This window comes from Dendrobates tinctorius, unplaced genomic scaffold, assembly GCF_039654945.1.
Source record: "Dendrobates tinctorius isolate UK_male_01 unplaced genomic scaffold, ASM3965494v1 ptg000055l, whole genome shotgun sequence".
Taxonomy (NCBI): domain Eukaryota; kingdom Metazoa; phylum Chordata; class Amphibia; order Anura; family Dendrobatidae; genus Dendrobates; species Dendrobates tinctorius.
In genome coordinates this window covers 3,256,281-3,326,760 of record NW_027361723.1, presented here as the reverse complement: position 1 = coordinate 3,326,760, position 70,480 = coordinate 3,256,281, and the positions used below count along the sequence as shown (strand labels likewise).

Here is a 70,480-nt window from a genome sequence, read left to right as displayed (position 1 = left end):
AAATAATGCGTTCTGCTTTTTCCAAGGATCCGTGGCTGATAAATATTTAAGTAAGCATCTCCTAACATCTAATGCCTGAAGTTATTGTTCCTTAGGATTGGTCGGATTAGGGAGGAAGGAAGGCAGAACTATCTTTTGTGTCCTGTGAAAGTGTGATGCTACTTTGGGAAGGTATGCCGGGTCCGGCCTTAGGATTACTCTATCCTGTAAGAACTCTTCAAACAGAGGCTGGACAGACATCTGACTGGGATGATTTAGCGAATCCTGCTTTGAGCAGGGGGTTGGACCAGATGGCCCAGGAGGTCCCTTCCAACTCTACGATTCTATGATTCTATGATTCTATGATTCTGTGTAAGGGGGCAATCTGGAAAGTGCCTGTATGTCGCTTACTCTACCTGCGGATGTTATCGCTGCCAGAAAAGCTGCCTTAAGAGATATAATCTTTAATGAGGCCGATTCGAGAGGTTCAAATGGTCTTTCTGTCATGGCCGTAAGGACTAAATTTAAGTCCCAAGGTACACATCTGTCTTTGTGTATGGGTCTCGATCGAGCCGCTGCTTTGATGAACCTCGCTACCCAATAGTTATTGGCAATATCACATGCAAACAGGGCCCCTAAGGCTGCAACCTGTACTTTTAATGTACTTGTGGAGAGACCCAATTCAAGACCCCTCTGGAGAAATTCCAGAATTTGTTTCGTGGGAATTCCGTCCCTGACATCAAACTGAAAGGTGGACAGGAATCGCCTCCAGGTTCTAGCATAGATGTTTGTGGTAGTTTGTTTTCTGCTTTTTAGGAGGGTATCAATTAAATTTTTGGAGAACCCTCTATCCTTTAATAGTGTCCTCTCAAACACCATGCCGTTAAATGGAGTCCCGCTACCTGTGGGTGGCTGACTGGCCCCTGGTAGAGGAGATCCGGAAGGTTCGGCAGTACCCAGGGATCGCTTACAGACATGGTCCTCAACCATGCGAACCACATCCTCCTGGGCCAAAAGGGGGCAATTAATATGACCCTTGCCCGATCTTCCCTGATCTTCCTTACTACCAGAGGTAGGAGATTTAATGGCAGAAAGGCATATGCTAGAGAGAAGTCCCATCTTATCAGGAGGGCATCCCCTGCCAGTGGATTTTCCGTGGGATTCAGAGAGTAGAATGATTTTTCTTTACTGTTTTCTCTGGTGGCAAAGAGGTCTACCTCCGGCTGACCCCATTTGCAGACAATCTGGTGGTAAATATCCATCTTTAAAGCCCATTCTCCTTGCTTTAGGGCCCTGCGGCTTAGAAAGTCTGCCTTCACGTTGTCTTTTCCCTGATGTGGAGCGCAGTTAAAGATTGAAAATTTTTCTCGGCTATCTGAAGGAGACGTTCCGTTATCCGCATCAGGGCGTCGGAGCGAGTTCCACCTTGGTGGTTGACATAGGCTACTGCTACCTGGTTGTCCGAGAGTATCCTCACATGATGGCCCTGTAGGTACATAATGAGTTTTTTGACTGCCAACTCAATCGCCAATAGTTCCCTCTGGTTAGATGAGGTCTCAGCATCGGAGTCCCAATGTCTCTGTACCACTATGTCCCCCATATGGGCCCCCAACCAAAAGGACTAGCGTCTGTGGTTATAATGCGGGTTATCTGCGTCACCCAGGGAACCCCCGAGGCTAAGTTTGTCATCGAGCCACCACCTAAGAGATGTAAGAGACGAGGGGCTTAGCAATACTTGACCCTGCAAGGAGCCTTCTAAGGCCCTGCTATTAACCAGGACATCTTTCTAAAGGGCCCTAGTGTGGAATTGTGCCCACTTGACTGCTGGTATACATGAGGTTAGAGAGCCTAACAGAGACATGACCTGCCTGAGGGTCATGGAGGGTTTATCAATTGCCTGAAGAACCTGCTGCTGTATCTGATGTAATTTATCTACTGGTAACAGACACTGCTGAGTTTCTGAATTTAATAGCAAGCCTAGAAACTTCTGGACCCTTAAGGGCTGAAATCGGGATTTCTCGTAATTTATTATCCATCCGAGGTTCTCTAATCTGGACTTGGCTCTCTCTATTTGGGATAGACAATGGCCCACCGAATTTCCCACAATCAAAAAATCATCTAAGTATGGGACAATTAAGATGTCAACTTCCCGTAAATGAGCCATAACGTCGGCCACTATTTTTGTAAATACCCGGGCGCTGCTGAGAGACCAAAGGGAAGGGCTCTATACTGATAATGACGGACTATACCGTCTATTGAAACCTCCACTCTCAGGAACTGCTGGAAACCTGCGTGGATAGGTACATGATAGTACGCGTCTTTCAAGTCCACGACTGCCATAAAACACCCTTCAAACAGCATTTTTATTGTTGAATTGATGGATTCCATCTTAAAGGTGCGATTAACCAAAAACTCATTAAGGAAACGTAAATTAATAGTCGTTCTAAATGTTTTATCCGGTTTTTGGATTAGGAATAAGGGAGAGTAGAACCCTCTTCCTCTCTCAGATTTTGGAACCTCTATCAGGACGTTTTTCTGGCACAGGCTTAAGACCTCCGCTTCTAAAGCAGCTTGTTCGAGGGGTGAAGATTTTAAGGGAGTTGGTTTAAAGGTATCTCGTGGGACCTGAGTGAACTCCAACCTAAGCCCGGTGGATATTACATTGCGCACCCAGTCACTATTGGTGATCTGTAACCATGCTGGGAGGAAGGATGACAGTCTACCCCCACACGGGAATTGCTAGTCATTGATTCTGTCTCTTTCGTTCTCTCGACGAGCGCCTGAACATGAAGCCCGTACCTCTTCTTCTTCTATCCTCCCATCTGGGACGGTCTCTATTAGGTGAAGGATTGCGCCTTCTCCCCTGACCGAATCTCCTTCTATTAAATGGACGTCGGTAGGATGCAGACCAAAGATTTGGGAATGTTTTCTTATCGTCCCCGTCCTTCTCAAGCAGTTGGTCCAGGACTGCACCGAACAAATATTCCCCCTCACACGGGATAGTACAGAGTTTCGCCCTGGATAGAATATCTCCCGGCCAGCACTTTAGCCACAGGGCTCTACGAGCCGCATTCGAAAGTCCTGCTGCCTTGGCGGCCATTCTTACTGCATCAGCCGAGGCATCCGCTAGGAAGGCTGCGCCCTCCTGCATTATTGGTAGGGCCCCAAGAATTGTCTGTCTAGACGTTCCCTGTTTTAACTGCGAATCTAACTGGTCCAACCAGACCATCATGGACCTGGCCGTACATGTTGATGCTACTGCTGGTCTTAAGGAACCGGCTGCCATTTCCCAGGTATTTTTAAGGAAGGTATCTGCCTTCCTGTCTAGAGGATCTTTAAGGGACCCCATGTCCTCAAAGGGTAGTGAGGACCTTTTTGATGCCTTCGCAATGGCTGCATCTAATTTGGGGGCTGTGTCCCAAGTATTCACTGTCGGATCGTCAAAGGGATATCTACGCTTGAGGGCTGGTGGTAGCTACCCTCTTTTATCTGTTTTTTTCCACTCTCTGCGGATCAGATCCTGAATTTTTTCATTCAATGGGAAGACTCTTCGCTTCCTCTGCTCCAGTCCCCCGAACATGACATCCTGCATGGATAACTGGGGCTTAGGCTCCTCCACTTCCATTGTCCCTCTGACTGCTTTTACTAGCTTGTCTACTCGGTCAAGCGGCAGACAAAACCGACCAGAGTCCTCTTCTTCTGAGGAGGACGAGAGAGATGAAACATGGGAGTCCTTACTTCTCCTCCATTCTGCCGAGGAATCGGACTCTGTCGGGTCCATACCCCTTAAACTTTCTGGTTGGGACAGGGATCTTAGGGTTTCCTTCATCTCTGCCCTGACTATGTCCCTTAAACTCGCAGCTACCACGGGCGACTCTCCCGCCACTGTCTGCTGGATACAGGGGGGACACAACCTTTTGGGGCATGAGTCTGGTAATGGGCATGCACAGAGTGCGCATTCCCTGTGTTTGGTTTTACTCGTAGCTTTCTTCCCCTAGAATAAAACACAGAAGGAGGCCCCATCACTGAGTGAACATTCACGAAGATCACTTACCAGTGCCACAATTAAGTACCGGAGAATGAGGGGGATTTTTCTCAGTCGATGCTCCTGTCCACCTAGAGGAACCTTTATGACTGGATTGGTCACTTCATCCCGCACGCTCCTTACTGTCACGGGACTCTTTCTTTCTTCTTCTGTTTGACCTGCCGAAGGTCATCCAGGGGCGGCAGTGATGATTGTCGCTGCTGCCGCCATTGCTGCTGCTTTTGCTGCTCCTGATCGCTCTCCATTACTGCTCGCAATAATGTGGCCAAGGCAAGGCACCCATCTAGGGTCCTGCCTATATACCCCTCCTCCGGACAGCAGATTTTCCTCCTGCAGCGCCCTCCCCCCTAATAGGCCCCCCTCCCCAGCTGGCGCCGCCCCCGGCAGGAGAACCGGCGCATATCGGCGTCTCTCCGATGGGTGCCGCCATCTTGGGTCCTCGCGCCTGCGCAGTGGCGCCGCCGACCCAGAAGCTCCGCCCCCTGACGTCACCGCGACTCCGACGTGACCGGAAGTCATGCGGGATGCCCGCGCGCTCCAGTGCGCAGCACTCCCCGGCCTCAGCACCCCGCAGCCGCGCCGGTCCCCATGCTGCGACCGCGCCGCCGGAGCTGGGAGCCCCCGGGGGACATACTTACCGGCGGTGGCTTCTTTTACGGAGACGGACCTCCTCCGGACACCGCTCCCTGCTGCATATGCCACCGCCGTGCCACCCATCCTGGGCCACCGTGGCATCTTCCAGGAGCTCCGCACCAGGCCGAGGTAGGAGACCCCCTCGCTACCTGCACCGGCCGGCCGGCCTGGGATCCGGTCTTCTGTAGGATCCCGTCCCCTCAGGAACAGGAAACCAACTGATGCGTGGGAGAGGTGCCGCCCTTTAGTATCTGTAGGTTTCCTGTTCCTGAAGGGCGGATCCCCTCTCTCGTGGTGCTGTCATGGGAGTCCGAATAATATTTCATGAGTTTTATTTTTTAAAATTTCTGTGGAAGCATGGTTGACAAGCAATGTCTGACTTTCATTTGTTAATTTTCATAGATGTTTGATTTATTATTACTTTTATCAGATTCAAGTTATTTCTGTCACCATTGTGGGTTTCTCTGTCATTAAATGAGGGGCACCAACAATTTTGACCACGTATGTATTTAGGTTAAATTAGATTCATAAAACAGGTGAGCAAAAAATAAGTATGGTGTTATATACGGTCCCGGTATTCTGGGATGTTATATACGGTCCCTTTACTCTGGGGTCTTATATACATTCCAGGTACTCTGGGGGTGTTACATTCGGCCCCATTATTCTGAGGTGTTATATACGGCTCCGTTATTCTGGAGTCTCATATACGATCCCGGTATTCTGAGATCTTATATACGGTCCCGTTATTCTGGGGTCTTATATACGTTCCAGGTACTCTGGGGTGTTACATACGGGCTCCTATGTGGATACGAGGGTATATGAAACACACCACTCACGAAAAGAAGGTTGAAAAGATAACAAATTTTATTCAAATATTAATCCATCTGAAAAATAGCCATAGTCATACATGGCAACATGGTACATATAAAGAGGAAAGGAGTTTTACCCGAGTAAAGTGCACAAAGAGGTGATAAGGTAAATGGGTACAGGCTCCAGAAATATATGCTGCTTATATGAATACCAATGTACATAAAATTGATCAGATCCATAGTAGTCAAATTAAAGTGCCCCATTATTCTGAGGTGTTATATACGGCCCCGGTATTTTTGGGTCTTATATACGATCCCGGTATTCTGGGGTGTTATATACAATCCGTTATTCTGGGGTGTTTTATACGGTCCTGCTATTCTGACCTCTTATATACGGTCCCGGTATTCTGGGGTCTTATATACGATCCCAGTATTCTGGGGTCTTATATACGATCCCAGTATTCTGGGGTGTTATATACGGTCCCAGTATTCTGGGGTCTTATATACGATCCCAGTATTCTGGGGTCTTATATACGATCCCAGTATTCTGGGGTGTTATATACGGTCCCAGTATTCTGGGGTCTTATATACGATCCCAGTATTCTGGGATGTTATATACGATCTCGCTATTCTGGGGTGTTATATACCGTCCTGCTATTCTGACCTCTTATATACGGTCTCTGTATTCTGGGGTGTTATATACGATCCCAGTATTCTGGGGTGTTATATACGATCCCAGTACTCTGGGGTGTTATATACAATCTAGCAATTCTGGGGTGTTATATACCGTCCTGCTATTCTGACCTCTTATATACAGTCTCTATATTCTGGGGTGTTATATACGATCCCAGTATTCTGGGGTGTTTTATACCGTCCTTCTATTCTGACCTTTTACGGTCTCGGTATTCTGGGGTGTTATATACGATCCCAGTATTCTGGGGTGTTTTATAGGGTCCTGCTATTCAGACGTCTGGGGTGTTATATACGATCCCAGTATTCTGGGGTGTTTTATAGGGTCCTGCTATTCAGACGTCTGGGGTGTTATATACGATCCCAGTATTCTGGGATGTTATATATGGTCCCGGTATTCTGGGGTATTTTATACGGTCCTGCTATTTTGACCTCATATACGGTCCCGGTATTCTGGGGTGTTATATACGATCCTGCTATTCTGGGGTGTTTTATACGGTCCCGGTATTCTGGGGTGTTTTATACGGTCTTGCTATTCAGACATCTGGGGTGTTATATACAATCCCAGCATTCTGGGGTCTTATATACGATCCCGGTATTCTGTGGTGTTATTTACGAACCCCGTACTCTGGGATGTTATATACGGTCCCGGTATTCTGGGGTGTTTTATACAAACCCGCTATTCTGGGGTATTTTATACGGTCCTGTTATTTTGACCTCATATACGGTCCCGGTATTCTGGGGTGTTATATACGATCCCGCTATTCTGAGATGTTATATACGATCCCGCTATTCTGAGATGTTATATACGGTCCCGCTATTCTGGGGTGTTTTATATGGTCCTGCTATTCTGGGTTGTTTTATACGGTCTTGCTATTCAGACGTCTGGGGTGTTATATACGATCCCAGTATTCTGGGGTCTTATATACGATCCCGGTATTCTGTGGTGTTATTTACAAACCCCGTACTCTGGGATGTTATATACGATCCCGGTATTCTGGGGTGTTTTATACAAACCCGCTATTCTGGGGTATTTTATACGATCCTGCTATTTTGACCTCTTATATACGGTCCAGTATTCTGGGGTTTTGTATACGATCTCGCTATTCTGGGGTGTTTTATACGGTCCTGCTATTCAGACATATATACGGTCCTGGTATTCTGGGGTGTTATGTACGATTCCGCTATTCTGAGATGTTATATACGGTCCCGGTTTTCTGGGGTGTTATATACGATCTCGCTATACTGGGTTGTTTTATACGGTCCTGCTATTCTGACCTCTTATATACGGTCCTGGTATTCTGGGGTCTTATAAACGATCCCAGTATTCTGGGGTCTTATATATGTTCCCGCTATTCTGGGGTGTTTTATAAGGTCCTGCTATTCTGAAGTCTTATATACAGCCCCGGTATTTTGGGGTGTTATATACGGTCCTGTTATTCAGGTGTGTTATATATGGTCCCGTGTTATGATTGGGTTACCGAGGAGGAGAGCAAGCCCAAGCTAAGCCACAGAAAACCAGAGAGGATGGTAAATAAGCAGATTACAGACCCCTGAACCTATCCACACAACTAGCAGTAGCCGTGGAGCGTACCTACGATGATTCTAGATGCCTTGACACAGCTGGAGAACTAAATAAGCCTAAAGCAAGAAAAGGGGAAATCTAAACTGCCCCAGAGCAGACCCCAAAGGAATAGACAGCCCCCAAACATATATTGTCGGTGAGACAAGATGAAAACACAAACGCAGGTAGGAAAATAGACTGAGCAAATGATGGGGCCCACACTGACTAGACAGGACAGGAAAGGCACTGTCTGCAATCACGCAAAAAATCCTGCAAAAAAAGGCCAACACGTCTGATGCAAAAATACTGAAGTCGCACGACTTCGCCCACTATTTCAGCACTCTGGTATATTCTGAAAGCAGAGCAAAAAGAGGCCAATCTAATAAGGGACAAAAGCAAACTGGCACAAGCAGTAACATATGGGCGGTGATTCAGCACAGTCCCAGCCGGAGCTGGCTGACCCACACAAAACTGAAATAGACAAAACCAGATCAAATGTGAACAGAATAGCAAAAGAACACTTAGCTGAGCATGCAGGGACTGAGCTGGAAACTAAGACCTCAGGAGGCAGGAAAAAAATCACCAGCAGGGATAGAGGGAGTCGGCTGTCTTAAATCCAGTCTGAAACCCCAGATCTCCAATCGTCATCCTCATTATCAGGTGGCAAGCCTCTGTTAATCAGATCAGCTCCATTACCTCCAGTAACCACCAGAGGGAGCCCAGAAAGAGAACTCACAACCACTCTGTCAATTTGATCAGCTCCACTACCTTCAGTAGTAAGCAGAGGTAGGCCAGAAAGCGAATTCACAACAGTCCCCCCCCCCTTGAGGAGGGGTCACCGAACCCTCATCCACGCCACCAGGCCAATAAGGATTATCCTCCTGGCCATAACCCTACATTTGACCAAGTACTGGAGTCTCCGTCTAGCCAAACGAGAATCCAATATTTTCTCTATCTCATATTCCACATTGCCTTTAACCAATACAGGGTCAGGAGGCGCCGCCATAGGAACTACTGGCTCCACAAACCTCTTCAACAGAAATTTATGAAACATATTATGGATCTTAAACGTAACTGGAAGAGCCAATCGAAAAGAAACAGGATTAAGAATCTCCAAAATCTTATAAGGTCCAATGAATCTTGGCTTGAGCTTTGGAGACGCAACCTTCATAGGAATATTCTTTGACGACAACCAAACCATATCACCCACATTAAACCGGGGACCAATGGTCCTATGCCGGTTGGAAGACCGTTGGGCTTTTTCCTGAGAGAGGGACAACTTATCCACCACTTGGTCCCAAATCTGCTGCATTCTCTCTACCACAGTGTCTACACTTGGGCAGGTCGAAGATTCATTCCACTTGCCCTGAAGAAAATCGAGGCTGAAACCCAAAGTTACAGAAAAAGAGCGACATCAAAGTGGCAGAACTAGCTCTATTTGTTAGGCGTCGGGTTCCTGCAACTGCACAGCAGGAATCCAGAGCCTTGCATTCAGCGGTCTCCAATTCTCCACCGACCGCTCAGGAGCTTGCACAGCAAACCCGGCGTTCCAGACGCCCTGCTCACACCAGCTCTGTGGGTCTGGCTGTTGCTGCCACCTCTGGGCAAGCAATAGCAGCGCAGGCTGCTCAGTAGCAAGCTACTTCAAAGGCTAAGTCCTCAAGTCGCGCTACTGGGCATGCTCACGAGACGATCTCCCATTGGAGATCGGGAGTCACATGCTCAGGTCCTTCTCGTGATCTGATTGGTCCATCTAAGGGATCTGGAAGCTTCCGGAAGGTCCCAGCTATAAAAGGTTCACATGGACGCTTGCACATGTGCTAGTATAGACTCTTCTTGCTACATGTGTGAATGATGATGGATGCATGAACCTGCGAATGACTCATTAAGACTCCCCTCCCTCTGATATTACGTGTGTGGATAGGGACATAGTCATAGAGTCAGCGCCAGTCAGTGGCACGCTACATGCCACAGTGCATATCATCACCTACCTAGCGTCTGACAGTGCGCCCCTCCTGGGCACTGTCGCATAGCGGCTGTGTCAGTCGTCGCGCTGCAGTCTGCAGCACCTGTGGGCGTCCGCGGTAGCGACGCCGCACGCTTGGTAGGTTCTAGACGGACTCTGTCCCTCTGCCTTGGGCCCAGCTCCTGTGACCATATACCGTGCGTGCATTTCTCTGAGACCTGTGAGTCCAACAGGCTCAGTACTTATGTTTATATCTAAGGTGTCTCTGTGAAGCTAACAGAGTACGCCCAGTGCACACCGGGTGACGTTCAACCCGTGTGCGATATACCGCCATATTGTGCATCTGCCATTATATAGCAGCAGTTTAAACACCTCTGCACGGTGGACCCCGGGCGGCGAACGCACTTTCTATTATTTTATATTTAGTGTGTTCCGCCGTCCCTAATACTATTGTTTAGCGCGAATTCGGCCAAGGGCAAAAATGAGACCCAGTCATCCTGATCAGCAGATATAAAACAGCTCAAATAGGACTCCAAAGTCTGGTTTGTTCTCTCAGTCTGCCCATTGGTCTGAGGATGAAATGCAGAGGAGAAAGATAACTGAATTGCCAGTTGGGAACAAAAAGCTCTCCAAAATCTGGAAACAAACTGGACTCTGTCCGACACAATGTTCTCAGGAATCCCATGCAACCGAACCACCTGTTTTAAAAACAAGGGCTCCAACTCAGAAGAAGGTGGCAACTTTGGGAGTGGTACAAGATGGATCATCTTCGAAAATCTATCACAAATCACCCAGATAAGTTATTCTCTGAGAGACAGGAAGATCAGAAATAAAATCCATTGAGATATGGGTCCATGGTCTCCTGGGCACCGGCAGGGGCATCAACAACTCACTAGAACGAGAACAGGGTTTGGGCCAGGAACAAGTTCCACAGGACTGCACAAAATTCCTGACATCACGAGATAGGGCAGGCCACCAAAAAGACCGACTCACCAAATCTCTGGTACTAAAGATACCTGGATGACCAGCCAACGCGGAGCAATGAATTTCAGACATTACTCTCTTCCTCCACTGGTCAGGGACATACAATTTTCCCATAGGGCAACGTTCAGGTTTGTCCTCCTGAAATTCCTCCAGGGCACGTCTCAAATCGGGTGAGATGGCGGAAAGAACTACACCCTCATTTAGAATGGTAGTAGGCTCGGTCATATCAAGAGAATCAGCAAAGAAACTCATAGAAAGAGCGTCCGTCTTAACATTCTTAGTGCCCGGAAGAAAAGAGACCACAAAATTAAAACGCGTGAAAAACAAGGCCCATCTAGCCTGTCTAGGATTCAAGCGTTTGGCTGATTCAAGATAAATCAAATTCTTGTGGTCGGTGAGGACCACAACTTGATGTCTTGCTCCCTCCAACCAATGTCTCCACTCTTCAAATGCCCATTTCATGGCCAACAATTCCCAATTCCCCACGTCATAGTTACGCTCAGATAAGGAGAATTTTCGAGAAAAGAAGGCACAGGGATTCATTTTAGAAGTCACCAGATCTTTTTGGGATAAAATGGCTCCTGCACCAATCTCAGAAGCATCTACCTCCACCTGAAACGGGAGTGAGATATCAGGTTGCCGTTGAACCGGAGCAGAAGTGAATCTCCGCTTAAGCTCATGAAATGCCAAAACTGCCTCTGGAGACCAATTCACCACATCAGCGCCCTTTTTGGTCAGATCAGTCAGTGGTTTGACAATACCAGAAAAATTACTTATAAATTTACGGTAGAAATTAGCAAAACCCAAAAACTTATGGAGAGCCTTCAAAGAAGTGGACTGAACTCAATCATAAATGGCCTGTACCTTGGCCGGGTCCATTTCAATAGCAGATGAGCAGATGAGAACAAAATGAATCTCAAAAATGAAATCCTCTGTACACCAAAGAGACACTTCGATCCCTTAACATACAGAGTATTTTCGCTCAAAATCCAGAACACAGTCCGGACATGTTCCACATGAGAATCCCAATCACTGGAAAAGATCAAAATATCATTCAGATAAATGATCAAAAACTTATCCACAAAGTCCCGGAAAATATCGTTCATAAAAGATTGGAAGACAGAAGCGGCATTAGTGAGCCCAAAAGGCATCACCAGGTACTCAAAATGTCCCTCCAGAGTATTAAACGCCGTCTTCCATTCATCCCCGTGCTTCGTGCAAATAAGATTATACGCCCCCTGAGGTCAAGCTTGGTAAACCAACAGGCTCTTTTAACTCTGGAAAATAAATCAGAAATCAGGGGTAACGGGTACTGATATTTAACAGTGATCTTATTAAGGGAACGATAGTCAATACATGGCCTTAATGAACAGGGTCGCCCTCGCAGGGCTGCGGGGTACTCGGTACTGGGCCGGTATCAGTGGGAGGTGTCACAGTGGTGGTGTCCTGGACCGTGGCCCTGGGCGCCCAAGTAATAGGAAGATGTGAATGGTTTGAATGTTGTTAAATGAATAGTTCGTGACGCCACCTGTGGTGTTCGTCAAGGGAGGTGTTAAGCCGACGCTGCAGACAGATCCTCTGGGACAGATGGTGTGGTGCAGCAAGGATGGTATAGCCCTCCATACGCAGGGCTGTTGTCCCAGGGCAGTGTAGATGTGGAGACACTTAGATGGTGTAGTGTTTGGCGCAGGGGATGTAGCAGTGCCAGGCGGACGGACGCAGGAAGGAATGGAGGACACCAGGGCATGTAGTTCCAAAGCTTTACTCACAGTCTGTAGTGCCTGCCTCTGTGCCGTGTCCTCCGGGTCAGGGACTCAGTCAACCTCCAGGCAAGATGGAATGCTCCCTTCCACACTCCGCCAACTTATGTGCCTTTCCTGAATGTCTCCTCTATAGCGCCTTTAAGTGTGAAGATCTCCTAGTACTGTGTTACACTGGAGTTCCTCCTGACAGATGTTCCCAAGAACTCTACTTGCACGGCAGACAGCTGTAGCCTGCTTCGGGGACTCTCTACTCATGAGTCCCGGCTCCCTATCCGTGTTGCTGTTGTGCCCTCAAGTCTTAGATGGGAGTAGTGCATTTACAACCCACTACTCCACCGGTGTCTGCTGCAGAACCATTAGTGTCCATACAACCTCAGGGACCGGGCCCCAGCCTTGCGCTTAGAACTTCAAGGCAGGGTTCTTCCTCTAACCCACGTCCTCTGTGTTCCCTTTTACTCCTACGTTCCGTACTTGTCTTTTCCCTTCTATGGAAGCTCAGGCTTCAGTTCAATGTCCTTCTCCTTCTTTCCTTTCCCGTGCCAGCTGGCTCAGATCACTGAGGCAGCTGCAGCACTCCTTCCTCCATTTCTCTTCCAGGGATCCCCACTCCTCCCGAGTGGCTTCCTTTCTCCTTCTCCACCAAACTTAATCCTGGAACTGTCCCGCTCTTTTATGTATTCTCAACTCCACCCACCTCCCAGCACGTCTAGTGTTCCAAGCAGGGAACCACCAAAGGTGCTCTGCTTCTCTCTAAGCAAGGAGCCGCAATGTGGTTTTGCTGAACTACTCTACTGTGTGGGGTGCGAGTGTTGGAGCGTGGTCAGGAGCCCCCAACTTACCTGGATGGTGGGGCACCACACCTTAGGAGAAGGTGTAGTACCTCTGTGGCGACTGAGCCTCAGGGGCGCCACAGAACCATCTTTCTTGGCCACAAAAAACCCCCCAGCACCTAAGGGTGAAGAGGATGGTCTAATCTAACCCTTCTCCAATGACTCCTTGATATAAGATCGCATAGCATCATGTTCGGGTACCGATAAGTTGAAAAGCCGACCCTTGGGAAATTTACACCTGGGCATTAACTCAATTGCTCAGTCATAACTCCTATGAGGAGGCAAAGATGCAGACTTACTCTCACTAAATACATCAGAAAAATCAGCCAAATAGTCAGGAATATCATGAGACTGGGGAGAGGTGGAGAAAACACGAGTGTCACTAAGAACACACTGACAACCCCAACTCAAGACAGACACAGATTTCCAATCCAAAACAGGATTATGAGTTTGCAACCAGGGAAAATCCAGAACAATAGTATCATGCAAATTGTGCAACACCAAAAATTTATAATTTTCTTGGTGGTCCGGGCAACCCATAATCACCTGGGTCCAAAACTGGGGTTTATTCTCCGCCAAAGGAGTAGCATCAATACCCCTCAAAGAGATAGGAGTCCACAGGGGTATCATGGGAAAACCTCAATGTTTAGCAAAATCTAAATCCATCAGATTCAAATCTGCTCCTGAATCTACAAAAGCCTTAGTGGAAAATGTAGATAAGGAGCAGATCAGAGTAATTGCCAAAAGAAACTTAGGTTGTACACTGCCCACAGCAAATGTGTGTGCAAAACGTTTCTCTCATTTAGGGCAGACAGAAATAGTATGAGAGGCATCTCCACAGAAAAAACACAGCTTATTATGCCTTCTAAACTCCTGACGTTGCGCCCTAGACAAAACCCTATCACATTGCATGGGTTCAGACTTTCGTTCAAAAGGTGGCGGCGCCTCATGTGTAGTTTTACGTTCACGTAAACACCGATCAATTTGAATGGCCAATGACCTAGAATCAAGACCAGAGGGAACAGGAAATCCCACCATAACATCTTTACGGTTTCTGCCAAACCCTTCTGAAAGAGAGATGCTAGGGCATCATCATTCCATTTAGTAAGGACCGCCCACTTTCGGAATTTTTGACAATATAACTCTGCAGAATCCTGACCCTGGTTCAATGCCAATAAGGTTTTCTCAGCTTGATCAATAGCATTAGGTTCATCATACAACAACCCCAAGGCTTGAAAAAATGCTTCCAGATTAGTCAGAATAGGATCTCCAGGTGTCAGAGAAAAAGCCCAATCCTGGGGATCGCCGTGCAGTAGGGAGATGACAATTTTAACCTGCTGCACAGAGCTCCCCGATGAGTTAGGCTTCAAGGAAAGAAATAGTTTACAATTATTCTTAAAATTCAAAAATTTAGACCGATCCCCAGAAAACACATCAGGAGTAGGGATTTTTGGTTCAACAGCAGATGATTGAGCGAGATAGGCAGAAATTCCCCTCACTTCAGCAGCGAGCTGCTCAACACGATCAGACAATTGCTTACTCTCCATTAAAGAAAAAATCCTCCTACGGCCCCAGAGAACAAAATATATAAAAAAAATTCTGACTTTTTTTTTTAACATTTCTTTCCTTCTTTTGAGTACCCTAGAATCTGCGGTTTGGCTGGTGATTCTGTTATGATTGCGTCACCGAGGAGGAAAGCAAGACCAAGCTAAGCCACAGAAAACCAGAGAGGTTGGTAACTAAGCGGATTACAAACCCCTGATCCTATCCACACAACTAGCAGTAGCCGTGGAGCGTGCCTCCAATGATCCTAGATGCCTCAGCACAGCCGGAGAGCTAACTAAGCCTAAAGCAAGAAAGGGGAAGTCTAAACTGCCCCAGAGCAGACCCCAAAGGAATAGACAGCCCCCAAACATATATTGTCGGTGAGACAAGATGAAAACACAAACGCAGGTAGGAAAATAGACTGAGCAAATGATGGGGCCCTCACTGACTAGACAGGACAGGAAAGGAAAGACACTTATGAATGGGAAACCAAGGAGGAAAAAAAAGACAACAAGCTAAGTCTCAGAAAACCAGAGAGGTTGGTAACTATGCAGATTCCTAATCTTACCCGCACAACTAGCAGCAGTCGTGGAGCGTTCCTACGTTGGTCCTAGACGCCTCATCACAACCGGAGAACTACATAAGCCTAAAGCAGGAAAAAGGAAAACTAACTGCCCTAGAGCAGACCCCAAAGGAAAGACAGCCCCCCACATGTATTGACGGTGAAACAAGATGAACATGCAAACAAAGGCAGGAAAATAGGCTGAGCAAACGATGGGGCCCGGCTAACTAAAAAGGACAGAAAAGGAATGACACTGTCTGCAATCTGCCAAAAAAAACCTACAAAAATATTGTCCAACACTTCTGATAGTAAAATTAACCCTGAAGTCACTAGACTTCTAAACCTATATCAGCACTCTGAAATATTCTGAGACAGAGCAAAAAAGAGGCCAATCTAATAAGGGACAAAAAGCAGATTGGCAAATACTGATTAAAAGGAGTGGAATTTCAGCATAGCCCCAGCAGGGGCAGGCTGATTACACAAAAAACTGAATTGACCAACAAGTGCAAGTGTGAACATTAGCCAAAAAGCAAGCTTAACTTGAGAAGACTGGAAGAGAGCTGAAGTCCAGGACCTGAGAAGTAGACTGAATCACCAGCACCCGGATAGGGCGTCGGCTGTCTTATATCCAGTCTTATACTCCAGAGATCCAATCGTTATCTTCCTCATCAGGTGGCAGATCACTACCACTTAATCCAACTGCACTACCTCCTGTCACCACTAGAGGGAGAACGGAAGGGGAACTCTCAACTGGTGGAGCAGAAAATGAGTTCATGACAGACACTCTGCAATCACGCAAAAAACCCTGCAAAAAAGTCCAACATGTCTGATGCAAAAATACTGAAGTTGCACGACTTTGCCTACTATATCAGCACTCTGGCCTCTTTTTGCTCTGCTCTCAGAATATACCAATCTAATAAGGGGCAAAAACAAACTGGCACAAGCAGTAACTTAAGGATAGAAATTCAGCACAGCCCCAGTCGGACCTGGCTGACCCACACAAAACTGAAATAGACAAAACCAGATCAAATGTGAACAGAATAGCAAAAGAACACTTAGCTGAGCATGCAGGGACTGAGCTGGAAACTAAGACCTCAGGAGGCAGGAAAAAAATCACCAGCAGGGATAGAGGGAGTCGGCTATCTTAAATTCAGTCTGAAACCCCAGATCTCCAATCGTCGTCCTGATCAGGTGGCAAGCCTCTGTTAATCAGATCAGCTCCATTACCTCCAGTAACCACCAGAGGGAGCCCAGAAAGAGAACTCACAACCACTCTGTCAAATTGACCAGCTCCACTGCCTTCAGTAGTAACCAGAGGTAGGCCAGAAAGCAAATTCACAACATTCCCGGTATTCTGGGGTCTTATATACGATCCCATTATTCTGGTGTTTTATATACATTCCTGTAATTTTGAGTCGTTATATACGGTCTCAGTATTCTGGGGTGTTATATACAGTCTCGGTATTCTGGGGTGTTACATACGGTCTTGTTATTCTGGGGTGTTTGTTCTTTACTATGTGATATGCAGTGGTATGAAAAAGTGTTTGCCCCCTTCCTGATTTCCAATTCTTTTGTCACACTTAACCCCTTAACAACCGCCGATACGCCTTTTTACGGAGCCGAGGAATAAAAGAATAGTGCCACTGAGCGGCAGCGAGTCGTGCGGGTGTCAGCTGTACATGACAGCTGACACGCTGCATTATTGGACACAACCAGTTTTTCGACCGATCGGGTCTGATTAACCCCTAAAAAACCACAATGAAAATCACGAGTCCCAATGGTTACCATGATACCCCGAGGTCATGTGATGACCCTAGGGTACGGTGGCCTAGATCAAGCAATAAGCTGGGTCTCACTGGCGGTGTCATTGACACACTAACTGCTCTCATGCACTTCTGCACACGAGTATGAGACTAGTGATAAAAGTAAAAATTATACATGTCCCACAGTGAGAGAGTGTAAAAAAGTGACAACAGTAAAACAAAAATACGTAAAAAAAACCCCCACAAAAATGTGAACACAAATCACTAAAATCTGTTTTGCCACTCAAAACGCAGCGTTTCTTATAAAACAATAAAACGTACATATATTTGGTATCACCGGGCAAATGTCGTAAAACAAAAAAAAACCCTCCAAAAATGTCGCTTTTTCATAATAGAGACTTTAAACAGTGAATAAATAGCGATTAAAAAGTTATATGTAAAAAGGTATAATATACAGTATGTAAAAAGGTATAATATAAAAACCTCAAACCGTCCCGCAAAAAACAAGCTCATTTGGCAAAAGAATAAAAATGTTACAGCTCTCAGAATATGATGATGCAAAAACAAATTCACTTTGCTAAAATACTGTTTTTAGTGTGTAAATGTAACTAATCATAATAAAAACTATATAAATCTGCTATGGCCATAATCGCACCGACCCAATGAACAAATCGGTTCAATCACTTTTACTGCACGGTGAATGGTGCAAAAAGTAAAATAAAAACAATAACTGAATTGCTGGTTTTTGTTCATTCTGTGTCTGAAAAATCTGAATAAAAAGCGATCAAAAAATATTATGTGCCCCAAACTGGTAACAAAATAATCTGCAACTTGTTGTCCAAAAAATAAGTCCTCGTACAGCTCTGTTCACCAAAAAATAAAAAAGTTACAGCTCTCTGAATATGGTGACAGAAACCCCCCACTTTTTATAAAAAAAGCATTTTTATTTTGTGAATGCAGCAAAACCTAAAAAAACTATATCAATCTGGTATCACTGTAATCACACTGATCAATAAATCTGCCTTATCACTTATAGCGCATGTGAACAGTGTAAAAATAAAAATGAGAACTATTCTTGTATTGCTGTCTAGTTGTTCATTCTACCTACCAAAAATCGGAATAAGGCTCACCTCACATTTATCCTGCGCTCTCCGCTGAGTGCTTACATTAGAGTTTCCGTGTAATTTCCCCAATATGGGGAGAGTGGCAGCGCAATCAGGGGAATCCCAAGAGAGCCTGATCGATACCCTCGGGCATAATAAGGAGGGACACTGTCTCGTGATGGGATGGAGACAGTGAGAGTCTTAATGGAGCAGTCTGATGGGTAATCTGCGAGGGTAATGTCGAGCCGTTCACCACTCTGATGGTGACCGGTTGAGGTAACCTGGCCAATGGCATCGCGTGCAGAAGAGCGAAGGCTGAGGACATAAAATTATCCTCCTCTCCAGAATCCACGCAAACCTCCACCGCCAGAGTGGAGGAACCGAACTCCAGCTCCCCCTTGAAGGTTAGCTTGGAGGAAAATGGTGTGGAGTCACGTGACCCTTCTGTTGTTGCTGTGGCGCCCCTGAGGCTTCAGTCGCCACAGAGGTACTGCACCTTCTCCTAAGGTGTAGTGCCCCACTATCCAGGTAGGCTGGGAACTCCTTTCCGCATTCCAACACCTGCACCCCACACACAGGATAGATCAGCAGGGACCCATCCATGCTTTATGCTGGAAAGGTCATAGGGTACCTTTTGAGGTCCCTGGCTTCGTAACACATGAGGTGCTGGGGAGGCGGGTGGAGTTAGATATAAAAGAGAGGGAAGAGTGAAAGTTATTAGTTAGTTGGTTAGAGGAGAAAGAAGAGAGAAGATAGGTGTCTGAGGGACATGCTGCAGCAGGCCCCAGTGATCTCGGCTGCTGGCACGAGAAAGACCAGAGAGAGAGACTGATAAGATTGATAACCTAACCTTCCATAAGAGAGAGAGAACAGATCGGAACGAAGGAGAAGAGAAGGACAGTGGGAAGCAGGTTGAGAAAGAGAGAGCACCCTTCCAGTCCAGAGAGCGCAAAGGCCGGGGCCCGGTCCCCGAGGTGGATTGGAACTTAATGTCCGGCAACAGACTTCGGAAGAGTAGTGAGCCGCTAACGGCTTGCTCCCATCATAGACTTGGGACACAACAGCAACTGAATAGAGAGGCGGGACGTAGTGAGGAGTCCCCGAGCAGGCTACAGCTGTCTGTCATACAAGTAAAGACTAGGAACACCTAGAGAGAGGCATTCCAGGGTAACTAAGTACTGGAGTGCTTCGCACCTAAAGGCGCATTGGAGGAGTCGTTCAGTTCAGTAAGGTACATGTTGGCGGAGTGTGGTAGGGAGAATCCTATCCTGCCTGGAGGTTGGCTGGAGCCCTGACCTGGAGAACACGGTACGGAGGCAGGCAGTTGTGTGAACTGCAAACAGTGAGTAAAGCTTTGGAACCGCATACTCGGGTGTCCTCCAGTTATTCCCGCACCACTACACCAGGGTACCAGCCTCCATACCATTCTGTGCCTCTCCTCATCCATTGCACCTACACTGCCCTGGGACTACAGCTCCACCTGTGGGGAGCTACACCATCTCTGCTGCACCACACCATCAGTCCCAGCGGATCTGCACGCAGTGTTGGCTAACACCTCACTTGCCAAATACCACGGGTGGCATCACGAACTAGTCATATAAACTTTAACACCATTAACATCACCGCCATTGATATTGGGCGCCCAGGGCCACGGACCGGGTCACCGCTGGTGTGACACATTCCCGCCTTGACACCGGCCCGGTACCGAGTACCCCGCAGCTCTGGGAGAAGCGAGGGCGACCCAATTTTTGGCGTCACGAACAGGATTACGAGACCCGATGCCATGGAACAGGATGACGAGACCCGATGCCATCGGGTTCTGTGTGCCTTGGATTAACAACTTTTGAAAATGTGCAGAAGACCAAATTTAATAGACTGTAAAATGGACATTAGAAATGGCCGCTGGCGCGGAGAAGAAGGGCGTGAAGAGGTGGGAGGTCCTAAGAAAAGACCGCGAAGAGTCTTGGGCTGTCCCTGCCTGAATTACTATGTGACTGATGCATGGCCCACTCCCCGAGGGGATCGTATACTGGCTTGGGTATGGAGGCGCGGGAAGAAGACGCTGCCCCCGGAAGGAGGGGCAGAGAAAGCCAGTGGCGAGCAGAAGGGCGGAGCAAGAAGTAGAACGCCAGAACGCCATTTTGGAGAGTGATGGAAGGAGGCCTGCGGAGCGCGGGGAAGTGCAAGCCCCCGGCGCCATGGCTCACGGCTCCAACCCTGAAGCTGGCATCATTTGCCGGCAGCTACAAGACGAAATCACCGAACTGACTACCCGTCTGCAGCTAAGAAGAGAAGCGCTGGAGAGGTTGAGACGGCAGCGCGCCCCGGCGGGGCCTACATCAGCGGTACCCTCTCCATCGGTACCTGCCGCTGCCGCACCAGACCGCTCCCCGGCAGCGATAACTTTCACCTCCACGCTGTCCGTGCGGCTGCGTCCCGCTCGCCCGAAGAAGTCATCGGAGGACCCGGGAGCTGAGACCGTGCGCCCGCCCGGACCTGTTGTGGCTGCGCAGGTCCCGACCGAAGCCCCCGCGGACCCAGAGCTACCATCCGCTCCATCACCGCCTGCACCGGAGCACAGGACGCACTGCCAGGAGGCCCCAGGTATGTCGGATGTTCCTCCACCTGGGAAGGCCCTGGGGTGTACCGCAATTGCAGCGGCTGGCCAGGTCGTCCTGGATCTGGTCTGGGACCGGGTGTTACGGCGGCGGAACACGCTTAAAGAAATATAAATAAACGTGTTCGCCGCCCGGGGTCCACCGTGCGGCAGATGGAAAAACCGCAGCTAGAAGACACAGAGCATTGTGGCGGTAATGTGCACAGGGTTCTATATCACCCAGGTGCAATCAAGCAGTCTCTGTTAAGTGCACAGAGCTGCACCAGGAAAAAATAGAAAAGTAACGCTGAGCCTGTTAGCAACACAGGGACTCAGTGGCACACATGCGGTAGGCAAAAACCGGAGTAGTTAGGATTAGAGTTGAGCGAAACAGGTCGAAAAATTTCAAAAGTCGCCGACTTTTGGAAAAGTCGGGTTTCATGAAACGAAACCCGACCCTAGGATGAGGTCGGCCACGAGGTCGGCGACTTACGCGCCAAAGTCGCGTTTCAAAAGTTTGTTTTGCGCTCTTTTTCAGCCAATCAGGATCCACGGACACTGTGGGCAACGTGATGACATAGGCACGGGTCACCACCATCTTTCAGAAGGGCATGCAAGTGATTGGCTTGCTTTGGTGGGCGTCACAGGGGGTATAAAAGGGCGTGCACGCCGACCGCCATCTTACTTCTGCCGATCTTAGCATAGGGAGAGGTTGCTGCTGATTCTGTAGGGAGAGCGTTAGGCAGGGAAGAAGACCAAAAAACTGCTTCTGCTGCTAGCGATTTGGCCTGCCCAACACACCAGTCACTGTGTGTGCAGTGCAAGGGGAGGCTATATAGTGGTGTATCAGTGGTGTTGGTTGTTGGGCTGCCTTCTAAGGCTTCCTGACAGGCTGGCATTGCTGTTTACCCACTGCTCCGCAAACTGCTTTTTTAAAAGCAATAAAATCTCCCTTATCCTCTAGTCACTTTGGTCACAGCTGTGCCATCGAGCCTGTCACATAGCGCTCAGATATTCATTGGGCCTCACACAATCCAAAAGTGTCCAGTGTCCAAAAGTGTGTGCAGAGATTCAAAATCTCACTTATCCTCTAGTCACTTAGGTCACAGCTGTGCCATCGAGCCTGTCACATAGCGCTCAGATATTCATTGGGCCTCACACAATCCAAAAGTGTCCAGTGTCCAAAAGTGTGTGCAGAGATTCAAAATCTCACTTATCCTCTAGTCACTTAGGTCACAGCTGTGCCATCGAGCCTGTCACATAGCGCTCAGATATTCATTGGGCCTCACACAATCCAAAAGTGTCCAGTGTCCAAAAGTGTGTGCAGAGATTCAAAATCTCACTTATCCTCTAGTCACTTAGGTCACAGCTGTGCCATCGAGCCTGTCACATAGCGCTCAGATATTCATTGGGCCTCACACAATCCAAAAGTGTCCAGTGTCCAAAAGTGTGTGCAGAGATTCAAAATCTCACTTATCCTCTAGTCACTTAGGTCTCAGCTGTGCCATCGAGCCTGTCACATAGCGCTCAGATATTCATTGGGCCTCACACAATCCAAAAGTGTCCAGTGTCCAAAAGTGTGTGCAGAGATTCAAAATCTCACTTATTCTCTAGTCACTTAGGTCACAGCTGTGCCATCGAGCCTGTCACATAGCGCTCAGATATCAGTGGGCCTCACACAATCCAAAAGTGTCCAGTGTCCAAAAGTGTGTGCAGAAATTCAAAATCTCCCCTGTCCTATAGACACCTTGTACCTTGTTTTACATACTATATAGTTTGTTGGATTTTGTCTACATTTCTACCAAAAATGAGGAAGGCTGGTGGAAGAGGCCGTGGAATTGGGCGGGGGTTGGCAGCTGGTAATGATGGTGTTGGATCTGATGGTAGTGGCAAGAGCAAAATAGGACCGAATGCAGGAGGTGTTGAGCCTGCGTCATCATCTGGCTACATAAGGCCTCGAACGCTTAGTTTTCTAGGAGTTGGCAAACCGCTTTTAAAGCCAGAGCATCAGGAAAAAGTTTTGTCTTACATTGCTGACTCAGCCTCCAGCTCTATCGCCTCCTCTTCTTCAGTTGTAAAAAGTAAAAGCACTGAGTCGTCATTGGAGGCTCATGTTCATGAACCACACCTTTCCTTGTGTCCTTCACCCCAACCAAGATTGAAGGATGACGCAGGCCATACTACTGATTACTCCATGGAGCTGTTTTCACATACCATGCCTGGATTATCAAGTGAAATGGTGAATTACCCAGGCCAAGATGAATCTGACATGGAGTGCACTGATGCACAGACGCTGATGGATGATTCTGCTGGTACATTCACTCAGAGCACTACATTGTCCTCGCAGTGTACAAAGCCAGATTCTGACCCTGATGAGACTCAGGTGCCCCTTCCCGCACACTATACCACCATACACGGTGACACAGAGGAAGGTGCACATGACATAGAAGAGGAGGTGATGGATGACCCAGTTGTTGACCCAGATTGGCATCCATTGGGGGAAGAGGGTGCTGCTTCCAATAGCTCAGATGAGGAGCATCCACAGCAGACATCGACATCGCAACAGCTGTTATCTGGCAGGCCCGGAGCACTCCAAAGACAGGTTCCAAACATCAAAAGAGTTGCTGGACAGCTTGTCCAGAGGGTCAAAAGATCACAGCGTGCTAGGCCGCAAAATGTCTGCCAAAGTAGGAAGAGTGCAGTGTGGCACTTTTTTGAACAAAATCCTCATGATCAGGCCAAGGTTATCTGTAAGAAGTGCGCAAAGACCTTTAGCCGAGGGAAAAATCTGAAAAATTTGAATACCAGTTGCATGCTTAGACATTTAACCAGCATGCACTTGCAAGCGTGGACACAACACCAAACCTCAAGTGCCACATGTGCAACTGATCACAACGAAGGTAGTCATCAACGCTACATTGTTTCCCCCACTGTAAGCCCACCGGTTAGCACAGCAGCAAATGTTGAGGTGTCGTTGCAAGGCCACAGCAGTCAGGGAATCCCACTGTTATATCAACGAAAGACTGATTCTAGGCCATCAGAAAGAACACCAACTCCATCACCATCATCAACCCTCTCTCAGTCCGCCCTGTCCACCGCTACTTCCACCATATGCAGCTCTCAAGTCCAGCTCACCCTCCCAGACACTATGAGTAGGTCAAGAAAGTACTCAGTCTCTCATCCGCGTACACTGGGTTTGAACGCCCACATTGCCAAACTAATCTCGTTTGAGATGATGCCCTTTCGGTTGGTGGAAAGCACAGCTTTCCGCGAACTCATGGCCTATGCAGTACCACGCTATGACCTACCCAGTCGCCACTTCTTCTCTCGCAAAGCCATCCCAGCCCTCCACCATCATGTGAAAGACCGCATTGTCCATGCACTCAAGCAGTCAGTGAGCGGAAAGGTGCACCTCACAACTGTTGCATGGTCCAGTCGGCATGGCCAGGGCCGTTACGTGTCCATCACTGCGCACTGGGTTAATGTGGTGGATGCAGGGTCCACAGGGGACAGCGGTGGTGGGACAGTGCTGCCTAGCCCACGGTATAGGAAACAGTTGGCTGTAGGCGTTCCACCCTCCTCCTCCTCCAAAAGCGAAAGCTCGTCCACAGAGCGCAGTCGTACGAGCACTCCATCTGCAGCTGCCACTGTTGCACACGATGTGTCCCCCTATCGAGCAGCTAGTGGAAAGCGTCAGCAGGCTGTGTTGCAGATGATGTGTTTGGGCGACAGACATACCGCCGAGGTGCTGGCCGAGTACTTGAAGCGACAAACTGAGTCATGGCTGGGCAGTGTACATCTTGAGGCAGGCAAGGTAGTTAGTGATAACGGCCGTAATTTTGTGGCAGCCATAGCCCTTTCAAAACTCAGCCACATACCTTGCTTGGCTCACACCTTGAACCTGGTGGTGCAGTGCTTCCTCAAAAATTATCCGGAGTTAACAGCCCTGCTCCAGAAGGTGCGAAGACTGTGCGCGCACATCCGCCGGTCGCCTGTACACTCCGTTCGTATGCAGAAGCTGCAGCGATTGCTCCACCTTCCCAACCACCGCCTCATTATCGACATTGCAACAAGGTGGAACTCCACCCTGCACATAGTGGAGCGGCTGTGCGAGCAGAGGCAGGCCATAATGCTTTTGTGGGAGGATACACGGCCAGGCACTTTGAGAGCAGACATGGAGTTGACAGGTGTGCAGTGGTCGAAGCTGAAAGACCTCTGTAAAGTCCTTCAGTGTTTTGAGGAATGCACACGGCTGGTAAGCGCAGACGACGCCATCCTAAGCATGAGCATCCCACTTATGCGTCTGCTCATGCAAACTTTGACGCACCTTAAGGAGCAGGCGTCTGCAGCCAATGTTGATGAGGAGGAAGAGGAGGAGGGAATCCTTGATGACATTCAGCCATTGTCTGCTCAGGGACCTCTCCTGGACGAGGTGGAGGAAGAAGAGGAGGAGGAGGAGGATGATGATGGGGATGATTACTTAGGGGAGGAGGATGCATCTCGTGGGGCAAGTGAAAATGTTGGCGTGGCAAGGTCTGGTACAGGGTTTGTGCGTGACTGGAGGGATGTGGATTTGCCAGAAAGTGCTCCTCCAACCAGCACTCGCAGTGCATCATTGACACCGGGAACATTGGCCCACATGTCAGATTATGCCTTGCGGATCCTAAAAAGGGACCCCCGCATTGCCAAAATGATGAACGATGATGACTACTGGTTGGCCAGCATCCTGGATCCACGCTATAAAGGCAAATTACAAAACATCATGCCACAGGAGAACCTTGACCTAATATTGGCTAATAAACAAGCAACTCTGGTAAATCGGTTGCTTGAGGCATTCCCAGCACACAGCAGCGGTGATGGTTCTCACACGAGCCGTACGGGCCGGGGGCAGCTTGGCAGAGGTGTTCGTGGTGCACACAGCAGAAGTGGCGTTGGAGACAGGGGTTTCATGACAATGTTGTGGACTGATTTTTCAAATACCGCTCACACAACTGGTAATACTGCATCGATGGAAAGTGACAGGAGACAGCAGTTGTCAACCATGGTTACAAATTACTTTTCCTCCCATATCGATGTTCTCCCACACAGGTCATTCCCCTTTGACTATTGGGCCGCTAAACTGGACACCTGGCCTGAATTAGCACAATATGCCTTACAGGAGCTCGCTTGCCCAGCTGCAAGTGTGCTATCGGAAAGAGTCTTCAGTGCAGCTGGATCAATCCTGACAGAAAAAAGGACCCGTCTGTCAACCCAAAATGTGGATGATCTAACCTTCATTAAAATGAACCATGCATGGGTTTCCAAGGATTTTGTCCCACCTTCCCCTGATGACACATAGGGTGACAGAAAAATGGCTTGCTTTGGTCCACCTCTTCCTGGGACTTGACCTATTTCGCCTTTTGCATCAGCTGAATGTCCAACATCAACATATGCCACTTTCTAAAACTCCCTAACTGTGCTGCCTCCCCCCCATGGCCGGGGTCACCACCTAGCGCACGACACCGTGCGAGTGCTGTTGCCCTGGACAGGTGGGTAGGCCGACTCTTGGGCGCGGGCACTGGCACAGGGTCTCTCATAGTGCAATCAAGTGTCTCTGACGGTGGTGGTGCACACCCGCCGTCAGACACACCGCTGTACTATGAGGGGCCCAGTGCCAGTACCGACGCCCACGAGTGGGCCCTCCTTGCTTGGGCAGGGCCCCAGCATTTGCAATCTTTACTTCTCCCTGCTCCTCCGCTGTGTAATCTGGGCCGTCAAATCCATACTGTGCCTGACACCGTCTGAGCCTGCCTCCTGAGACATATATTTTGAATGTGTACGCTATCCATACATGTTATCCGGGGATACGGTACCCTTTCTAACCTTTGTGCAATCACGTGCAATCCATACTGGGCCTAACACCGTCTGAGCCTGCCTCCTGAGACATATATTTTGAATGTGTACGCTATCCATAGATGTTATCCGGGGATACGGTACCCTTTCTAACCTTTGTGCAATCACGTGCAATCCATACTGGGCCTAACACCGTCTGAGCCTGCCTCCTGAGACATATATTTTGAATGTGTACGCTATCCATACATGTTATCCGGGGATACGGTACCCTTTCTAACCTTTGTGCAATCACGTGCAATCCATACTGTGCCTGACACCGTCTGAGCCTGCCTCCTGAGACATATATTTTGAATGTGTACGCTATCCATACATGTTATCCGGGGATACGGTACCCTTTCTAACCTTTGTGCAATCACGTGTAATCCATACTGGGCCTAACACCGTCTGAGCCTGCCTCCTGAGACATATATTTTGAATGTGTACGCTATCCATACATGTTATCTGGGGATACGGTACCCTTTCTAACCTTTGTGCAATCATGTGCAATCCATACTGGGCCTAACACCGTCTGAGCTTGCCTCCTGAGACATATATTTTGAATGTGTACGCTATCCATACATGTTATCCGGGGATACGGTACCCTTTCTAACCTTTGTGCAATCACGTGTAATCCATACTGGGCCTAACACCGTCTGAGCCTGCCTCCTGAGACATATATTTTGAATGTGTACGCTATCCATACATGTTATCTGGGGATACGGTACCCTTTCTAACCTTTGTGCAATCACGTGTAATCCATACTGGGCCTGACACCGTTTGAGCCTGCCTCCTGATGTATAGACATATATTTTGAATGTGTACGCTATCCATACATGTTATCCGGGGATACGCTACCCTTTCTCACCTTTGTGCAATCACGTGTAATCCATACTGGGCGTGAGAACGGCTGGCGAGCTGTTAAGCAAGCTACAGCACCTGTGGTTTGCACACGTAAGTTTTTCATTTTTTCAGGAATGATGGTTAGGCCTAATTCCGGAACTGCAGTTGACCTGCACTTACTGGGAAATCATTGTTCGCGGGTAATAATTGTAATCAGTGATCCCCATCACTAACGTTGTTCAGCGGGTTATCTGCACCTGTAAGCGACAAACGCTGGCCTTTTCAGTGTAGCGCACATGCAGCCACGGACATGTAAGGGCATGACACACCAGTTATTGGCCAATCTCATGTTCCAGAGCCTCACGTGTCCCTCTAGTAAGCCGGACTCGGACCGCAGGGCATGACGGAGTCTCGTTCGTTAACGGAATTAAGCTTGCAATGTGTGCATCTGTTCTGTAGCTGGCATGGTTGAGGTTTCCCAGGTGGAGTCGAATTTAACCGTAGGCTCCACTCCTGGTGGTGCCCTTCTGGACATTCCTTTAAGGTTCAGCTTTGCAACCATACTGCCCACGTAAAACAAACACTTTGCCTTCAGGAACGCTGTTTGGAGGGTCATGACTCGTGGGAATAACGCCGCCCAATCAGTTAACCTGCTAGAGAGATCCTTCGTTGCTCCCAAGCATGACATCACACTCCCTAGGAGGAAGGTAATGCCACTGTGGCGACCGTACTCCTGGGGGCGACACAAGTGCACTGATGCCCAGCCACTGCTCGATGAATCTGCTGGTACATTGACCCAGACCACTACATTCCCCTCGCACACTACACGGCCTGAATCTGACCCTGATGAAACTCAGGTTACCCTTCCCATATACAGTTCCATCTTACACGGTGACAAAGAGGAAGCTGCAGATGAAAGTGCAGGTTCGGCCCACCCGCCATCAGACACACCACCGTACTATCAGGGGCCCTGTGCCAGTGCCGTCGCCAACGAGTGGGCCCCCCCTGCTTGCTCACGATCACAGCACTTGCAAGGTTGAAATACTGTGCAGTGAGATGGAAGATGGGGACGACGAGGAGTCCAGACAAGTACAGGGATTCCCTAGCGAGGAGACTTATTTCATTGTTTTCAATGTTGGGACAGCAATTTTTGGGGAGCACGTTACTCTGGAGAATGATAGATGGGGCCCACCATACACTGGAACATTCCAAAGGTGGACATCAGACACTGGAGCAGCATTTACAGGGCCCATTATACACTAGAGCATTAGAAATGGGGCCCATTATGTTTGGAGCATTATTTGGGCCCATAAGACAGTGGAGCTTCATCCATGGGGACCAACATATACTGTAGCATTATGTGGAGCTCATATACTGTTTCAAACATTATATGGGACCAATGATTCTGTAAGGAGAAATAGATGGGCCTCGTCATGAGATGTAAAAAGTGAAGTATTTTTCATTGTACTATACCGCTATTTCTCTGCCGTATCGGAGCATGATCATTGATGAGTTGTGGTATGTGTTAAAGGGGCGCTCTTTCGCCCAGGGCACATGAAAACCTGCAGCCAGCCCTCCCCCCCCACAACTTTAGCCAAATAACCCCCATTTTTCAGTGCGTAACTTGTATTATGAAGTTAATTAAGGTTGACAAGCTTAAGTAAGAAGAATTGATGCTTTTGGCATTCAAATGTGCACTGTAGGTGTGTTTCCTGTCCTCCTCTCACTGCCGACTTTTATTCCCCATTGACTTACATTGGGTTTCGTGTTTCGGGACGACCCCGACTTTTCCCTATAATCGGACGATCTTGCTCGACCCGACTTTTGGAAAAGTCGGGTTTCACGAAACGAAACGCGACCCTAAAAAACCAAAAGTCGCTCAACTCTAGTTAGGATGACACTACGTCCGACACCTACTGTGGTAACAGGTGTGCTGGCGTCGCAAACGCGGACGCAGAAATAAGCTGCAACTGCAGCGTGGCGTGAACAGAGCCGCAAACAAGGCGCTGCAAAAACGCTGGAGCAATGCAGGACGCTTAGCTGCTGCAAAAAGTATGGCTGGAGCGCGCTAGCGCTGCTACTGGCGGCTGCCCAATCATACAAACGTAATATCAGAGGGAAGGGGTTTCATAATAAGTCATCCACCAGTCCAAGCATCCATCACCATACATACAGCAGCAGTATGAAAATACTAGCGCATGGCATAGCAGCCATGCGCACTTTTTATAGCGTACGGGACCTGCCGGAAATCTCCAGAGCCCTGAGCATAACCAATCAAATCAGGAGCAGGACCTGAGCACCTGACTCCTGAACTCCAATGAGAGCTAGTCCCGTGAGCATGCTCAGAAGCTGGGACAAAGGACTTAGCCTCTGGAGACAAATATGTGAATCTGGATTCCCGCATAGGCATTATAGAACCCAGATTCCTAACACCGGGATGCTGGTGCTGTGGGTGAAAGCAGGTCCCGGGAGGAGCAGAATGAGGCCTATTGCTGAGCCACCATTAGAAAGCTGGCAGCGGAGTACTGGGAGAGGGAGCAGAGGAAGCAGGCTGTGTTGGGTCCGGATCTGGCCCGGAAGGAGAGGGCCCGTGCAGGTCATCATGGCCCCCGGGATGCAGCCGGATGGGGGCAGGTGCTGAATGTGAATAAGGAGAGGGGTTTTGGATTCATCGCGGACCCCAAGCGCATTGGTGACCTGGTCTTCAACCGGCGCGATGTGGAGTCCCTTCTGAGGAGAGGGCATCCAGATAGAGACCTGCAGCCTGGGGAGTATGTGACCTTCACCCGGCATGAAGGACTCTGGGGGTGGTACGCCCTGAATGTACGACGTATCCCTACAGAGTTCATCGAGAGGTACCTGCCATTGAAACCAGTCAATGCCCCTCCATCCACCGGTACCACTCAGACTGCTCAGGTACCTGATCCTAGGAACCAGGCTGCTCTTGCAACACCTCAAGTTCGGCAGCCCAAACCAAAGATCCCTGGCTTGACACCGTGGGAAGAGGAGTACCTACGGATTGCCAATGACTACTTTGAATCTGGTAGCCACTAAGAAAATTTACATTTACAAAATTTCTCGTTACCCAGGAGGGTTTGTTTGCACCAGTTGTGCCTTGTTTTGCTATCATGTTTTTCCGGTAGCACTTTTGTTGCCTGTTTTTCTACAAATGGAACTGTGGAGATCATGAACGCTGTGTGATCCAAAACTTTCTTGAAAATAGTTTGCACCCCATTGGGTGCTCTCTCTTGGTTTTACATATAGAGACTCTTTGCGAAGATAATGTTTCTGCATGGACACTTTTCAAAGAATGATGTCTACCTCAAGGGACACTGCAAGAAATCCCGGTTGGGAGCAGTGTTCAGCACCTTACAAGAATTTTGAATGTTTTATGACAACGTATTTGATAATGTTGTGTCTTATGAAAAGTAAATGTCTTTTATAGAATATTTGATACAGAGAATTAGAAAAGTTTTGAGATAGAATGTGAGAATTGAATTAAGAATACAGAATTGAAAGTGACAGGTGACAGGCCAAGAGAAGATGGTCAGTGTCTTGCGTCCAGTAGAAGAAAGAAGCGTTAGCGTTGGCTAACACCTCACTTGCCAAATACCACGGGTGGCGTCACGAACTATTCATATAAACTTTAACACCATTAACATCACCGCCATTGATATTGGGCGCCCAGGGCCACGGACCGGGTCACCGCTGCTGTGACACATTCCCGCCTTGACACCGGCCCGGTACCGAGTACCCCGCAGCCCTGGGTGAAGCGAGGACGACCCATTGCCACTAGACGAAGGCGTTTTTCCGAGCGCTGTGGGCACCTAATGGCAACATGACCAGACTGTCGGCAGTAGGAATGAGCTTTGGAGGTTTGAGCAGGGAGGAACTTAGAGCCCGTGCGAGGCACCTCCATAACCACCGACGACTCGGACGCTCGATCGAGTGGATCCAGAGGTTAAAAGAAAGTTGGAGCCAACCTAAACCTCTGTCAGGACTGGGAGTGCTCCAACTCTCGCTCTAGGAAGCGGAGATTAATGTGGGTGGAGATGGTAATAAGCTCCTCCAGAGTACCGGGAACCTCCCGAGTGGCCAGAGCGTTCTTAACGTGGTCAGCCAAACCCCTCCAAAATATTGGAATTAGGGCCTTATCCGACCACTCCAACTCGGAGGCCAGTGTCCGAAAACGGATGGCATACTGGCTGACCGGGGACGAACCCTGTGTCAGGGCCAACAGCTGGAGCGTGGTATTGTGTGTGACCCGTGGTCCCAGAAAGACCTGCTTTAGGCTAGTTTCACACTTGCTTTTTTTTGCAGCGCGTTTTTCCCGCAAAAAAACGCATTGAAAAAACGCATACATAAGCATACAACTGCTGCGTTTTTTTCAAGCATTTTTATGAGCATGCATGAAAAAAACGCAGCGTTTTTATGCGTTTGTATGCGTTTTTAGCGCGTTTTTACTGCGTTTGCGTTTTTTTCCAACATTTTTAGGTGGCCCCTCACACTACCCAAACCATGACTTTACTAACCCTAACCCTGACCCTAACCCTAACCCTAACCCTGACCCTAACCCTAACCCTAACCCTGACCCTAACCCTTAACCAAATCATACTTAACCCTAACCCAAACCCTAAACCCTAACTAACCCTAACCCTAACCCTGACCCTAACCCTAACCCTGACCCTAACCCTAACCCTAACCCTAACCCTGACCCTAACCCTAACCCTAACCCTGACCCTAACCCTTAACAAAACCATACTTAACCCTAACCCTGACCCTAACCCTGACCCTAACCCTTAACCAAACCATACTTAACCCTAATCCTGACCCTAACCCTGACCCTAACCCTAACCCTAACCCTGACCCTAACCCTTAACAAAACCATACTTAACCCTAATCCTGACCCTAACCCTGACCCTAATCCTTAACAAAACCATACTTAACCCTAACCCTGACCCTAACCCTAACCCTGACCCTAACCCTAACCCTGACCCTGACCCTAACCCTTAACAAAACCATACTTAACCTTAATCCTGACCCTAACCCTGACCCTAATCCTTAACAAAACCATACTTAACCCTAATCCTGACCCTAACCCTGACCCTAACCCTAACCCTAACCCTGACCCTAACCCTAACCCTGACCCTAACCCTTAACAAAACCATACTTAACCCTAATCCTGACCCTAACCATGACCCTAATCCTTAACAAAACCATACTTAACCCTAACCCTGACCCAAACCCCAACCCTAACCCTGACCCTGACCATAACCCTAACCCTAAACCCCCTTAACTAACCCTAACTCTAACCCAAACCCCTAAATTCCATGGTTTAAAAAAAAAAACGCATATGCAAAAAAACGCATACATGAGCATGCCAGTGCGCACATATGCGCATCCATAGGCTATAATGGCCATTTTTAGCGCAAAACGTGCGCATATGTGCGCATGCGCTTTTTTGCAGGGCCAAAAAATGCAACATGCTGCGTCTGGAAAATCCCAACGCACACCCCAAAAAAACGCAGAGCATGAAAATCGCATACATGCGCTTACCAGCGCGCAGGTATGCGCACCCATGTTAAATATAGGGGAAAAAACGCATGCGCAGGTGTGCGTTTTTTTCCAGCGCTAAAAAACGCAAATGTGAAACCAGCCTTATAGAGCCTAGGAACTGAGAGGCTCTCTGAACCGTGGGGTCACCACGCTCCTACAGTGAGATGGCCCACTCCAGAGCCCTGCCTGCCAGAAGAGAAATGATGAATCCAACCTTATCCCGCTCAGAGGGCAATTATGCGGCCAGCAGCTCTAACTGAATAGCACACTGGCTGACGAATCCCCTACAGGAGGCACAATCGCCCGAGAACTTCTCGGGCAGCTGGAGGTGGGATAACATCAGTGCAGGAATGGAAGTGGGAACACGGGAAACAGCCTCCGCGGCTGCCTGGGAGCGGCCGCAGTAACGTTCGCTGCTGAGGTTGAATGCTCGAGAGCCGCCAACCTGCCCCCCAGCTGCCGAATGTGCTGCAGTAGTTGCTGTTTATCCGCCATTACTAGCCAGACCGGGCGCTAGTATAATAGGGCTGGTGGAACGCACCAATTTATAAAATAATAGTACGTTCGTTCGCAGCCCGGGGTCCACCGTGCAGAGGTGGTACAATGCTGCTAAGTAAAGGTGGAAGTATAAAGTGGTGTGGGAAGGTCACACGTGGGTTAACGTCACCCAGTGTGAACAGAAGCGAACTCTGTTAACTCACAGAGCCGCACTACCGCAGAACATAAAAGCCGGTGCCTGTTTAGCTCACAGAGCCCGGCCAAAGAGTACACAGAAAGCGGACACGGGGTCAGAGTCCCTCTAGACCTTCTGAGCTTGCGGCGTCGCAACTGCGGACGCCGGTATTGTTAGGCGTCAGATTTCTGCGTCTGCTCTGCAGGAATCCAGAGCCTCACATCCTGCGGTCTCCTGCTGTCTATCTACTGCAGAGAAGATTACTTTGCAGCAGACCATTCCAGAGACTAAGTTCCTCTGTGCTCCTACTGGGCATGCTCACGAGACGATCTCCCATTGGAGATCGGGAGTCATGTGCCCAGGTCCTGCTTCAGATCTTATTGGTCCATCTCAGAGATCTGGAAGGTCCCGCACGGCTATAAAAAGCGCGCATGACCTGCATGGCCATGCGCTAGTATAGACTATACCTGATATGTGTGAATGGTGATGGATGTATGATTCTGGTGACTGACTTATTAAGAAACCCCTTCCCTCTGATAATACGCATGTGGATAGGGAATTAGTTCAGTAGGCTGCGTCAGTTAGTAGCAAGCCTTAGGCCACTGTGCACTAGCGTCCGACATTGCGCCTGGTTTGTAGCTGTGTCGTCCAGCGACAGTGTCCTACGCCGCGCTGCAGCCCTTCTTGGCGCTCGCAGTAGTGACGCCGCACACACGGTAGGTCTAGACGGACGCAGATCCTCTGTCTTAGTTCCTGCTCCTGTGACCTGATACAGTGTGAGCATTTACCTGAGGCCTGTGACTCTAACAGGCTAAGCGTTTTTGTATGTTTTTGTTGCGGCACCTGTGTGAACAGAGCCGGATCTGCGCACTTTGGGTGAAGTTGAACCTGTGCGCATTATACCGCCATATTGCTCGTCTGTCATTACCTAGCAGCGGAGTAACATCTACTGCACGGTGGACCCCGAGCAGCGAATGCACTTTTTAATTTTTATTTAGTGCGTTCCGCCGTTCCTAACAGGTATAGACGCTGACTACGGAGTGCAGAGCACGGGCACTGTGGCGTGCCGAGCCACTGGTGGAGACCAATGCCTGTCACTGACTCTGACCTACCTACACCTAAGCCTGGGCGCCTAACAGACTAGGCTGCACAACACATGCGTACCAAGGGTAGGGGTTTCTTAATGAGTCATTCACCAGAGACATTCATACATCACTCACTCTGGATAGTCAGCTAATGCAGTCTATAGTACTAGCACATGCCCGAGCGGCCATTCGAACCTTTTTCACTTTTTCACACAGGGCCCTGTAGGTTTGGATTTATTTTTCCCTTAATAATAAAAAACCTTCATTTTTAAACTGCATTCTGTGGTACTTGTCTTATCTTTAACTAATACTTAAATGTTTCATATTCACAAACAAATGTAAGTGTGACAAACATGCAAAGGAATAAGGAATCAGGAAGGGGCAAACAGACTATGAGGTTAGAAGTGATTATGGAGTTACTAGTTATTAGTGAGATAATTGGGGTTGTAGCTATGTGACACGTATTGTCCGCACATGTATGGGTTGTTAGCCGCTGGTGTGTTTTGTTTGTGTCTGTTTACAGGCCTTACATCATTACTAACATTAAGACGAATGAGGACAATTCTGGTTTTCATGGAAACATTTTTATAAATACACAAAGAGCTGTATATATATAGACGAGCGTCCTCACCGGTTACACAGCACAATGGCAGCGCACACAAGCCTCCTCCTGGTGATCGCCCTCTGCGCAGCCACAGGTAAGACCCTGCTCCTGCCCGACCTCGAACTGCAAAGATGGGAGCAGCTCAGTAGAGAGTATCACACAGGATAGGATTAGATACACTGCTCAGCAGTCAGTATCACACAGGAGAGGATTAGATACACGGCTCAGCAGTCAGTATCACACAGGATAGGATTAGATACACGGCTCAGCAGTCAGTATCACACAGGATAGGATTAGATACATGGCTCAGCAGTCAGTATCACACAGGATAGGATTAGATACACGGCTCAGCAGTCAGTATCACACAGCAGAGGATTAGATACACAGCTCAGCAGTCAGTATCACACAGGATAGGATTAGATACACGGCTCAGCAGTCAGTATCACACATGATAGGATTAGATACATAGCTCAGCAGTCAGTATCACACAGGATAGGATTAGATACACGGCTCAGCAGTCAGTATCACACAGGAGAGGATTAGATACACGGCTCAGCAGTCAGTATCACACAGGAGAGGATTAGATACACGGCTCAGCAGTCAGTATCACACAGGAAAGGATTAGATACACAGCTCAGCAGTCAGTATCACACAGGATAGGATTAGATACACAGCTCTAAAGTCAGTATCAAACATGAGAGGATTAGATACACAGCTCAGCAGACAGTATCACACAGGAGAGGATTAGATACACAGCTCAGCAGTCAGTTTCATAGAATCATAGAATCGTAGAGTTGGAAGGGACCTCCTGGGCCATCTGGTCCAACCCCCTGCTCAAAGCAGGATTTGCTAAATCATCCCAGTCAGATGTCTGTCCAGCCTCTGTTTGAAGACTTCCATTGAAGGAGAACTCACCACTTCTCGTGGCAGCCTGTTCCACTCATTGATCACTCTAACTGTTAAAAAGTTTTTTCCAATATCTAATCTGTGTCTCCTCCCATTCAGTTTCATCCCATTGCTTCTAGTCTTTCCTTGTGCAAATGAGAATAATGTTGATCCTTCTACAATGTGACAGCCCTTTAGATATTTGTAGACAGCTATTAAGTCTCCTCTCAGTCTTATAGAATCTTCGAATCGGAACACAGTATCACACACAGTAGAATTAGATACACGGCTCTGCAGTCAGTATCACACAGGAGAGGATTAGATACACGGCTCAGCAGACAGTATCACACAAGAGAGGATTAGATACACAGCTCAGCAGTCAGTATCACACAAGAGAGGATTAGATACACAGCTCAGCAGTCAGTATCACACAGGATAGGATTAGGTACACCCAGAGAGGGGAGCGAACATCATAAGCCCCTTGTATAACCTGCACTCTCCCATTGGAGCTGTAGGCAGAGTTGTCCTGTGCTCCGTGGAGCCTGTGGATCACTGTTACTGTCTCTGCCCTCCATGCTAGATTTGCAGAGGTATAGATGTCTATAGGTGAGCCCACGTAGATGCCGGGAGCAGCTGCTAGGGAGGCCGCTCCTCTGTGCCTACACTGGAAGGTGATGTACGTCCGCTGTAATGTTTCCCCTTCTGCCCGCAGCTTACTCTCTGAAATGCTACGTCTGCACAGCAGCAAGTTCCAGCTCCAATTGTCAGACTGCGGCAAACTGCACGAATGGAGAAACGTATTGTCGGACGGTGGAGGCATCAGCCGGAGTCGGTGAGCTCAGCATTTTGGTTTTCTGGTGGTAGTCCCGTACATTCAGCTCCAGCCAGCACCGGTCTACACTGACTGTACATGTGTAACCATTTTATATCACCTGGTTATAACATGTTACAGCAGAAACGTCTACAGTCACCCTGCTCTTACAGTAAAGAATCCAGGGGCTCACTGCTTGTACAGTAAATAATCAGCAGAGTTCCTGTTCATACAGTGAAGAATCCATCGTGTCTTTGCTTGTACAGTAAGGAATCCATAGTCACATTGCTGGTGCCATAAAGAATCTCATCTGTGATGAAGATGAAAGCTTCTTTCTCCTAGAGGTAGAGGTTGCCCCCTAGTCCTCTGTGTACACCGGTGCCAGGTACCGCACGCAGCCTTCTGCCGGTGACTTGTACTGAGGATAAACCACATTCTTGTTGCGAGCAGCGTTTAACCCTTCCCATCCCGGTCAGCTCATCAGATTTGCTTTTCTCCGCTGTAGGTGCGATCTCGGTTACTTCCATCACTAAGTCCTGTGCATTGTCTTGCACACCGAGCAGCAGCGGTATTTCCGGGGTTTCTGCTTCCACCTCCTGCTGCACCACCGACCTGTGTAACGGCGGCGCCAGCGTCAAGGCCAGCTCTGCCGCCACCATCCTGGCGCTGGGATCCCTCCTGACAATCCTGAAGAGCTCAGTCCTGTAACCGCAGACGTGAGACACCAGCACAACTCAGAAATAAAGAGATCGGAACTTCATGGACCTAGATTTCATGTTTCTTCCCATTTCTGAAAGCTCTGCTTCCTCTTTCAATGAATGAAAAGAATCTTGTTCACATCTGCAGAGTAAAAGTCTTGATTAGCTTTATACTTTTCACAGCTGAGGGATTGCTGCAATCGTATCCAGACAATCCTCTGTGGGAAACAGACTGATAGAGTGTAACACAATATTCTGAGCAGAGATATGTCGTCATGTGTTTACCCCACAGAGGATACCACTGTGGCAAACCCTCAGCTGTGCGGGCAGGATGCGGTTAGGATTGTTCTCCAGGTTCTCTGTCAGGTGTATTATAAACCTAATTGACTTCCATGTAGAAACCATAAAGTAACCTAAATTATGGGCATCAAGTACCTTGGGGCAAAGCAGGGATTGTGTGCCCCCATGGACAATTAGAGCTCCCTGAGCCCCTTCCTCTAGTCCAGTGTTCAGCCTCTTATCCCCAAATCCAATGTACTGTATTTTAGGAAAACATTGATGAAAGCCTCCTTTGCCTTCTAATTTCTGCTTTGTGTTAAAATCAAACATGAAATTTTAAAAATATAAGTTATACACATTGATTTTGACTTTTATTATTACATTTGTCTTTTTTATGTAACACTATATTACTCTTGCCCCAGGGGTGAACCTAGCCTCTCTGCTGCCTGAGGCGAACTGCAAAATGGCGCCCCCCAGAGTAAAATCAGTACAAATAAATCTGGTTTACTCTACTAGCCCAACCTGCCGCACTTGTAAAATACACACACTCTTAAATAGGGATATATTTGAAACATCGATCTTTACACTTGTTTCATTTATGAAGGAGGGACTCTGAAAGACAAGATGTGTCTGCTAATGTGTCACACACCACATGGCCACCTAGGGTTGGTAAATGCTACAATGATAAAGCTGTGACCTAGGAGTCAGGAATGCTTCCAGGGGTGATCCCCATGATGTCCCCTGTCATTGCAGCAGTGTTTCCATCATTTTCAGATGTTTTTAGACCTGGGGGATCCATGTAGAAATGCTGGGGTCTCCCATAGACTTACATTGGGCTCGTTGTTCTGTCCAAGTACCTGAGTATTCAAATTTGCTCAACCCGAACGAGCACCCGAGCTCTTTACTGCTCGCTCCTCACTAGGTATGATGCTTTGATCTGTGATATTTTAGCAATGAAAGAAAAGCAGGAGGATTCGTGGTTTATTTGCTTTATTAATTCTTATTTTTCTGCGTTACTTAGTATTTGTTCAGTGAAGCCTGCGGCTGATTACACTACACTATTGTGGGGTTAACCCTTTTAGTAAGTATTATCAGGACTCCCAGTTGTGTCTGCAGTGATTACAGGGGGCTGCAAGCAGCAGATGCTCTGGAGGAGCCCGATGTGAGCGCTGCCGGGGGCTGGGGAGAAGGTGCCGCATCTGTGGACACTGCTAAATAAGGGGAGATCAGCAGCAACACGGAAAGTAAGGAGTTAAACGGAGGAGGAAAGACGTCTATGTACGTCAGTGAGGACGGCGCTTTACCGAGGATTCCCGCTCATTGTCTGATCACAGGATCCGTTGGGGGATTTGAAGTTCCCGCTCTTGTTCCGCGGAGGATTATTACCGGTCACGGCTGACAGCGGAGATCACAATCCGGTCACCCGAGAACCGCGCTGAGTCCAGCCCTCCAGAGCCGCCATCACGGGATCGTCCTCCGGGAGGAGCCGCAGTCACTGATGTGTAGAATCGCCGGCAGCGGCCGCCAACTCCCCCCCGATACGTGATCACTGCGTGTTATCTCCACAGCGATGTCAGGGGCCGGAGGATCAGACACTAATGAGGGACTCCTCTCCCCCCACAGGTCTGAGGCTTCATATGATATTATCCCATTCATCTCCCGACACTCCAGTGTTTTGGGTAGAAACCGCACAGCGGATTCCAGTGTGCGCAGCAACCTACAGACTGGTGGCGGCAGCCCGTGGTGTCTGGAATGTGAGGACCCGAGATCAGCGGCGTCAGCTCTGGTGGTGACGGGGTGGGTGGCTCTTAGAAGAGCCTTTGGTTGTGTAGGTGGAATCGGCAGCAGCGCTCACTTGCTCTTGCCGGACTTGCTGCTCTCGGTCTTCTTGGGCAGCAGCACGGCCTGGATGTTGGGCAGGACGCCCCCCTGGGCGATGGTCACCCCACCCAGCAGCCTGTTCAGCTCCTCGTCGTTGCGCACCGCCAGCTGCAGGTGTCGGGGGATGATGCGGGTCTTCTTGTTGTCCCGGGCGGCATTACCGGCCAATTCCAGGATCTCAGCGGTCAGATACTCGAGCACAGCGGCCAGATAGACCGGAGCGCCGGCGCCCACCCTCTCGGCGTAGTTGCCCTTGCGGAGAAGCCTGTGCACACGGCCAACAGGGAACTGCAGTCCTGCCCGGGATGAGCGGGTCTTGGCTTTAGCGCGGACCTTCCCTCCTTGTTTGCCGCGTCCAGACATGGTGGTGATCGCTGATAAGAACAAGAAACAGAAAAAAAAAAATCTGCGTGATATAAGGCAATAGCTGCGCGGCTGTCGCTTTTATAATCATCTGCCCCGCCCTCCTCTCCTGTCATTGGATGGATCACAAGCTACCAATGTAAATCAGACTTGTGGAGCCACCAATGAGCTGCAGTGGGCGGAGCGACTCACGGTTCCGTTGGTCACATGACTTTGTCACCCAATAGCACGGCGGTGTGACAGCAGAGCTCATTTGCATGGCCGGGCTATAAACTCCTGTGGGAGGAGCAGGGTCGTTATTCTTCACTCTTGTGCGGAGACGTTTCTCGTTCCCATCATGCCTGATCCCGCCAAGTCTGCTCCAGCTCCCAAGAAGGGCTCCAAGAAAGCCGTGACCAAGCCTCAGAAGAAGGACGGCAAGAAGCGGAGGAAGAGCAGGAAGGAGAGCTACGCCATCTACGTGTACAAGGTGCTGAAGCAGGTCCACCCCGACACCGGCATCTCCTCCAAGGCCATGGGCATCATGAACTCCTTCGTCAATGACATCTTCGAGCGCATCGCAGGGGAAGCCTCCCGCCTGGCTCACTACAACAAGCGCTCCACCATCACCTCCCGGGAGATCCAGACCGCCGTGCGCCTGCTGCTGCCCGGAGAGCTGGCCAAGCACGCCGTGTCCGAGGGCACCAAGGCCGTCACCAAGTACACCAGCGCCAAGTGAGATCTGCTCCGCCATCACCCCAAAGGCTCTTCTAAGAGCCGCCCACCCCCTCACCATTAGAGCTGCTCCTCCGCTGCTTTTTTTTAGGTCCTTGTCTTGATCTCACATCTGTAGCGGTTTCTCCTGACCGGCAGCTCCTGCGCACTGGGGCGGGAGACAGACACCACTTACATCTGCAGTTATGAAGCGCAGGGCTGGAGGTGAGGATGATGAGGGTGGTAGTGAGAGGAATGTACTGACAGCCCCGCATGCTCCACACTTCCTCCCATCCACAGCCATAGTATCCGCAGCTCCAGAGACTTGTCGCCACATGGAGACTTTACCCTGGAGTTACAGCTGGATGAAGTGTTACAGTTTATGTCCTCAGAGGTTGAGACCTTAATGGCGGAGTGAAGAGCTGGTGGATTGCAGCTGTGGAGACTCCTCAGGTCTGTTCATCAGGCTGCGGGTAACGATCTGAGGAGTCTCCTATTTATCCACAACACAGAAATCATCCAGCCGAGAAGACGAGTGATGAGAAGCAGAACTGTGAGGAGAGGAGCAGCTGTGGCCATAAACCCTGCAGCAGCTCGTCCAGGAGGAGGGCGGGGGCTTCACTGCCCTGTGACTGAGGTCTGCTCCGGGGTCCTGATGCCTCCATTGTCAGAGGAAGACCAATCCATGAGGTCTCTTCGTTCCTGTACGGTCAGAGGTCTGTAGTCCGACATTGTTCTGTCTCTTCTGAGATTTAGTCCCCTTTATACAGGAGTCTGTGATCAGCTGGATGTGGTGATCGCATGTGAGCGTTAAATAGAGGTGGAAGTCGTTTTTGCGGTTTGGTTGGTTCCTGACGGCGGAGTTTTGCTCCGTTTCTCTGCGGTCATTAGAGGTTGTCCGCATGATTTCTCTATAGGAAAGGTCATCACAGATCCGTGTGTGGAGACAACCAGGTAACTTACCGGGCAGCAGCTGATTTTCCTCCGATGTCACCCACCCTTTCCTCTCCAGACCGGTGGAGGCGTCTGATCGATGATGATCTCCCAGAGATTGATTAATTTCCAGCCTGAATCTCACATTGACATTAATGGAGAAACAAATAATTTTGTGGCGCCGAGATGAGGAGTTTTATTGACTCTTATGTTACAAAAAGACAGAAGCGGGAAAAACTACAAAATAAGAGCGGGGAATTCAAAATCGCCAACTGTTATGTGCTCAGCCAATCAGAGGTGAAGGGGAGGAGCTAACTGCGAATTCCATACTTGACATCCCGCACCGGAAATACGTCATCTCGCCAGTCCTCGCTCCGGTCCGCATTCTTCTATATAAAGGAAGGACTCTGCGCTCATCAGTCATAGTGTTTTGCTGCTGACTACGAGACGATGTCTGGTCGAGGTAAAGGAGGGAAAGGTCTCGGGAAGGGCGGCGCCAAGCGGCACAGGAAGGTGCTCCGTGATAACATCCAGGGCATCACCAAGCCTGCCATCCGCCGTCTGGCTCGCAGGGGAGGCGTCAAGCGCATCTCCGGTCTCATCTATGAGGAGACTCGCGGTGTCCTTAAAGTCTTCCTGGAGAACGTGATCCGTGACGCCGTCACCTACACCGAGCACGCCAAGAGGAAGACCGTCACCGCCATGGACGTGGTGTACGCGCTCAAGCGCCAGGGCCGCACTCTCTACGGCTTCGGAGGTTAATGCGTCTCCGCTCCATCCTCACCCCCCAAAGGCTCTTATCAGAGCCGCCCACATCTACTAAGAAAAAGCTATGATCTCCGCTGTGTGATGTGGCCAGGGAGGGAGATTGCGGGTATTTTGTGGTGTTATGTGACATCAGCGTTTAAAACAGATGGTTACCTGGATATACAGCGCTATATGGGTCATGAATTACTGTATGGATGAAATATCTAGAGCGCTTTATAGAGGCTACATCACAGTATAGACATTTACTGCACTCTGAGGGTACACTGCAGTGTATTAATGGGAGTCGTAGCTATATAGCGGGTATTGAGCATTAAATGGCCGCAAACAGCCATTTTTTTTATCTAGTTCTATATGGAATGTTTACAGCTGTGTGTGGGGGTTCTGCATTACAGGAGGTTTGCAGCCCTGTACACAGCAGTATATCGAGCTTCACAGCGCTATTTAGATGAATACTGCACTATATGGGGGTGTTAATGATTCTCCGCTCCATCCTCACCCCCCAGGCTCCAGGCTCTTCTCAGAGCCGCCCACATGTGTCCTGGAGAAGCGACAATTCCTGGTATCGGATGATTGAGGTGAGGGAGTTGGGTCAGATCCTATTTCTCAGGATCGGTGTAAATCCAGTGCGGAGCGGTCACATCCTGTACCGGTGACTCTGCGCCCCCTTATTAGTGGCGGCTTCCCGGTGTCCAGCGCCTGCATCTCATCACTGTCTCCCTCCTCATTTACCATCTACATGTGGACACTGACCGTGACTTCCTGACTGCTCCTAATACCGAGGACTGTGCGGCTCCAGCCGGCAGCGCTCTCCTGTGCCGGGGCTGATGGATGCAGCCGGACATTAGCGGCTCGTTCCCCTCATGACGGGGGAGGCTGCTTGTGTCTTTTCTTATTTATCAGTAACCGGAGCCTGAAGAGAGAACAGAGGGGAAATCCGCCCCCGGAGTGTACAGCGCCGTCATCCGAGCCCGGCGGACCGGAGAGAGGACTGGAGATGACGCAGGTCCGGAGCCGGTGTATTGCGGAGTGTGGGAGCTCCATCCTCCAGAGGAGGAGACGTCTCGCATACAAGATGCCTACATAAAATATCCATAACTGTGATTGGTGAGATAATGAGCAGCCGGCACCGGTCTGGGGAGTGAGGGGTTAATACAGTCTCACTTTACCGCAAGGTCCACAGGAATAATGGCCGCTCACTCCTGACGGTGATCGGGAAATGGTGTCTCTTCCACAAGCAGAGCACAGTCACTGAAGGGTTAATGATCGAGCGCCGAGAACACGACTGAGCGGGAGATTCAAATTATCAAACGGATCTAAAGCCCCGCCCACAGGAATCGACCAATCACCGATAGACGTGCTTCCTCCTCCGTTTAACCCCTTATTGCTCCTGTGTCTGCTGCTCGTCATTTCCCCGGGTTCAGCACATCGGGCTCCTCCTGGTAGAACATGTGCGGATTGTATCATCCGATCTGTGCTGGATGCGGAGCCCACACGGAGCCGCCCTTGTATAAGGTTACCGGGTCTCCGTGTGGCGTCCGCTCCGATCACTGCTGGAAGCGGAGTTGACACTGATCAGCCCTGGAACTGCGGGCACTAGGATTGCAAAAATATACACCCCCAGTACGGTGCTGTACATCCACCATCCTCCCTACTAGGTGGTATACAGCACTACAAAGGCTACATGTGCTGTATACTCCCCATCTGCATTTCTCCTCTATAAACCTGTGTCATCTACAGAACACCCGCATATAGTGCTGGATACCCTCCATATAGTAACTGAGGATAAGGTAGTGCTGATACCTACATATATCGCTGTATGCCCCCATATATAGCTAAATACTCTCCAGAAAGTGCTGTGGGCCCTCCATATTGTTCTTTATCCCATCATATATCGCTGTATACCCCCATGTAGTGCTGTAAGCTGCCAAATACTGTTATGTACCGACATATTGTGCTGTATAACCTTCAAGTAGTATTGTATACCGCCATATAGTGCTGACAACCCTCCATATAGTATCGTAGTCTAGAATATAGTGCTGTATACTCCCCTTATATTAGGGTACACCCTCATTGACGGCTGTACTCCCCCATAGAGGGACGTGTACCCTCCATATAGCGCTGTATATTCCACACATCAGATATTCTGGACTCCGCGCTCCTGATCCACAAGCCCACACACTGGATATATATATATATACAGGCCAGAAGCTGCAGGGAGCGGAGCCGCCGTCTGTGTCTCCTTCCGACCTCTCAGCAGCTCCAGGTCGTTCTCACATCGTCCAATCAGCTTCCTGCACGGTACAGATTGTGGTACAGATCCCTATGATAGTGACAGGTGCCGGGAACAGAAGGAGCGAGCTCCCGCAGCAGATTCATCTTCCCCGATACAGAATGATGTGCGGCCAGGAGGACTATGGGGAGATTCCGGGGCTCTTCCCGGCTCCTTCCTGCCTCCTCCGCCAGTGACGGCTATAGACATGTGGGGGAGATGTCAGTGAGGAGGAGGACACTGACACAGCGGCTCTGCTGCCCGGTCCTGACCGGTAATGGTCGCTTATCCCGGGCAAGGAAGCACAAGGGGAGGGCGGAGCTTCACCTGGCTCAGACAGGAGGGGCGGGGCCTGTGACCAGTGTCAGCCAATAGAAGCTCAGGAGGGGCAGCCAATCAGTGCGCAGTGTGACTGTATATATTTGAGGCGGCTCCCGCTCCGTCTTTTGTAATTTTTCTTTCAGCACTTTGTGTTTGTTCTTGATTATATGATGGCAGAGACCGCGCCAGCCGCCGCTCCTCCTCCTCCCGCTGAACCAGCCACCAAATCCAAGAAACAGCCGAAAAAATCCTCCGCAGGGGTCGCCAAGAAGAGCAAAAAGCCCTCTGGCCCCAGCGTGTCCGAGCTGATCGTCAAAGCCGTGTCTGCTTCCAAGGAGCGCAGCGGGGTGTCTCTGGCCGCCCTGAAGAAGGCTCTGGCTGCTGGAGGGTACGATGTGGAGAGGAATAACAGCCGCCTGAAGCTGGCCGTCAGGGGTCTGGTCACCAAGGGCGCCCTGCTCCAGGTGAAGGGCAGCGGCGCCTCCGGGTCATTTAAGCTGAACAAGAAGCAGGAGACCAAGAACAAGAAGAAGCAGGCGCCTGCGGCCAAAGCCAAGAAACCAGCAGCCAAGAAAGCTGCAAAATCCCCGAAGAAGCCCAAGAAGGCTCCGACCACGGCCAAGAAGAGCCCGAAAAAGGCCAAGAAGCCCGCAGCAGCCAAAAAAGCAGTTAAGAGCCCCAAAAAGCCGAAGGCTGCTCCGAAGCCCAAGAAGGTGACAAAGAGCCCCGCTAAGAAGGCAGCGAAACCCAAAGCTGCCAAGAGTCCGGCTAAGAAGGCGGCTAAAGCCAAGAAGCCCGTGGCCAAAAAATAAGCGGAGCCGCCCTGTCCTCATCCCACAAAGGCTCTTATCAGAGCCACCACCTCCTCCCTGCAGAGCTCTGTGATCAGTGCCACCACCTCCCTGCAGAGCTCTGTGATCAGTGCCACCACCACCTCCCTGCAGAGCTGTATGATCAGTGCCACCACCTCCCTGCAGAGCTGTGTGATCGGTGCCACCACCTCCTCCCCGCAGAGCTGTATGATCAGTGCCACCACCTCCCTGCAGAGCTGTGTGATCATAGAATCATAGAATGGTAGAGTTGGAAGGGACCTCCTGGGCCATCTGGTCCAACCCCCTGCTCAAAGCAGGATTCGCTAAATCATCCCAGTTAGATGTCTGTCCAGCCTCTGTTTGAAGACTTCCATTGAAGGAGAACTCACCACTTCTCGTGGCAGCCTGTTCCACTCATTGATCACTCTAACTGTCAAAAAGTTTTTTCTAATATCTAATCTGTGTCTCCTCCCATTCAGCTTCATCCCATTGCTTCTAGTCTTTCCTTGTGCAAATGAGAATAAAGTTGATCCTTCTACAATGTGACAGCCCTTTAGATATTTGTAGACAGCTATTAAGTCTCCTCTCAGTCTTCTCTTTCGCAAACTAAACATTCCCAAATCCTGCAACCTTTCCTCATAAGACAGGGTTTGCAGACCGATCACCATTCTGGTCGCTCTTTTCTGAACTTGCTCCAGTTTGTTGATGTCTTTTTTAAAATGTGGTGCCCAAAATTGGACACAATATTCCAGATGAGGTCTGACCAAAGAGGAGTAGAGGGAAATAATTACTTCACGTGATCTAGACTGTATGCTTCTGTTAATACATCCTAGAATTGCATTTGCCTTTTTTGCTGCTGCATCACACTGTTGACTCATATTCAGTCTGTGATCTATTAGTATTCCCAAGTCTTTTTCACATGTGCTGTCACTTAGCCCTATTCCTCCCATTCTATATATGCTTTTTTCATTTTTATTGCCCAGATGTAGTACTTTGCATTTCTCCCTGTTAAAAACCATTCTGTTAGTTGCTGCCCACTTCTCCAGTTTATTTAAATCTTTATGAATCCTCTCTCTCTCTTCTCTAGTATTAGCTATCCCTCCTAGCTTTGTGTCATCAGCAAATTTAATCAGTTTACCCTCAATTCCTTCATCTAAATCGTTGATAAAGATGTTGAACAATACAGGGCCCAGGACAGAGCCCTGTGGTACCCCACTTGAGACATTCTTCCAACTGGATGTGCAGCCATTTACGACCACTCTTTGGGTCCGATCACTAAGCCAGTTATGAATCCACCTAACAGTTGCCTTGTCCATTCCATACTTAGTCATTTTTTCAATAAGGATTGTATGAGAGACTTTGTCAAATGCTTTGCTGAAGTCAAGATATACTATATCTACAGCATTTCCTTGATCCACCCAATCAGTAATACCGTCATAGAAGGAAATTAAATTAGTCTGACATGACTTATTAGTTACAAACCCATGCTGACTCTGTTTAATCACTTCATTCTTATCCAGGTATTGACATACATGTTGTTTAATAATTTGTTCAAAGATCTTTCCTGGTATAGAAGTCAGACTCACCGGCCTATAGTTGCCTGGGTCCACCTTCTTCCCCTTTTTGAAGATAGGAACAACATTTGCTCTTCTCCAGTCTTCTGGCACTTCTCCTGTTCTCCAAGAATTTTCAAAGATTATGGAGAGGGGTTCAAAAATTTCTTCTGCTATCTCCTTCAGTACTCTGGGGTGTAATTCATCTGGACCTGGAGACTTGAATTCATTTAGGTTAGCTAAGTGTTTCCTCACTATCTTTCTGTTTATAGATATCCTGGATTCTTCTATTCCCTTAATAGGACAGTGAATAACAGTTGATGTTACATTTCCTTTCTGAGAGAAAACAGATGCAAAATAGGAATTTAAAAGTTCAGCCTTCTCAACATCCTGTCTTACCATTTCATCATTTTCATCCTGTAAAAATCCTATAGCATCTTTGACTTTTCTTTTACTTTTGACATATCCCCAAAATCCTTTATTATTGCTTTTGACATCTCTTGCAAGCCTCAATTCATTTTCAGCTTTAGATAATCTGATTTGTGCCCTGCAGATTCTGCAGACAGCATTATATTCTTCTTTAGATATGCCTCCCTCTTTCCATTTTATAAACATTTTTTTCTTCCTTTTTAGCATGTGCTTAAGTTCTGTGTTCATCCATCCTGGTTTCCTTAAATGCTTCCTATTCTTCCCTCTTTTCGGAATTGTTAACAACTGTGCTTTGAGAATTTCATTTTTCAAGATTTCCCATCCTTCCTGGACATTTTTGTCTTTAAGGATATCCAGCCATTGGATCCCTCCAATTCTCTTTCTGAATCCCTTAAAATCTGCCTTTCTGAAATCTAACCTTGAGGTCTGAGTCTTCACAGGTCTTCCGCCTCTAGTTATCCAAAATTCTAAAATAGCATGGTCGCTACCTCCTAGGGTCCCAGCCACTTTTACCTCCTCAACCATTTCCTCCCTGTTTATAAGGATTAGATCCAAGGTAGCAGTTCCCCTTGTTTTCTCCTTTACCTTTTGGAAGATAAAGTTGTCAGCAAGAGAGGATAAGAATTTCCTTGACCTGTCAGTGCCACCACCTCCCTGCAGAGCTGTATCATCAGTGCCACCATCTCCCTGCAGAGCTGTATGATCAGTGCCACCACCTTGTCCTCAGCAGAGCTGTTTGATCAGTGCCACCACCTCCTCCCTGCAGAGCTGTACAATGAGATCCACCACCTCCTCCCTGCAGAGCTGTACGATCAGTGCCAGTACATTATATAATTGATGCTGGGCGCAGTGTCAGGATGGATAGTTGTGATCTGTTGCTAATACGAGGTCTGCACTGTACAGCGCTGTGTACACGGATACGGCCGTGCATTTACGTCAGTGGCGTCTGCTCCATATTCCGTGTGTAAGGCTACTTTCACACATCAGTTTTTTGCCGTCAGGCAGGATCCGGCTTTTTTTAGAAAAAACGGATCCGGCATAAATTTTGGAGAACTGTAGAAACGGATCCGTTTTTTTGCTGGATCCGTCTCTGTTCCTGGCGGCTGGCCAATTGGATCTGAGCATGTGCAGACTTAAAAAAACCGGATCCGGTTGCTGGATCCGTCTTTTTCTGGATCCGGCGCATTCCGGCGCCCATTGACTTTTATTTTAGCAAAAAGCTGGAAGCGCCGGATTCGGCGCTTCCGTCTTTTTCGCCCGGAGACAAAAAACGTTACAGTAGACGTTTTTTCAAGACGCCGGAATGAGACAAGTTGCCGGATCCGGCAAAAAACGGATGAAACGCAATGCCATCCGGCACGATCCGGCGCTAATGCAAGTCAATGGGGAAAAACCGGATCCGGCATTGCATTTTGCCGGATCCGTTTTTTCCAAAAAAAGCCGGATCGCGCCTGAAGGCAAAAAACTGATGTGTGAAAGAGGCCTAAGGGATGATGTGAACCGCCTCGTGGAGGAGGCGGGGACAACAGGGGGCGGGGTTACTGGGCGAGAGGCGGAGTTGCTCTTCACAATGATTGGTTAAACACATCATGTCCTTATTGGCTTCTTTTATTTATGCCACAACCAGTGGCGTGCAGGGGGCGTGTTTCCTATAGACCAATGAGGACGCGCCCTGGAGCATAAATACCCTTCTCCCGCCGCTCAGCTCATCACATCTGTTCAACTCTACATTGAGCTATGGCCAGGACGAAGCAGACCGCCCGCAAATCCACCGGAGGGAAGGCTCCTCGCAAGCAGCTGGCCACGAAGGCCGCCAGGAAGAGCGCTCCTGCCACTGGTGGAGTGAAGAAGCCGCATCGTTACCGCCCAGGAACAGTCGCTCTCCGTGAGATCCGCCGCTACCAGAAATCCACTGAGCTGCTGATCCGTAAGCTTCCCTTCCAGCGCTTGGTGAGGGAAATAGCCCAGGACTTCAAGACTGATCTGCGCTTCCAGAGCTCCGCGGTGATGGCCCTGCAGGAGGCCAGCGAGGCTTATCTGGTGGGACTGTTCGAGGACACTAACCTGTGCGCCATCCACGCCAAGAGGGTAACAATCATGCCCAAAGACATCCAGTTGGCCCGCAGGATCCGTGGGGAGAGAGCTTAGATCTTCCCGGGCTCCAACCACAACACAAAGGCTCTTTTCAGAGCCACCAAATCTTTCCAAAAACGAGCTGAGTCCTGAATTGCCGGTTTATGTGCGTGTTCTACATATACGGATCGCACTCTCTCAGGAATAGATGGCGGCTGCGGTTTCTGATATCACAGGTGATTGCTGAGCGATAACTGAAATCTCACCTTTCTCTATTCTCATCCATTGTAAAACATAACCAACGTTAATATAGGGAGAAGGGTAAGGTGTGTATACCCTCAAAGTGTGGTGAATGCCTATACTGTGATGTAGCCTCTATAAAGCGCTCTAGATATTTCATCCATACAGTAATTCCTGACCCATATAGCGCTGTATATCCAGGTAACCATGTTTTAACCGCTGATGTCACATAACACCACAAAATACCCGCAATCTCCCTCCGTGGCCACATCACACAGCGGAGATCATAGCTTTTTGTTGGTAGATGTGGGCGGCTCTGATAAGAGCCTTTGGGGTTTTGGCGGAGCAGATCTCACTTGGCGCTGGTGTACTTGGTGACGGCCTTGGTGCCCTCGGACACGGCGTGCTTGGCCAGCTCTCCGGGCAGCAGCAGGCGCACGGCGGTCTGGATCTCCCGGGAGGTGATGGTGGAGCGCTTGTTGTAGTGAGCCAGGCGGGAGGCTTCCCCTGCGATGCGCTCGAAGATGTCATTGACGAAGGAGTTCATGATGCCCATGGCCTTGGAGGAGATGCCGGTGTCGGGGTGGACCTGCTTCAGCACCTTGTACACGTAGATGGCGTAGCTTTCCTTCCTGCTCTTCCTCCGCTTCTTGCTGTCCTTCTTCTGAGTCTTGGTCACGGCTTTCTTGGAGCCCTTCTTAGGAGCTGGAGCAGACTTGGGATCAGCCATAACAAAAGTAAAGCGGTCTCCTCCGTCACAAAGCAGAGCAATAATGATCAGAAGATTCCGCGCTGTTGGAGGTTTATATACGCTGCTGCTGCCCCGCCCTCCTCTCCTGTCATTGGACGGATCTGAAGCAGACTATGGAAATAAAGACTTGTGAAAACACCAATCAGCTGCAGGAATGAAAGTATGACGTCACATAGACCGCATGATTTTCTATTCTTCGCCTGTTTCCTCGGTGACCAGGGCGCGGGGTCCCAGTGCCGCCAGTACAAGAACAGACGGGCTGTTAACTCTTTCCTGGATGGAGGCACTCCCAGCTGTGATTTCTTCTGCTCCCGACATTAACCCTTTGCCCTCACGAGGACTCCTGTGCGGATTAATCTCAGATGATATTATACAGATTGTCCCTTATTCTCCGCTCTGGATCTCACATTTCTGACACTGGTTGTAAACATTTCACCAAGCAAAATCTAACCAGACGAAGATGAACACATCTGTGATCCGGGGATGTGATCGGCCGACCGCACCCGATATTTCTCCTCCTCACCGGGGCTGGAGCTGTTCTCCCGCTCATTACACGGAGATGACTCTCTGTATACTGGGATCCCCGCTCCCTGTAGGAACCGGTAATAACCGCACAGGAGCCGCAAGGAAAGAGAGAAGCGGGAAGATCAGAATCACCAGAGCGCCAAGGATCGGCCGATCAGCACTGAGGAGGTCTCTGGCCGCTTCTACACAAATTCTCCGGTTTTTGTCTCATCTGATCATTCTATTCCGTAGCAGATCGGCGTCCGCTCTGACACGGGGATGGAGGTGGCCAGCTGCGGGACGAGAAAACCAAGCAGTGACCGTGGGAAACCCTCAGCAGACGATCCTGAGCTCACAGAGGGCCGTGTCCCGTGTATACCGGCGGCCGGCCGCAGCTTCCTGCCATCTCATGGAGGTTACAGCGCTTCACAGTCCTGGCACTGCCGACAAGCAGCTCACTGCACAGTCCGACTTCACTGACGGTCATTGCCAGCGATCTGAGGACGGTTATGACGCTGTGCTGCGAGCGACACTCACTCTGCGACTCCAGGATGGCGGGAGAGGGGTCTCTGTGGCACCGCGCGGATATCTGCCCCCACCATGTTAGCTTTCTGGGATAGATCAGTGAGAAGAAACTACATCTCCCCAAGTCCGCGATGCCAGGGGAGAAGTACAAGACCCGTCCCTACACTACAGGCAGCAGACACGAAGGAGAGCGCAGAAACAGGAGATAGTAGCCTCTCACGTGAGATGTGGGCGGCTCTGATAAGAGCCTTTGGGGGGTGAGGATGGAGCGGAGACGCATTAACCTCCGAAGCCGTAGAGAGTGCGGCCCTGGCGCTTGAGCGCGTACACCACGTCCATAGCGGTGACGGTCTTCCTTTTGGCGTGCTCGGTGTAGGTGACGGCGTCACGGATCACGTTCTCCAGGAAGACTTTCAGGACGCCGCGAGTCTCTTCATAGATGAGGCCGGAGATGCGCTTGACGCCTCCCCTGCGAGCGAGACGGCGGATGGCAGGCTTGGTGATGCCCTGGATGTTATCACGGAGAACCTTCCTGTGCCGCTTGGCGCCGCCCTTCCCGAGACCTTTCCCTCCTTTACCGCGACCAGACATCGTTCAGGAAATCTTCAGACGACTGTGAGCGGTCAGCGCTGAGTCCTCCTTTATATGGTGGGTGGCGGACCTGAGTGAAAACTACACAATGATGACGCCACTATGGGGCGTGCTGCATTACCGGCTCCTCCCTCACCTCTTACTGATTGGCTGATCACATGTCTGCAGCTCCCCCTTTCTTTCTCTCTCCTCAGTGATGCGTGATGAGTTGTGTAGTGATAATAACATATCCGGGCCTTGTGTGTGATATCTGGATGTGGAGACGGTTGGGTGGATGTGACGACAGCTCCTATGCGGCAGACACTGCGGGATTCCTGCTAGCTTCCTGTAATGAGCTGTTCTCTGCAGTGACCACAGCACGGGGGCGAGATTAGCGCACATATTGGCCGCACTGTGGGATTCATTGCCCCCTAGTGGCAGATCTGAGGAGCAGAAACAAAATCTCGCCCCTCACCCGTCTTTGAGAGGGTCCTTTCCTCCAGATACAGTTGGTGTGTGACATCACGGGACATTTTGTCTTCCTCTGTATCCCGGTGATCCACAGTTCATTATGTTGCCTTGGTCAATAATGCCACTGTGATCAGTGCTGTACAGTGACCCAGGGGCAGACACTGTCAGCTCGCGGCCCCTCCCTGTCCCATATGAGGCTTATGATGGGTACAATCTGGCCATGGGACCCCGGAGCCTTGGGCTCTGAGTAGGGTCATAGTGGGGCCCACCCTACAGTAATAGGCAAATGCATGTAAGCTGTTATCCCTGTTAGGGTGAGTGCACACGCTGCGGAATGCTCTGTGGATTTGTCCGCACAGATTTAGTGCGGATTGCTCTGTGGTTTATCATCTCTACAATGGAGCAAATGGCAAACCGCAGCAGAATCCGCAGCGTGTGCACACAGCCTTATAGTGAAGTGTCAACTGTAATACACATCTACTGTGCGCCCCCTGAACTGGGGTCAGAATTACGGTAGTTTGCATTAAAGGGGTTCTTTTGTCAAAACAAGTTGTCACTGATCCATGGGTTAGTACAGCAGAAAAGGGTCAGCAGTGCTCACCTGCCCAGGTCTCCGAGCAAATGCACTACAGGGTGCAGCAGACCCATATAGCAAAGAGGGCGGCAACACAGGTCCTGATGAGACAACCACTCCCAATCCTTGGAGGGGGGATTGACGGTGCGCCGTGCGCGCCAAAATCCGAAAAGTTTGATTTTGGCGCGCACGGCGCACCGTCAAAAGTGCGCAGCGCAGGTCAAAGCGCAACTAGCGCACGGCCTGCGCACGATCTGCGCACCCTATGCTAAAGATAGGGTGCGCCGATCGCAGGCGCCGCTGTGCGCTAGGAGGCGGTGCTACAAGGAAGGGGCGGGCACGCCGGGCAGAGAGCCGGCTCGGGGGCGGAGCTACCCCCGGCCGTGCGTGCGCTTAAAAAGCGCGAATGTGAAACCAGCCTAAGCCGTACACCGTGCATTACCTGTGTGTGACCAGCGCCCTGTACAAGCAGATTCTGTGCAATCTAATACTAACAATCCCCCCTCCATGGGTTGGGAGTGGTCTCATCAGTATTCTGCACCTGTGTTGCCGCCATGTTAACTACAAGGGTCTGCTGCATCCTGAGAGGGCGTTTGTTCGGAGACCTGGGCAGGTAAGTACTGCTGACCATTTTCTCCTGTATTCTTGAATTTTTGGAGGATTTTCAATCCTCTTTTTGTGGCTTTGCTGTTAAGTTCACTGATCCCTGGGCTCCACAGGATAGGTGATCACTTATGTCCGACCATTAGAAACTGCACCGATTGGAAAAATGAGGATGATTTATCCCCATTTCAAAATGCAGCAGCAGGTGAGATGTCTGACCGCACCTCCATTCATTCTTTTTGGGGCATTAAGAAAAAACAAGTACAGTCACTGAGACAATGAATATGGATCAGTGATCAAGTTTCACATGAGCTCCAATCTAATGGGGATAAAAGCTCCACATTTTGTTGATCGGTGTCAGTCCAAGCAGTCAGACCCCATCAATCAGTATGTTATCGCTTATCCTGTTGAATTTATTACTTTTTTCACTGGAGAAATTCTATAAGTGCATCTCAGCCGCTGTGTACCAATTGCCATTAGTCATTATATACTTTAAAATTCTTCTTCTAATCAACATCTGAGAGAAAAAATGACCGCCATATATAACACAGTCCACTATACCGAGACCAATAATGCCACATACAAGAAGAAATACCACCACCTCCAGACCACATACTGATCATGAATGCAAACCATGACACTAGCAGCACTGTTATTACCACCAGTGACATTATACACAGGAGCTCTGTATATAGTGTTGATGATTCTGTCACACTAAGGTGCGACCCGTCTTAATTGTCTGTGGCCGAATTGTAGCTTTGGCACAAGGTATACGTATACTCGAGGAAAGAATACACAAGACAAGAGGGTATCGTGTCAGTATGATTCTTCTCTGTCTTTAATCAAACGTGTACAGCTTTTATAACAGAATTTGAGCTACATCATCAGTTACATCATGGACATATTTCCAATTACTATTTGCTTTTCTCAGGTCGCTACACAATCATTATGTACATTTCTGGGTTACCGTTTACTGCTCCCATATCGCTAAACAATGCTTATATACACAAGTATTGTTTTCTAGCTTGGCTTACCCTGGTCCACCCAGTTTATTCAATATTTGATGGAGCTTAGGTGAGTGATACCATACAGAAACAACTCTAAGAAAATATAAGTGTACAGGTAATACAGTGATCACTGGTGACACTGTACACAGGAGCTCTGTCTATAGTGCCAGTGTACAGGTAATACAGTGATCACCAGTGACATTATACACAGGAGCTCTGTATATAGTGCCAGTGTACAGGTAATACAGTGATCACCAGTGGCATTATACACAGGAGCTATGTATATAGTGTCTGTGTACAGGTAATACAGTGATCACCAGTGGCATTATACACAGGAGCTATGTATATAGTGTCTGTGTACAGGTAATACAGTGATCACCAGTGGCATTATACACAGGAGCTCTGTATATAGTGCCAGTGTACAGGTAATACAGTGATCACCAGTGGCATTATACACAGGAGCTATGTATATAGTGTCTGTGTACAGGTAATACAGTGATCAACAGTGGCATTATACACAGGAGCTCTATATATAGTGCCAGTGTACAGGTAATACAATGATCACCAGTGACATTATACACAGGAGCTCTGTATATAGTGCCAGTGTACAGGTAATACAGTGATCACCAGTGACATTATACACAGGAGCTCTGTATATAGTGCCAGTGTACAGGTAATACAGTGATCACCAGTGGCATTATACACAGGAGCTCTGTATATAGTGTCTGTGTACAGGTAATACAGTGATCAACAGTGGCATTATACACAGGAGCTCTATATATAGTGCCAGTGTACAGGTAATACAGTGATCACCAGTGACATTATACACAGGAGCTCTGTATATAGTGTCTGTGTACAGGTAATACAGTGATCACCAGTGGCATTATACACAGGAGCTCTATATATAGTGCCAGTGTACAGGTAATACAGTGATCACCAGTGACATTATACACAGGAGCTCTGTATATAGTGTCAGTGTACAGGTAATACAGTGATCACCAGTGACATTACATAGTAACATAGTTTTGAAGGCTGAAGGAAGACCTTATGTCCATCTAGTTCAGCCTATTTTTAGTGCAGCTGTTCTGCATTGTTGATCCTGGGGAAGGCAAAAAACCCACAGAGTAGAAGCCAATTTTCTCCATAGGGAAAAAAAATCCTTCCCCTAAGCTGGGTCAACCATCTACCTATAATATTCTGTTATTCGTAACCTTCTATACTGTTACTCACAAGAAAAGCCTCCATTCCTTTCTTACATTCATTCAGTGAGTTGGCCATCACCACTTTCTCAGGAAGAGAATTCCAGAGCCTCACTGCTCTTACTGTGAAGAACCCTCTTCTATGCTGGTGCAGAAATTGTCTTTCCTCCAAACGAAGAGAATGCCCCCTTGTTCTTGGCACAGTCCTTGGTACAAACAGTTCATTGGAGAGATCTCTGTATTGCCCTCTGATATACTTGTACATATATATTAGGTCTCCCCTAAGTCTTCTCTTTTCTAGAGTAAATAGACCTAATTTTGATAACCTTTATGGGTATTGTAGTGAACCAACTCCATTTATTATTTTAGTAGCCGCCTTTGAACCCTTTCAAGTTCAGTAATGTCTTTCTTGAGCACCGGCGTCCAAAATTGCACACAATACTCCAAGTGTGGTCTGACGAGTGATTTGTACAGAGGGAGAATTATGTTTTCATCTCGTGTCCCCAGACCTCTTCTAATGCCTCCCATGACCCTATTTGCTTTGGTGGCAGCTGCCTGACACTGGGCACTCCAATTTAGCTTCTTATTGACTAAGATGCCCAAGTCTTTTTCCATGTCTGATTTCCCCAGCAGTTTCCCATTTAGTAAATAATTGTAGCATCTGTTTCTCCTTCCCATGTGCATAACCTTACACTTATCTGGGTTAAACCTCATTTGCCATTTTTCAGCCCAATTCTCCAATTTACTCAAATCTGTCTGTAGTTGCAAACTGTCCTCCATTTTGTTAACTCCCTTACATAGTTTTGTATCATCTGCAAATACTGATATTTTACTGTGTAAGCCATCCACTAGATCATTAATAAATATATTACATAGTAGGGGGCCCAATACAGACCCCTGTGGTCCCCCACTAGTAACCCTGGCCCAATCTGAGGATGCCCCATTAATAACCACTCTTTGTTTTCTATCACTAAGCCAGCTCCCTACCCATCTACACACATTTTCCCCGAGCCCAAGCTTTCTCATCTCGCTTACCAATCTTTTATGTGGGACAGTGTCACATGCTGTAGAGAAGTCGAGATAAATGACATCCAATGATTCTCCAGCTTCTATGAGGATGTAAGCTCTCAAATGGACCCAGATCAGGTTAGTCTGACAGGAGCGATCCTTCAAAAATCCATGTTGATATGGAGTTAAACATTTATTAACAGTGAGATATTCCATAATGGTTTCCCTTAGAAACCCTTCACAAATTTTACCCACAGCAGATGTTCAGCTTACCGGCCTATAGTTTCCAGGTTCCTTTTTACACCCCTTTTTGAATATTGGTACCACATTTGCTTGCCGCCAATCAAAAGGAACAGACCCTGTTTCTATAGAGTCTTTAAATATAAGGAATAGAGGCCTGTCTATCACATTACTTAACTCCCTTAATACCCGAGGGTGAATGCCATCAGGGCCTGGTGATTTGTCCATTTTAATCTTACTAACCCCTTAATGTCCAATGACGGACACAGTCCGTCATCGGACATCTCCCCTGCTTTGATGAGGGCTCCGGCGGTGAGCCCGCATCAAAGCCGGGATATGTCAGCTGTTATGAACAGCTGACATGTGCCCGCAATAGGCGTGAGCGGAATCGCCGTCCGCCCGCGCCTATTAACTAGTTAAATGCCGCTGTCAAAGCTGACAGCGTGCATTTAAATAGCATTTCCGGCCGCCGGGCCGGAAATGACGTCACCGCCGACCCCCGTCACGTGATCGGGGGTCGGCTTCATGTTATCTGGACAACCAGAGGTCTCTATGAGACCTCTATGGTTGTTGCAGGCATATGGCTTTCAGCGCCACCCAGTGGTCGGCGCTGAAAGCACAGCAGTAAATCTGCCACATATGGGCGATCTGCCCAACGCCCATATGTAGCAGAGCCGATCGGGTTGCGCAAGCTTCTAGCCTCCTATGGAGGCTATTGAAGCATGCCAAAAGTAAAGAAAAAAAAGTTTAAAAATAAAAAAAAATTAAAAAAACCTAAAAGTTCAAATCACCCCCCCCTTTCGCCCCAATCAAAATAAAACAGTAAAAAAAAAATCCCACATACACATATTAGGTATCGCCGCGTTCAGAATCGCCTGATCTATCAAGAAAAAAAAAGCATTAACCCGATTGCTAAACGGCGTAGCGAGAAAAAAATTAAAAATGCCAGAATTACGTTTTTTTGGTCACCAAGACATTGCATTAAAATGCAATAACGGGCGATCAAAAGAACGTATCTGCACAAAAGTGGTGTCATTAAAAACGTCAGTCCGGCACAGAAAATTTTTTTAGCAAACTTTGGAATTTTTTTTCACCACTTAGATAAAAGAGGACATAGACATGTTTGGTGTCTATGAACTCGTAATGACCTGGAGAATCATAATGGTAGGTCAGATTTAGCATCTAGTGAACCTAACAAAAAAGCCAAGCAAAAAACAAGTGTAGGATTGCACTTTTTTTGCAATTTCACCGCACTTGGAATTTTTTTCCCGTTTTCGAGTACACGATATGGTAAAACCAATGATGTCATTTAAAAGTACAACTCGTCCCGCAAAAAATAAGCCCTCACATGGCCATATACACGGTAAAATAAAAGTTATGGCTCTGGAAAGAAGGGGAGGGAAAAATGAAAATGTAAAACCAAAAATACCCCTGGTCATTAAGGGGCTAAGGCGGTTCTGCACTTCTTCCAGGGTTAGGCAGGTAATATTTAATGGGGAGTTTACATTATCACTCTGCATTTCCCCAGGCAAATCCTTTTCCTGTGCGAACACTGTTGAGAAAAAGTATTTAAAACATTTGCTTTTCCCACATCGCTCTCTATGATTTCACACTCATTGTTCTTTAAAGGGCCGACACCATCAATTTTAATCTTTTTACTGTTTATATAATTAAAGAATAGTTTGGGATTTGTTTTACTTTCCTTAGCAATGAGTCTCTCAGTTTCCACTTTTGCTAAATGTTTTTGTTTTTTACACATTGTATTTTTTCTCTAACTTTTTAATGCTTCTTCATTGCCTTCTTGTTTTAGCTTCCTAAATTCCTTGTTCTTGTTCTTTATTGCCCTTTTTACATCCTTATTTAGCCACATTGGTGTTCTCCTGTTCCTAGCCCTTTTATTTCTGTACGGCATGGCTAGCTCGCAGTGGGTGTGTAAAACTGATTTAAATATTTCCCATTTATTTTCTGTGCTCCTATTTTTGAGGACATTGTCCCAATCAATTCGGCGAAGCTCCTCTCTAAGCTGATCAAACTTTGCTTTCCTGAAATTCAGCGTTTTCGTAACCCCCTTCCAGGGCGCCTTACTGAAGGCCAAGTGGAATTGTGTTATATTGTGGTCACTGTTCCCTCGGTGCCATCGACTCGGACTTCTGTTATTCTATCTGGCCTGTTGCTTAACATTAAGTCCAGAAGGGCCGTCCCTCTAGTTGGGCCCTGCACAAGTGGTGACAGATAATTATCCTCGGTCACTGACAGACATTGGTTTCCTTTCTGAGATCCTCAGGTTTCAGTTTCCCAGTCAATGTCGGGGTAGTTGAAGTCCCCCATAATAATCACCTCATTGGGATTTGCTCAGTAGCGTAGCTACCGGGGGACAGAGGGGGCAGTGGCCCCGAACTCTGAGGGGCCCACTGAGCTATGCTACTGTAACTGTATCGGCGTGCACAGCGCACCCATACAGTTACATTCTGCAGCAGAGCAGGGAGAATCGATCTCCCTACACTGGTGCCCGGCCGCTGAGGGCCCTGGTGCCAGCAGTGCGCCCCCCACCTCACAGCCAGCAATGTCGTCCTGAGCTTTTCTGTGCGCACAGGACCTGTGATGAGGTCACAAGAGGGGCGGAGTCAGGGGGTCACATGATCACGGGCTTCAGCACAGGGCTCTGATGTGCTGGTTGTCATGGTGCTGGATGAGGTGAAGTTTCTGTGTGGGCTCAGGATTGGTTTACAGGGTGGATGTAGCAGAGCCGTGTGTGTGAGGTGTATGGAGGAGCGGAGCTGTTTGTGTACGGAGTGGAGCCGTGTGTGTATAGGGGGTATATATACATCAGCAGAGGCTCAGCTGTTATGAATGAGTCACCGTAGAAGGCAAAAGCAGAAATACAAGCTAAATCAAGAAAACCAGAGAAGTTGGCAACTATCAGATTGCAGACCCCTGAACCTATCAACACAACTAGCAGTAGCCGTGGGGGGTTCCTACGAAGCCCTAGACCCCTCGATCACAGCCGGAGAATTACATAGGCCTAAAGAAAGAAAGGGGAAATCTAAACTACCCCAGAGCAGACCCCAAAGCAATAGGCAGCCCCCAACATATAATGACGGTGAAGCAAGATGAAAATACTAACACAGACAGAAAGATAGACTGAGCAAAGACGGGGCCCAAAACTACCTAGATAGTAAAGGACAGGAAGGCTGCTGTCTGCAATCTGCCAAAACCCTATCAAAGACATAAGCCAACAAGCTGATATGAAAAAGGCCCTGAAGCAGCTAGGCTTCAAAAACTAAATCAGCACTCAGGTATTTTCAGAAGACAGAGCTAAAGGAATTCAGCACACCCCAGCAGGGAATGGCAGAAATCCAGAAAAAAAAAGCAAAAACAAAGTCAAAGCACAAAAGCAAAAGGCAGAGCAGCAAACTTAGCTTTGGAGGAGCAGGAATTCAGACTGGTCTCCAAGGATCCCACAGAGAAATCACCCGCAGGGCAGAAGGGCGTAGGCAGCATTATATCCAGTCAGTAACTCCACTCAGCCAGTCATCATCATCAGCCTCAGGTGTTTGATAATCAGGCTCACTACCTTTCTTTACCAGAAGAGGGAGATCCTCGGGCCTCAGTAATGAAGGGGAAAATGAACTCACAACACTCAGCATTGGGGTATCAGGTGTAGTAATAGGGACATATACGGCAGCAGCGGCTCAGTATTGGGGTATCAGGTGCAGTAATAGGGACATATACGGCAGCAGCGGCTCAGTATTGGGGTATCAGGTGCAGTAATAGGGACATATATGGCGGCAGCAGCAGAGGCTCAGCATTGGGGTATCAGGTGCAGTAATAGGGACATATATGGCAGCAGTGGCTCAGCATTGGGGTATCAGGTGCAGTAATAGGGACACATACGGCAGCAGCGGCTCAGTATTGGGGTATCAGCAGGATGAGGGGTTTGTGCAGGTTGGGGATACATGATGATGGAGCTGGAATATGAGAAGTGAAACGTGTCTTTGTTGTATTCTCTGTAGCCGAGTCCTCGCTGGAGGAGTTGTCATGTCGGTCTGGGCCAGATAGAAAAGACGTGAAAAGTGAACGATTCCATCAGAAAGATCGTCAGTGGTAAGACACCAACTATAACTGTGCAGTAATCACTTGTATGTTTTGTAGGACTGGTATGTACCACTGACCATATGGCGGTAATATCCATGTTGGTCTTTTATATAGGGATTATTTTCAGTAACAGAGCAGTCATCGCCTACATCCACTATTAGGGTGCGTCACCGAGTTGTAATCAAAGTTACCTAGTTAGGGGCCCACTCAGAAGTTTTTACCCCCCCCCTGCCCGAACCGAAACCCTAGCTATGCCTCTGGGTTTGCTGCTTTGTCTATTTGTTTCAATAATACATTCTCAGTGGCTTCTGTTATATTTGGTGGCTTATAACAAACCCCTATGAGGATTTTATTACATCTCCCTCCTTGTATCTCCACCCATAGAGACTCCACCTCTTCATTTCCCTCTTGTATATCTTCTCTTAGTGTGGACTTTATATATAGACAGACTCCACCCCCTTTCCTTTTTATTTTTTACGATCCCTCCTAAACAAATCATATCCTTGCAAGTTAGCCGCCCAGTCATAGCTGTCATCTAACCATGTCTGTTATTACAACTATGTCGTATTTTTCCCTTCCCCATGACAGCACCGCAGACATGAGTAGGTATCCGCCCCCCAGGAAACAGGAAACCTGTAGCAGAGACATAAGAAGGGGGCGGCACCTCTCTCCCCAGTTTGGTTTCCTGCAGCCGGAATGCTTGGGGCAGAGCCTGTACCTCCGGAGGGATCCCCCTCTGATGTCCAGTCAGGAGGCCGAGGTCCACGGGGAGAGGACGGCAGCGGGGCACAGTGGCGTGCGCCTGTCAGCCCTGCTCGGTGGGCGCTGTGAGCGGTGTCCTCCTCGTGTGACTCCCCGGCGGCCGCTCCAGTGGGAGGCAGAGCCGGGGGAGGCATGGCCACCATGACGCTGGCACCGACTGAGTGGCGACGGCTTCCGGGGTCGCACTGGACGTGACGTCACACGCCGGGGGAACGGTGTACTGGGCACTTCCGGGCGGGAGCAGTCCCAGAAGCGCGCACCGCTCCTCCATAAAAAGGGAGACTAGGCAGGCGCCACTGGTCCCTGAGAGGCTGCACACGGGCTCCAGTGTTATAGATCCAGACCAGCAGCAGAAGGAAAATGGATCCTAAAGCCGAGAGGAACGCGCAGGATGAAGAGCTACCGGGGTACCCAGGAAAGGGGCCAGGTTTGTAAGGCAGCACAATATATTAACAATTGCCCTATATACACTCACTGGCCACTTTATTAGGTACACCATGCTAGTAAGGGGTTGGACCCCCTTTTGCCTTCAGAACTGCCTCAATTCTTCGTGGCAGAGATTCAACAAGGTGCTGGAAGCATTCCTCAGAGATTTTGGACCATATTGACATGATGGCATCACACAGTTGGCGCCGATTTGTCGGCTGCACATCCCTGATGCGAATCTCCCGTTCCACCACATCCCAAAGATGCTCTATTGGATTGAGATCTGGTGACTGAGGAGGCCATTTGAGTACAGTAAACTCATTGTCATGTTCAAGAAACCAATCTGAGATGATTCGAGCTTTATGACATGGCGCATTATCCTGCTGAAAGTAGCCATCAGATGTTGGGTACATTGTGGTCATAAAGGGATGGACATGGTCAGCAACAATACTCAGGTAGGCTGTGGCGTTGCAACGATGCTCAATTGGTACCAAGGGGCCCAAAGAGTGCCCAGAAAAAATTCCCCACACCATGACACCACCACCACCAGCCTGAACCGTTGATACAAGGCAGGATGGATCCATGCTTTCATGTTGTTTACGCCAAATTCTGACCCTACCATCCGAATGTCGCAGCAGAAATCGAGACTCATCAGACCAGGCAACGTTTTTCCAATCTTCTACTGTCCAATTTCGATGAGCTTGTGCAAATTGTAGCCTCAGTTTCCTGTTCTTAGCTGAGAGGAGTGGTACCCAGTGTGGTCTTCTGCTGCTGTAGCCCATCTGCCTCAAAGTTCGACGCACTGTGCGTTCAGAGATGCTCTTCTGCCTACCTTGGTTGTAACGGGTGGCAATTTGAGTCACTGTTGCCTTTCTATCAGCTCGAACCAGTCTGCCCATTCTCCTCTGACCTCTGGCATCAACATGGCATTTCCGGCCACAGAACTGCCGCTCACTGGATTATTTTTTCTTTTTCGGACCATTCTCTGTAAACCCTAGAGATGGTTGTGCGTGAAAATCCCAGTAGATCAGCAGTTTCTGAAATTCTTAGACCAGCCCTTCTGGCACCAACAATCATGCCACGTTCAAAGGCACTCAAATCACCTTTCTTCCCCATACTGATGCTCGGTTTGAACTGCAGGAGATTGTCTTGACCATGTCTACATGCCTAAATGCACTGAGTTGCCGCCATGTGATTGGCTGATTAGAAATTAAGTCTTAACACACAGTTGGACAGGTGTACCTAATAAAGTGGCCAGTGAGTGTATGTCTTCTGTAGGGAAAGGCCAAATTAAGAATAAATGCCCAAGGGAGACCTTGCTGGAGGCAATACCTTCCCTACAGAAGGCAGCGGAATTCCTGGCGGACGCCGCAGTAGACTCCGTCCATGGTGCCGCCCGTGCATGCGTCCTTTGAAATTCAGGCCGCAGAGCACTTTGGTTAAAAAAACTGGTCGGCAGACTTCCAGTCAAAAGTTAAACTCTGTGCCGTTCCTTGTGAGGGTCCATACTTGTTTGGGAAAGCATTGGATGAAATTTTAGAAAAAGCGTCAGATAAGAAAAAACGGTTTCCACCCCCCTTCCCTAGGCGCCGGTGGACAGAAGCTCGCTCATCCTTTCGTGGGAACAGGGAACAGAGGGAGCCGAGGGCAGCCATACGATAGGACCACGCGGGGCAGACCCTGGAGGGGAAGAGAGAAGGGATTCCTCTTTAGTAAAACCACCCCGAGACCCGATACTAAGCAATGACGCCAGGGCGTTCGGAGGAAGGCTTCGGTTCTTTTTGTCCATCAGTGGGTAGCATTGCTCACCTCAAAGTGGGTAACCGACCTGTTAGCCGGGGGCCTACGACTCAGTTTTCTAAGCCTTCCACCCCAAAGACTAAAAGTGACCCGGGTAGCCAAAAAGAATCAGGCTACGCTAGAAAAGGAGATCCAGCTCCTCCTTCAAAAAGAGGTACTAATAAAAGTCCCGTCTCATCAAGAAGGGAAAGGGTACAGGACTCTGTTCCTCACGCCAAAACCAGATGGGTCACTAAGAACAATATTCAATCTCAAAGCCCTGAACCAATACATCAGAACAGATAAATTCAAAATGGAGACCTTGGGGTCAGCAGTTAAGCTACTCGACCCAGGTTGCTACATGGCAGTAATAGATCTTACCGACGCCTATTACCATGTCCCAATATGGGGAGAGCACCAACAATATCTAAGACTGGTGGTAGAGGAGAGCTCAAATTCCCACTCCACTACAGTACCAGTACCTACCCTTCGGGTTATCAGTGGCCCCTCATATTTACAAAAATTAGGGAAATAGCGTCCTTTATAAGAAGGGAGAATAACCTGCTAGTACCCTATCTAGACGATTTCCTGGTCATAGCAAATGACAAGCAAAATTGCGAAGATGCAGTTACAAAGGTACTGGAAATATTAACCAGGTTGGGCTGGATGATCAATCTGAGAAAATCCAAATTAACTCCAGTGCAGTCACAAGAATTCCTTGGAATTCAATTGGACTCATTAAAACAGCAGTGCATTCTTCCAGAAAGAAAAATTGGGGCTATCCAACAAAAAACACAACGGATACAATCCGGTCGAGCCATATCAGTAAGTGAGGCGATGTCGCTCCTGAGCATGTTAACAGCAACAATCCCAGCGGTCCGGTGGGCACAAGCCCATACGAGAGAGCTACAGTAGCAGATCCTATCCAAGCAGGAGAAGGGTCCTTCCAATTTAAACCGGGAGATCATTCTCTCCCCTCAAGTGCAGGAGTCGCTGAAATGGTGGCTGAGCACCGAAAATTTAACCAGATCAGTGCCCTGGACTACTCAAAACTCGGTGGTATTAACCACGGACGCAAGTCTGAGTGGTTGGGGGGGCACACACAGAGAAACGAACCCTACAGGGCCAGTGGGAACCCGGAATGAGGGATGCATCCTCAAATCTTAAAGAACTGGTGGCTGTAAGGCGAGCCCTTCCCCTGGTAAAGCAAGAAGTACAAGGGAGACATGTCACCATATTATCAGACAACAACACGGTCATAGCATACATAAACAGACAAGGGGGTACAAGGTCGGCAACCCTTATGGCAGAGGCCAGGGAATTATTCGCATGGGCGGAAAACAATCTTCTGTCCTTATCGGGTACACATTTTAAAGGGGGCAGACAATTATCTGGCCGATTATTTAAGCCGCCATGTACTACTCCAGGGAGAATGGACCCTAAGTCAAAAATATTTGAAGAAATCTGCGCTGCCTGGGGCACACCAGAAGTAGACCTGTTTGCCACCACCAGGGAAAATCGGAAAGTGGACAGGTTCTACTCCCTAAATCCAAGAGCGCAACCAGAGGGGGTGGATTCGCTACTACACCGGTGCGGAGACGCATTAACCTCCGAAGCCGTAGAGAGTGCGGCCCTGGCGCTTGAGCGCGTACAACACGTCCATGGCGGTGACGGTCTTCCTCTTGACGTGCTCAGTGTAGGTGACGGCGTCACGGATCACGTTCTCCAGGAAGACTTTCAGGACGCCGCGAGTCTCCTCATAGATGAGGCCGGAGATGCACGTGACTCCTCCCCTGCGAGCGAGACGGCGGATAGCAGGCTTGGTGATGCCCTGGATGTTATCACGGAGAACCTTCCTGTGCCTCTTGGCGCCACCCTTCCCGGGACCTTTCCCTCCTTTACCGCGACCAGACATCTTCCCGTAGTCAGAAGAACATGATGACTGATGAGCGCAGAGTCCTTTACTAAAAAACACTCGGTGTGGCAGAACTAACTGGAGAGGCGGCACCAGGACCCAGTGGATAAAAATAAGAATCAGCTGAAAAGGAGTCCATGAATTCCCTCTCTTCATCAGTTGGAGCATATGGATCTGAGAGTGACAGAGAATCCTCTTATAGACCGGGACCTGTTACAAGATATGCTTATCAAAATAATAAAAAATCAATTCAACCTTTTAAAAATCAAAGGAAAGAGAGAAATTATGAGAGTGATAAGATTAAGGTCATTAATTTGTCTTCTCATGTACTCACTTTGCCTCAAATTGAGGTATTAGAAAAAGGTTTAACCTTTTCACCATCCCGTTCTATAGATCTGCTTCTAACGATTAAGGACATCCACCTGTTTGAAACTTTTTCAAGAGAACTTTACGGGCATTGTAAAACGGTGGTGTTATGGTCGGCAGAACGCACCAGATATAAAATAATAAGAGGTGCGTTCGCCGCCCGGGGTCCACCGTGCGGTAGTTGGTAAGACCGCTGCTGGGTAATGGCAGATGCACCAGAAGGTGACGTAGTGCGCACGGGTTAACTTCACCCGAACGCTAGGAGCGGCTCTGTTCAGACAGAGTCGCTTGCCAGAAATATATGTAAAGGCGCTGGCCCTGTTAACGTCACAGGAGTCAGTGTGTGGCGTCGCAGCCGCGAACACCAATAGCTGCTGTTAATGCAGCGCAGCGGCAACTATAGCCGCAAGCGTCGGCGCCGAGAACCGGGCACCGACAGACGCTAGTGTAGGCGAGGAAGCACTGTGGCGTAGCTTGCCACTGCCTGGTGCTGACATAAGAACACACTCTGTCACCAATCGTATTATCCGAGGGAAGGGGTTTCATAATGAGTCAGCCACCAGTCCATGCATCCGTCACCATTCACACACATAGCAAGATAAGTCTACACTAGCGCATCGCCGAGCCGCCCTGCGGGCTTTTTATAGCGATGCGCTTCCGGGACCTTCCATTAGCTTGGGAAGGACCAATCAGATCCGACGCAGGACCTGAGCGTGTGACCCCTGCTCTCCAGTGAGAGGTCAAGTTGCGGGCATGCCCAGTAGCACGGCATGAGGACTTGGCCTCAGGAGCGGTTCCCTGCAAAGCAGGTTGTGCTACCATTGCTGCACCAGAGGTGACAGCAACATCCAGGCTGTCAGAGCGAGTCTGAGCAGCAAGCCTGGCTTGCTGTGTTTGCTGAGCAACACCCGGAGCGGTCGAGGAAGAGTGGGAGACCGCAGGATGTCTGCCTCTGGATTTCTGCTGTGCAGTGCCAGGAATCCGACGCCTAACAGGTGGAGGGTCTTAACACTAGAGAGGAGCAGGAGGCCCTTCAAGTGTTGGAATCCTTGGCGGAGGAAAATGACAATTCGTCTGAGGTAAGCAATTTCCCTTAAAAATCTATTTTGTAAATCTAAAAAATTCCCTGCATTGAGTGAATCGTAGAGTTGGAAGGGACCTCCTGGGCCATCTGGTCCAACCCCCTGCTCAAAGCAGGATTCGCTAAATCATCCCAGTCAGATGTCTGTCCAGCCTCTGTTTGAAGACTTCCATTGAAGGAGAACTCACCACTTCTCGTGGCAGCCTGTTCCACTCATTGATCACTCTAACTGTCCAAAAGTTTTTTCTAATATCTAATCTGTGTCTCCTCCCATTCAGTTTCATCCCATTGCTTCTAGTCTTTCCTTGTGTTTGTCCTGCAGTGGAATTTTTTACAAAAATTGTGTCTAATGATATTGAGAAATTGTCTGAGGCCAAGAAGAAAAAATTTAATTTAACATATGAACAACAAAAAGCCTTAGAGGAGATGCAAAAATGGAAAGACGTTGTCTTTAAGGCTGCGGATAAGGGGGGCAACCTTGTGATATGGCCTAATGAGCTATATGAAAATCAGGCATATAGACTCTTGAATAGTGTTGAGCATTCCGATACCGCAAGTATCGGGTATCAGCCGATTTTAGCTGTATCAGAATTCCGATACTGACTTCCGATACTTTTTTCATATCGGATACCGTAATCGGAAGTTCCCATAATGCTAGGAGCTCGCTCGCTTTGATTCAGCCAATGGGAATCCTCAGCAGTGTGGGCACATCCTGTTAGGCATGTTAACTATTGGCATGGCTGTGATTGGCTGCTGAAATGATGTCATGATGCACTATAAAAGCCACTGCCGCCGCCATTTCTGGTCACTCTGCTGTGAATTCAGTTAGGGACAGGCTGCTGTTGGAGACTGTGAGGGACAGTTAGAAATAGCGATTCTCAAAACAATATTGTGCTTTACCCAGGCTACATAAACCACCACTGTAGCCTTCTTTTCCCTAGCAGCAGTGTTCACAGCTGTCTGCAAGGGCTGTGTGAGTGCAGCTCACGCTGTGGAGTGGGTCCTGCAGCCACGTCTGGTTGTAGGCCGCCCAGCTTGCCTCACCGCTGCCTCATACATATTTTTCTTTTTGAGCTGCTTATTTTTAAAAAATTCTATCTAGTGTGCTTCCATCCGTATCCATATACGTTGGTTGCAAACACTAGTAGTAGACAGCGGAGCCTTTCTGCAGCCTGTCAGTGCTAGTGCCCACTTAGCTGCACTGTTCACGGCTGTCTGAGAGGTCTCTGACTGTGTTTGAGTGCAGCTCACGCTGAGTAGTGTGTCCTGCAGCTACGTCTGGTTGTAGGCCGCTCAGCGTGCGTCACTGCCTCACACATTTTTCTTTTATTGCAGCTCATTTTTTCTTCTCCTATTAGTGTGCATCCATCCCTATCCATCTACATTGGTTGGTTGCAAACACTATATAGGAGTAGATAGAGGAGCCTTTTTTCTGGCTTGTGCCCTTCAGCTGCAGCCAGATTAGTATTACCCAATTTTTTTGGAGCCTCATCTTTTGCATTGTAGGTTACCTGCCTGCATTGTAATAGCTCCAGAAAATTGGTGATACTCTGACTTTCAAATCTTTGGTCACATCCTTTTAGTTTCCCCCCCCCCCCAAAAAAAAAAAACAGCAAAGTTCAACAAACACTACATTTGAAAGTTGTGTAGGCCACATTAGCTCCCATTAAAGTGTAGTCGACACACACACTTCATAAAATTAGTGTTTCTTATACCTGTAACCAGCTGTTCAGGAATAAGCACACTAAGGCCCCCCTTTGTACTTTTCTGCCTATCTTTATCAGTCTAGCAAGATGAAGAAGGCAGGGAGTAAGGAACATTGGCGTGGAGATTCAGCAGGGAGAGGACGTGGAGATTCAGCAGGGAGAGGACGTGGGGATTCTGTGCCTGCTGCTGGCACCAGTGAGTCAGCATCCCCCAGTTTTAGCAGGCAACAGTCCTTTATGCGCAGCTTTGTAGGACCTCGCCGTACCCCACTGCTACGGGAGGAACAAATTGAAGCCGTTGTCGGATGGATGGCAGTTAACGCATCGACTTCAATTACTTCGACATCCTCTCAGGGCCAGAGCATCGAAGAGCAACCATCTGACTCTTCACCACCTGCCAACGTGCCCAGGCAGTCAGAGCCCTGGACA

The 70,480-nt window shown here is 48.7% G+C and overlaps 7 protein-coding genes across 8 annotated transcripts; 5 read left to right on the top strand and 2 right to left on the bottom strand.

The window, feature by feature from the left end:
* Window positions 1-35,492: 35,492 nt before the first annotated feature.
* On the top strand, window positions 35,493-38,509 carry LOC141091666 (lymphocyte antigen 6E-like). Of its 2 annotated transcripts, none has more exons than XM_073577348.1 (3): window positions 35,493-35,555; window positions 37,059-37,178; window positions 37,663-38,509. In XM_073577348.1, the coding sequence occupies exons 1-3, from the start codon at window positions 35,504-35,506 to the stop codon at window positions 37,863-37,865; spliced, it is 375 nt and encodes a 124-aa protein (XP_073433449.1). In that variant the 5' UTR covers window positions 35,493-35,503; the 3' UTR covers window positions 37,866-38,509. The 2 variants fall into 2 exon arrangements, with proteins under 2 accessions (XP_073433449.1, XP_073433450.1); XM_073577349.1 differs by lacking the exon at window positions 35,493-35,555 and adding an exon at window positions 36,822-36,952.
* Window positions 38,510-39,934: 1,425 nt separating this feature from the next.
* Window positions 39,935-40,443, bottom strand: LOC141091664 (histone H2A type 1-like). The gene has a single exon (XM_073577346.1). The coding sequence runs from the start codon at window positions 40,376-40,378 to the stop codon at window positions 39,986-39,988; it is 393 nt and encodes a 130-aa protein (XP_073433447.1). The 5' UTR covers window positions 40,379-40,443; the 3' UTR covers window positions 39,935-39,985.
* A 234-nt stretch (window positions 40,444-40,677) lies between these two features.
* LOC141091665 (histone H2B 1.1-like) lies at window positions 40,678-41,139 on the top strand. The gene has a single exon (XM_073577347.1). It carries the CDS (start codon window positions 40,716-40,718, stop codon window positions 41,094-41,096), a length of 381 nt encoding a protein of 126 aa, XP_073433448.1. The 5' UTR covers window positions 40,678-40,715; the 3' UTR covers window positions 41,097-41,139.
* Window positions 41,140-42,454: 1,315 nt separating this feature from the next.
* Window positions 42,455-42,766, top strand: LOC141091701 (histone H4). Its single transcript, XM_073577395.1, has one exon. The coding sequence runs from the start codon at window positions 42,455-42,457 to the stop codon at window positions 42,764-42,766; it is 312 nt and encodes a 103-aa protein (XP_073433496.1).
* A 2,678-nt stretch (window positions 42,767-45,444) lies between these two features.
* LOC141091663 (histone H1.01-like) lies at window positions 45,445-47,137 on the top strand. Its single transcript, XM_073577345.1, has one exon. The coding sequence runs from the start codon at window positions 45,530-45,532 to the stop codon at window positions 46,172-46,174; it is 645 nt and encodes a 214-aa protein (XP_073433446.1). The 5' UTR covers window positions 45,445-45,529; the 3' UTR covers window positions 46,175-47,137.
* A 2,742-nt stretch (window positions 47,138-49,879) lies between these two features.
* LOC141091725 (histone H3) lies at window positions 49,880-50,355 on the top strand. Its single transcript, XM_073577414.1, has one exon. The coding sequence runs from the start codon at window positions 49,894-49,896 to the stop codon at window positions 50,302-50,304; it is 411 nt and encodes a 136-aa protein (XP_073433515.1). The 5' UTR covers window positions 49,880-49,893; the 3' UTR covers window positions 50,305-50,355.
* Window positions 50,356-50,776: 421 nt separating this feature from the next.
* LOC141091724 (histone H2B 1.1-like) lies at window positions 50,777-51,221 on the bottom strand. Its single transcript, XM_073577413.1, has one exon. It carries the CDS (start codon window positions 51,197-51,199, stop codon window positions 50,822-50,824), a length of 378 nt encoding a protein of 125 aa, XP_073433514.1. The 5' UTR covers window positions 51,200-51,221; the 3' UTR covers window positions 50,777-50,821.
* Window positions 51,222-70,480: the final 19,259 nt, after the last annotated feature.

What these genes read in the sequence shown, in the direction of transcription:
- LOC141091666 (XM_073577348.1), top strand. Translation starts at nt 35,504, where the DNA reads ATGGCAGCGCACACAAGCCTCCTCCTGGTGATCGCCCTCTGCGCAGCC. An exon ending in CGCCCTCTGCGCAGCCACAG is followed by an intron (nt 35,556 to 37,058) that starts GTAAGACCCTGC and finishes TTCTGCCCGCAG; the next exon opens with CTTACTCTCTGAAATGCTAC. An exon ending in GGAGGCATCAGCCGGAGTCG is followed by an intron (nt 37,179 to 37,662) that starts GTGAGCTCAGCA and finishes TCTCCGCTGTAG; the next exon opens with GTGCGATCTCGGTTACTTCC.
- LOC141091664 (XM_073577346.1), bottom strand. Translation starts at nt 40,378, where the DNA reads ATGTCTGGACGCGGCAAACAAGGAGGGAAGGTCCGCGCTAAAGCCAAG.
- LOC141091665 (XM_073577347.1), top strand. Translation starts at nt 40,716, where the DNA reads ATGCCTGATCCCGCCAAGTCTGCTCCAGCTCCCAAGAAGGGCTCCAAG.
- LOC141091701 (XM_073577395.1), top strand. Translation starts at nt 42,455, where the DNA reads ATGTCTGGTCGAGGTAAAGGAGGGAAAGGTCTCGGGAAGGGCGGCGCC.
- LOC141091663 (XM_073577345.1), top strand. Translation starts at nt 45,530, where the DNA reads ATGATGGCAGAGACCGCGCCAGCCGCCGCTCCTCCTCCTCCCGCTGAA.
- LOC141091725 (XM_073577414.1), top strand. Translation starts at nt 49,894, where the DNA reads ATGGCCAGGACGAAGCAGACCGCCCGCAAATCCACCGGAGGGAAGGCT.
- LOC141091724 (XM_073577413.1), bottom strand. Translation starts at nt 51,199, where the DNA reads ATGGCTGATCCCAAGTCTGCTCCAGCTCCTAAGAAGGGCTCCAAGAAA.